Source organism: Numenius arquata, chromosome 22, assembly GCF_964106895.1.
Source record: "Numenius arquata chromosome 22, bNumArq3.hap1.1, whole genome shotgun sequence".
Taxonomy (NCBI): Eukaryota; Metazoa; Chordata; class Aves; order Charadriiformes; family Scolopacidae; genus Numenius; species Numenius arquata.
Window position 1 is genome coordinate 24,747 of NC_133597.1, and position 67,778 is coordinate 92,524.

The window sequence follows — 67,778 nt, forward strand, 5'->3', positions numbered from 1 at the left end:
GTTACCCCACACAACGATGTCATCAATGTACTGCAGGCGTTCTGGAGCTCCACCCTTCTCCAGCGCAGTCTGGATCAGTCCATGGCAAATAGTAGGGCTGTGTTTCCGCCCCTGGGGCAGTCGATTCCAGGCGTACTGGACACCCCTCCAGGTGAAAGCAAACTGTGGCCTGCACACTGCTGCTAAAGGAATAGAGAAAAAGGCATTAGCAACGTCAATTGTAGCATACCACTTGGCTGCCTTTGACTCCAGTTCATATTGCAGTTCTAGCATGTCTGGCACAGCAGCGCTCAGTGGGGGTGTGACTTCATTCAGGCCACGGTAGTCTACTGTTAGACGCCAGTCCCCGTCAGATTTTCGCACTGGCCATATCGGACCGTTAAAGGGTGAGCGAGTCTTGCTGATCACTCCTCGAGTCTCCAGCCGACGAATCAGGTTCTGAATGGGAATCAGGGAGTCTCGGTTCGTGCGATACTGTCGCCGATGCACTGTGGCAGTAGCAGTTGGCACCTGCTGTTCTTTAACCCTCAGCAATCCCACAACAGAAGGGTCATCTGAAAGGCCAGGTAAGGTAGACAGCTGTGTAATGTCCTCAGTCTCTACAGCTGCTACACCAAAAGCCCACCGATACCCTTTTGGGTCTTTGAAATACCCTCTCTTGAGAAAGTCTATGCCGAGGATGCACGGAGCATCTGGGCCAGTGATAATGGGGTGCTTCTCCCATTCATTCCCAGTTAGGCTCGCTTCAGCCTCCAGTACAGTCAGTCCTTGAGACCCACCAGTCACACCAGAAATAGCGACAGATTCTGTCCCTCTATGATTCGATGGCAATAGGGTACGCTGTGCACCTGTGTCCACCAGGGCTCTATACTTTTGTGGCTCTAATGTGCCAGGCCATCGAATCCACACGGTCCAATAAACTCGGTTATCCCTCTCCTCCTTCCGGCTGGAGGCAGGGCACCTCTAACGTCTATAATTGGCAGATGAGTTTCTACGTGGACCGGAGAACCGCCCCCTACGAACTGGAGCAGCAGTCCTCCTGGAATGATTCTGTCTTCTATCTGCTTCACCTTGCGACTCACTTACTCGTGCCTGTAGGGCCGAGGTAGGTTTTTTATCCCACTTACTCATGTCCTCTCCATAGTCACAGAGGCAAAACCACAGGATATTTTGTAGTGTGTTGTCTCCTCCGAGTCGGTCTCATAGGAGGGTGTCTTCTCCTGACAGCTGCAACATTGGTCCGTGGAGGGGAAGAATAGGATCTTTCCTCCATCCTAGACAGTTTATCAAACAGTTTCTCATTTTTCTCAATCATTTTCTCATTTTTATCAGTCAATTTTTCTAAAGCTGCTACAATTAGGGGACGAGAAAGACTGTCATCATACTGTCGCATTCTGCTAGCCACTTCGCTTACAGTTAATGAATCATCATCAACTCCTGCCCAAATCAGTACCGACAAACTGTGGGAATACATTGGTGGTGCACTCCGTGAAAACTTCCGCAACATAGGTTGTCTGCATGGCATCTCATCAGGATTTACAGTTTTATCCCAGTCACCGTAAATCACCTCTTTCACAGCCAATTCTCTCAGGTACTTAATACCTTTCTCTATGTTGGTCCATTTACTTGGGCAGCATTCAGTATCATCCTTAAAGGGGTATCTGTCCTTTACAGCTGATGAGAGTCGTCTCCAGAGACTGAGAGTCTGTGACTTTTCCCCGAGAGCTTTATCTATACCGGCCTCTTTGGACAGGTTTCCTAACTGCTTAGCTTCTGCACCGTCTAATTCCACGCAACCAGCTCCATTATCCCAGCATCGGAGCAACCAGGAGACAAGTGTCTCACCATCATTACGGCTAAAATCCTTTCTTATATTCCGCAAATCCTTCATAGAGAAGGATTTAATGATTATCTCTGTGTCTGAGTCCTCCTCCCTTGCTGGCACAGAAGCCTCTCCCTTATCAGCTCTAGAAGAACCCTCCTCTGCATCTCCGTCAGAAAAGTCCTCTCCCCTGCTGTCTGGCCTTACTTGCTGTTTGTCACTAGGGACAGAGGACTGAGCTGACCTCCTCCGTTTCCTTCTGGTCACCGGAGCAACTTGTACCGGTGCGGATGGAGTCCGAGTAAGGTCAGCGTCAGTGCATATCGCATTTCTGCGCCAAGATTTAAAGAGAAACCACCCCTGCAGCCCATTTAGCAATATCAACGCTAAAATAATGATTTTAGGAAGGCAGCTGTCATTCACACTATTCAAAGGGGCTGCATCCTCTGTCTCTGATGATGACATATTCGCATAAGCAGTAAAGAGTGAAGTAAACATTCCCAAGGTAAAATTCAAAGTATAATTAGCAACAGAATTCAGTACAAAATGCCCAAGGAATCTAGGTAAAGAAACCAGCCATTCAATCACGGTACGGATCAGGATCAAACACGATACCAGAATACCACGTTTGAACCACCGCATACAGACACAAAGAGCAAATAAATTATACAACACATAAGGCAAATTATACAGTGCTGAATCAAGTAACCTGGACGAAATCCCCATCAAGATATGATACAATATCCTGTCTAAAAACATGATGTGAGCTGTCTGATTTAATCCCTGAGAAAGCTGGAATTCAAACTATTTAGACAATCTACCAGAGCTCTAGTCGTACCACAGTCGAGCCCCACGTTGGGCGCCAATAAATCTGTCGTGGTTTTGACCAGATTAACCAATCAGAGCGACAGATGGCCCCTCCCCCCCCCCCCCCCCAAGGAAAAGAGAGGAGAGGAAGAGATAAAAGAGATTTATGAGTTTAGAAAAAACTAAACTACTTTAATGAAAATATTAATAAATAATGAAATAATAAATAATAAAAAAAAGAGAAAAAAAAAAATATGCAGCATATACAAAACCGTATCAAGCTCCCAGGGTGATGATCACGTCACCAGCAGGCACAGGGGAAAGTCCCAGGCTGGACTCGGTGATGGACAGGAGCTGGATTCCGGATCCGGACTCAGGATTGCTCGGATCGGGATCAAAGGCAGACAAACAGACGGGGTCCTCCTCAGATGTCGGCCATTGAAGGAAGAGAGATGACCCTTCGATCCCTCAGCTTTTATACTGAGCATGATGCGGATGGGATGGAATACCCTGTTGGTCAGTTTTGGGTCACCTGTCCTGTCCGCTCCTCCCTACAGGTGTGACCCCTCTACGCTTTTCCGCTTCCGACCCTCCAACGGGGCAAATAACAAATTTACCTGACCTCGGTCGTTATAGCAATAAGTACAAGCAAGGGCCTCTCTGCATACCGTTCCTTGGTATTATCAGGTCTTATCACTACGAGAGCGAGCAGTTTCTGAACAATATGCCGTTAATTTCAGAGTTTAGTTAGTTAGAAGAGGCCCAGCTAAAAAGGAAAAATTACTGAACAGAAAATTAGTTCTGTTTTACCTCAAACCAGGACAGGAGCGCAGGGAGGAATGAGAAGGGGGTAAAGAGGGACGTGGAACGAGGGTGGGGAAGAAAAGGGAAAAACGGAAAGCGAGGAGAGAGGATAGAAGGGAAGAGAAAGGCGAACCGGGGACAGGGAAAAAAGAGGAAAGGAGAAAGGGGGGATGGGGAGAAAAAAGGGGGAATGAGGGAGGGCGGGAAAGGGGGAAAGCGCGAAAGGGGGGAGAGGGGCACAGGATACAAGAATCGTACGCGAGAATTAAAGTATAAGTACGCAAGACCGCGTAGAGAGAGATGGAGGAAGACGCTTACGAAAAGCGACAGGGATCAAGAAACGCGGGCAAGAAATAAAAATTAGCTCGGGGAGACAGAGGGAAAGGTAGCAAGAAACTTTTAAGTACAACCGGGTTCAGGAAACGTAAGCAAGAATTAAAAAGAAAGGGATGGAGATGCGGCAAGAAAGTTTCACAAGCAACGTGGTACGAGAACCGCAGTCAAGAATTAAAGAAGAGAGACGGGGAGCCCGACTGAAGTAAACCGCGGTCGGTCGACCTCGGCCGGCCGCCGGGTGCCCCCGGAGGCGTGCTATCGCCGCCGTTTCTCGACGCGACCGGGAGAAAATACAACGAAAAGCTCATAAGCGAAGATAAGGACAAAGAGATCGCGCGCCAGTTATCGTCACGGGCACAACGTACTCCGCTCGGGGAGATGAATTAATTTATCGTCTATCAAATAATAAGAACAAATCTGAAGAACGCCTTCCCGCCGCCCCTTTGTTTTTTCCTGGGATCGTCTTCGCTCCCGACTTCTCTAAATCCTACCCCCGACCAAAGCGGGGCGGACAAGGAGCGGGGGTGGCGATCTGCTCGTCTCGCTTAGTCTCTGCCGCTCCTTCCTCCTCGTGCTCTTTTTCCGCTCCGGCGTGGGGTCCTCCGCGGGCCGCAGTGGACTCCGCTCCCGGCCGGCGTCGCCGAGGGGCTGGGCTTTGACCGGCGGCGGATCCATCTCGGCGCTGGAACGGGCCGTGCCGGACCCGAGCGCGGCTCCCGGTGTCTTCTCGCGGAACCCACCCCCGGGGCCTCCGCTTCCCGCAACCCAGCTGGCTAATAAAACCTTGTCGCGTGAACGCGACACGAGAGCGATCGGCCACGGCGAAAAGAGGAGGAAGCGACAGGGAACCGGACCGAGACAGACGGAGAGAAACAAAGAATAGCGACGAGCCGCGAGGCAGAGGGTGAGGCGTTAAAAAAGAAGACAGCGAGCCGGTCGGAGACAGAGCGAGCAATACCAAAAAACCTCGGTAAGGTGAACGGGAGAGACAGAAGAATTAAAGAACGGGGGCGCGGAACCAGAGAGAGAGAGAGAGAATGACGAAGGCAAAAACTGGCTATGGACAGATCTTTTCATCTTATAACATCTTATATGCGATACGGTAGATAAAGGGTTTTATTTTTAACTCTGTTTATATGCGTAAATTTGTATTTTTCAATATATATAAAAATGAGAAATCGTACTGTATTTCAACGCCTTACGCCCATCCGTACAGATTTTATTATATTTAAACCCACCCGCGCCCCTCCCCCTGAATTTTCAGGTATTTTTGAGCTGCGAACGGCCTCTTTTGGGGGAACCCCGCGTGACGCCCCGCAAAAGGTCTTGTTTCGACATAGCGATACCATCTAGCGTACAGCTACAGCCTGCCGATAAAAAAAAAAACCACCCACAAACGTTGTGCTCCACCCAAAGCGGCCTTAACGTCTTCGAGACGCGATCTGCTTCGCTAACGCTGATCGGCCCCTCCCACGCAGCTCTGCTCTTCCCCGGAAAAAGCCACTAATTAAAGAGCTGCCCACACAACCCGCCGACGGCAACGTGACACGAGTCGACCGTACCGCCTTTGACTCGACGGTCTAGGCAGATCGACGTATTAACGGTGGAGTCCGATTGCAGTTCCACCTACCCGTGACGCGACGCCCCCGGGCAGGGCGGCTCCGAGCCGAACGCGCGCGCAGACCGACGCTACGCAGAACACGACAAACAACGCACCGCGAAGACGAGAGAGAACTCTCAGCGATAAGAAGGACACCCAGAGTTAAATGACTGTCAGGCAAGGAGTCCCACGGGACCGCGACGGTGAGGTGAGAAGGCTCCGGGGAAACCCCAGAAAATGAGTACGATGTAACGGCCCGGGACAAGAAGCGACTCTAAAACTGAGAAAATGCACGCGTGGGAAGCCCGGCTTCGAGACCCAAGAAGTTAAGGGTGCGGGGAAGGAGTCGCGCTCCCCAGAAACGGACAGCCGGAGAGCGGAGCTGCTCGGGCCGACGGGAGCAACGCCGCAGAAGAGGACCATCCGGAAACTTCCAAGACGCGAGACCGATCCACGCTTAAAGTTTGCAACGCGAGAAAAGCGGCGCCCCGTGAGGCAACGCCGATGAGGACGGCCGTTCCAGACTCTGGGGATGCCGCGCGAGGCGCGTGCCGCGCTCCTCGAGCTTAGAGAGCACATCGAGACCAGAAGACAGACTGCACGAACAACGCACCAGACACAGGCTGGAACCGCCCCGCCCGGCTCACGCTAGCTTCGTGCCGAAAAGTAACCCGGCTCCCTTTCCCTGCTCCGGGACACCGCTCTGCCCTTCCGTAACGTTAAAACGCCTCCCTTCGACTCCCAAACTCATCCCCTCCTCCCAGCCCCGGTCCCTCAACTTAGGTTTCAAAGGGCCGGGGGGTCTCAATTCCGCCGTAAACAAAAAACCCGCACGTCAGCCGTCTGGGATGTTCCCGCAGTCGCCGGGTTCCTCTTCGTCACCTGCAATTAAAGAAAAAATCACCATCGCGCTTGCCCAAAATCATCGGTCCCGTGCTCCTTCTCAACGCTGCCCAGCTCCGCATAAATACGCATACGGGACGCTCACCCTGCCTCCTGCTAGATAATCTCACTGTCGGCGCTGTCGAGAGAAATTATACCAGCGATTTACGCACCTTGCGGCAAAACCGATGAGAAAAACCACGGGGCCGTCTTCAATAACGTTGGGATTTCCGAGCCGATACAGCGCTCCTAGGGTAAAGAAAAGCGTAGAATTAAGCCATCTTGCCGCCCCTGAGCGCTCCGGACAAAATTACTGACCCGAAAAGAAAGAAAACCACAAAAAGCGTTCTCTCGGACTTCTCGCCTCTGCTCCTCTAAACGCCGAAGCACGACCGCCCGAACGGCTGAGCCGACCCCGAAGCCGCAGTCGACGGAAGACCCAGGGTAGAAGCGGCCGCCGAGAAGGCCCGGGGCGGAAGGGGCCGCCCGAACGCGGGCGGTGGTCGTATACCCGGGCCCCGCCCACCGCCCTTCCCGCAATCCCCTGGGATAGGGGTGGGGCCGACCCCAGAACCCAAAAAGGTAGCCGGAAGCGCCGCGGGGCCTTTTCTCATCCGTCTTCGTAGCGGGCGAAGCCCCGCGCCCGTTTTTTTTCCGTGTGGGAATTCCGACTCGCCGCCGGTGCTTCCCGTACCGCACGCGTCGGTCGTTTCGGAGAACGCGGTTCCGCGGCGGTCGCTTTATTTTTGTAATCTTCAGATAATTTTTCGGTTAACTGTCAAACCGCTTTCTGTAGTTTCGGAAGTGTGCCGGTAGCGTGTGATTTCTAGAAGTCCGCTGGCGGCTTTCACCGTCCCGGAGGACCTCGCGACCATAGAGACGGGCTTCGGAGGACCGACGGGCGCTTCCGGCGTCCCGGAGGACCTCGGAACCATAGAGACGGACTTCGGAGGACCGACGGGCGCCTCGGGTGTCCCGAAACACCGCGGAGCCATAGAGATGGCTATCCGGGGAACGGACGGGCGCTTCCGGGCGGCCCCAGAGAGCGGTTAAGAGCCCGTACCGGAGCGGTAACGGCCGCTCTCGGGGGCGGCCGTGGCTACAGGCGGGCGGCGCGGAATCCGCTCGGGCTGGGCGCGGGCCCTTCGCCGCGGGGCCGCGCGTGCGCCCGAGCTGCGGAAGCGGCTCGGGGGCCGGCGCCGCGGGGGGGCGGGGCCGGGACGCCGCCACTGCGCATGCGCGGCTCCCCACCTGCCGTTTCGGTCTTCGGCCGCAGGGCGTCCGCGACCCCCCTCCCCCCCCCCTTCCCCGCTCTGAGCCGTCACATTAGGGCGATGAGCGGTGACCGCTCTGAGCCCGGTTTATTCCATCCAGGGGCCGTAACCGCTTACCGGGGTGCGGGCCTTCAATCTCTCCGCCTCGTCCCCGCTCGCGGCAACGTCCGGCGCCTTTGTTTTCGCTTCGGGGGCTGAACGAATCCATATGTAGCGTAGACGTTTCCGCTCACGTATCTATTTACACGTATCTGTATTTTTAGGGAAAATATATTTTCTGTTTGCGCTTACGTAGAGTATCCGCTTAGACTTAGATCTACTTCGTCTTATGCGTTAACGCTTATTATGCAGAACACCTATTTAGCCTATCCGCTTAGACATCTATTTTGACGCCTTAGTATCTTTTTAAAAATAATTTTTTACAAATCTTTGCGTATTCTAAAATCTCTTATGTAACACAGAGGCACAAAATCATAGAAAAGCCCAACTCACCACGCTCACCCGGGCGAAAGCCGAGACTCGGGATCGGGTTTTGATTTCCGTACGGTTTAATAACTTAACAGGTTCAGCCATTACACGGCAACGGAACTCTTCGACGCTTACAAAGGTACAAGAACGTCATTCGTTTACTCTGAAATAAGTCGTATTATTCTTATCTCTTAAATAGCTACGCGGTTCCTATTTTTTTCCCCCTCCGAACAATACGGGGTTAAAATAATCCACCCAGAGAAAAGGCATCAAAGTACCAAAGAGCACGCACGAGGAGAGGCGCTAATTCCGAGTCAGCGGGGGTACTCGGTCCGGTACCCGTACGAGCAAGGAAAGGCGGCGTGGAGCAGTCAGTCGCGTCTGCAGGAGGAGCTGCGGTATCTCAAGTGCGCAAAGACCTTTCTTTTCCAGAACTTTGACCGCCACCGCAATCGTTACTCTACCGTGACGCTCACCGGGACTTCGGGGGCGGGAGGGAAGGAGGGGAGAACAAGGCGAAAGACCCCCAAACACGCAAATGCCGGCCACCCAACGTTCGAGCATCTCGACAGCTACCCAGAAATGACTTCTCTGCAGGTTTATCAGCAAACGGCAAACCGAGAGAAAGGAAGGAAGTGGCATCCCTAAAGACAAAAAAAGCCGAATTGAAACATCGTAAGCGTAAGCTTTGCTGGGCGCCCAGTTCTGGTCTAGAAACAGCACGTGCCCGCGGCCCTCTTACGTCAATTTGAAGTTTTCGTCACACTCCCCTCCGCCGAGCGGCTTTGTGACTAGCTCTCTAGCCGATGCGGGTTCTTCTCGCCCTTTCTCTCTTCAGCCGGTCGTCCGCCTAAAAACCCGGCTCGGCGTCACAGCAGGAGGGCGCTTGCAGGGCTGGAAGCTGGACTCGCTTGCGTCTGCCCCTGCGGAGGTCGCCGTAATAAATATTCCGTGGATTCCACAGAGGCCGGTAATGCCGCTTTCCCGCTCACCCCGTCGTCCTCAGTCACTCTGCAGCATGACCGGTATTCGCAGAGCGCGCTCTAATTCCAAGCGCATGCAGACACGTGCGCGAGCCCTCCGCCCTCAAGCACGTGGCCTTCGAGCGCCCTCTCCGAGTACCGGGCCTCAGACACCCATCAACACTAGAGCTTACGGCATCCCTGACGCACGGAGGTTTTGCGGTTCCCTCCGTTTCTTCACGTGCCCGTTTCCTCTCGCCTCGAGAAGATAACCCTCACGGGCCGACGCTTCGACGGGCAGGCTCTTAAAAAGCCTTACCAAAACACAGGGAGAGGATGTATCCGGACAGAAATATACTCGTAGAAGCGTACTTACAGCTAGAGAAATCTATTTTCATCAGAGAAGTAAAAATACGCAGCGTAGTAACTCCGTTCAGCCAAAATAGGGGGAAAAAAAAAAAAAAAAAAAAAAAAAAGAGGCCAAAAAGAATCCAACGAAAAAAAGCCCCCCCCACAAACCCCAAAATACATACTTTGGCTTCGTTTAGCAGTCACCGTTTCTACTCGCGTAGCCGGCAGCGAAACTCACCGTTTGCCTTCGTAAGCAGGACCAAACTCCTTCAGAAGCCGCCGCACGTTCGAGCCCGCCGCTCTGCTGCTCTTCTTCCCCCACGTACTCGGTCAAGAACCGATTTGACAAGGCGCAAATATCGAGCCTGCCCTGAGACAACAATCTGGCAACCGCAGATCGTTCGAGTCTAAAACGTTGGATGGCGGCCCTCACCGCACACCGGGGTTGCTCTGTGGGTCCCACGTGGCAACGAAATGCCACGGACCCCGAGTTGCGACGGCATCTCCGGGAGAAGTTAAACAGGAAAAAGCAGATTTCAAGTAGCGTTTCTTCCGTCCTAAAGCCAGAAGCGTGAGCGGGGATGAAATACAAAAGAGACGTCTTTTCTTTTCGTACGGACGTATGGCAGGAACAGCCCGTTTGGTACGGCTAGAACAGGATCCTCGGACCCCGAGGCCGGTGAGGTACTCGAGTTCCGGTTTCACTCTTAGCTCTCCCGGCGCCTCCTTCCTGCGAGCCAGACCGGCACTTCTCGTTCAAAGCAACTCGGACGTAGCATTGAAGAATAAAGAAAAACCGAAAACGGAGCGTCGAGTACCGTCGGCGACAGAGGCGGAGTCGTAGCAGGGACGGTGCCAGAGAACGCCAAACGGGAACCAAACCCCGAGGCTCTGGGAAGGAGGGCACGTCAAAGGACGAAACAAAGGACGAAAGACACGTAAGAGCTCGGGGATGACAGAAAGACTCCCAGACCAAACCGAACAGATGGAGAAGAGGCTCCCGGTCAGCTGGCCGGACCGGTCCGATTTTTCACGCGTGTCCAACGTTGTGGGGAATCGGCAAGAGAAAAACAGGAGAGTCCCTCCAGCTGGGAAGTGCCGGCGCTTTCAACTCTAGCCCCGGGCGACTCTGGCCTTCTCTACCACGAGACGCTTTCGAGAGACACCCCGAAATTCCCACCCGCGTATCCTTTCGCAGCGGCGTAACGAACACATTCCGGTCTCGGGAAATAGCACGCGACGGCCTTTATCAGTAAGCCGGGACTTCTCCTTCCGAAGAACGCGACACGTCGTTTTACGCGGACCACGAAGAGAACGACCGCTTTTTCATTCGGTCGCGTCCCGCTTAAGGTGACGGTCCCCACCTCGGGAGGTACCGCAACAGGGGAGCGGAGCTAGCGAATCCCGCCGGGCCGAGACACTCGCTTTTCAGTGAGGGTTTTCCTCCCCTTTGCCCTGTCTCCTTAACTCTACAACCCACAGGAGAGCGGGAGCTTTCGGTAAAACCAGGCGGGCCGACGGGGCACGAGCGTTTCTCAAAGAGCATCGTTAGGCTATCCAAACTCCCCCGGGGACAGTCGCAACGCGCGTACGTCACGATACCGGTAAACCGTTCGCCTGGAAGGGCAGTCTCCTCCCGCACGAGGAGTCGCTTTTCCCCTGCACGTCTCTCCCTCCGCAAATACCCGCAGCGGAAACGCCTACCGTTTGAACACGGCGGATCGGGTTCGCTAGAAGAAGGGAAATACCAGACGCGATCAAGAAAGGCTCCCTCTACTCCAGGAAGCCCTTCAATCGGCAAAAACACGAAAATTCTCGCCTCTTTCCGCCGCGTGGCTTCACGCTCCGCGTCAGAGTGCCCTTTCGCTAGCATTGCCCCCCGTTCCTCGGTGCGAGAACCGCGAGAGGCCAGGCGCTCCGCAGCTCCGGGAGACCGCCGGGCACCCTGCCGGCGAAGCCCCCAGCCGCCCCCGAGGGAAAGGGTTCCGCTCGTACAACAGCGGGCGGGCGGCACGGCCCCTTCCCTGTCCGAGAGCACGGATGCGGAAGGAGAGCCGCGTCACGGGGTCGCAGCACTGACAGTACCGACCAGACGCTCTCACGAGGGCCCGGGCTTCTACGAAAATTCGCCCGGCCGTTAAAACCTCCTTCTTCTTAGAGACTCCTCCTTCTTAGAGACTCCTCCTTCCATCGGTATAGCGCCGAAAGCAGGCATCCCTCAGCACCGTCTGAGACGGAGACTGTTTCGGCGGCAGAGCCGGGTGGAAAACCGCCGCTCGTTCTCCCGACAGCTCGCAGCCCGGGACCGCGTCGCGCCACGGGTTACGGCCTCTGCCCCAAGCAGAAGCAACGAGAGCGTTGAAACGGCCAGCGACCGCCTCGCTCGCTCTCGCCTAGTGAGCCGAGCGAGGCCCGCATCGCTCGCTCTCGCCTAGTGAGCCGAGCGAGGCCCGCATCGCTCGGCAACGTAGCTAACCTGGTAGTTTCTCGATCTTTAACTGGGAGGGTTGCCGCTCGAGAGGCCCCCCCTGCTTTTCCGGGACGCACCCGGCGATGCCGGACGGCCACGCGGGCAGAGTCGCTTCTGCAGCTCCCGGGACCCCCATGGGGATTCCCACGCCACCCGGATTTTCTGGGAGAGCACGGTGGGGTACGACAGTCGGAAAAGGCTACGCCAAGGCAGACGAGCGGCCTAAGCTCGGGTTCGCCGCCTCCGCTCCCCAAACGGCATAAGGCGCTGGGGCGTCTTCCCTCAGCCAAGGTCGGAAGGAACTGGACTGCGGGTCACGGATACCACGGAGCAGGAAGACAAGAGACTAGAAGAGGACCTCTGCGCGATCTTTCCGACAGGCTTCTCCCTCCTTCAGTTCTCGCCTGGCGTCGCGCCGTCGCTAGCTTTGGGTTTGGATTTAGACTTGAAGGAGAAGCGCTTGATGAGGCGGCGGGAGAAGCTGCCGGTTTTCTTCCCGGCGGTGGAGTCGGCGGTGACGTTGGACAAGTCGTCATGTGACTGGCTCAGGCCCGCTTCCTTCTGCTTGCTCCTTCTCCGGAAGATGAGCTTGGTACCGCTCCGAAGAAAGCTAACTGCAGAGACAGAAAAGGAAGGAGACAGAAACCACAATAGCATCCTGCCTCGGCGAGTCTCGGGGGCGACGACGCGCCCGGCCGCTCTCGATGAGCGGCGAAGACCCCTTCCGCCCCGAGCGGCGGGAGCGCGCGGCAGGTCGGCAAATCGAAAAGCTAAGACTCGCGCGAATGGAAAACAAGCGAGAATATCCGCACGCGGAGAAGCCGGGGGGAACGCAAGACAGGGAAAAGGCCTCTCGGACTAGGCGGTCGTCAGGCTCCTAGAACAACCACCTGCAGTTTCACGAGACGCCCAAATCCGGAGACAAATGACGGCAACGGCACCGGACGACTCACGCGGACCGGACAGGATGGAGACGCCGATTGCCATCAGCCCCAAACGGGTGCAAAAAGGCATACGCAGAACCCGCACGCCACACAAAGTGACAACGGTGTTTCCTACGCACGGGGCTCGCTTTGCGTTTTCTTCCTTCTCATCCCTGCCCGCCGAGTCTCTCGAGAATCCGGGCCACACGCCTTTCTCGCCCGCCGACAAGCAAACGAGGGGCCACCGCATTTTAAACCGTACCTGGCGGTGCCAGGGTACGAGCCCCAAAACTCATCCCGCTCTCGTGTTCAGAGCGACCGGGACTTTGGCTCGCGCTCCTTTACGCGGGTTTGTAGCAAACCGAAACCGTCATGGCTACGAGCAGGTAAATACAAGCGCGCCACCCGCCTAACCGACGCCAACCCGGAAAGTCCGGAACAGCAGCTCGGTCGGGGCAGGCCAGCTCCGTCATTTAAAAGCAGAGAGTCTGTGCGGACATCCTACGGTACGAGAGGTCAGAGGAGCTACCTACTTCGATGCCGACCGAGAAAGAGGGAGGGCGTCGAGGCCCATACGCTCCACATTGTCAGGCGGCCTCCATCTCCGTGCCGGAGGCAGCCGAACTCAGAGGAGAAATGATTATTTACGGACACGCGCCCGATTTGCAGACCCGGAGGCCGGGGAACGAAAACAGGTTGTCGGGAACGTGCAAATCGCACAGGGTTCCCGTCTGAAAGAGCGCAGAAACGGAAAGGGCTGCGGGAATCGGACGCCTGCCGACGGAGGAGTTCGGACCCGCTCCGGCAGAAGGCGTAGAAGAGAGGCGGGCTCTTCCAGGCTCCTGCGGAAGCCGTCCTTCGCCACGCCGAAAGCTGGCTGCGGCCCCTGCGCTCGGGCGGGGAACTCGGATATCACAACATCCTCGAGTACGACGGGCTCGCGTTAGCTCACGTCCAACGGTTCGTCCTTACCTTTGTGATCTTTCAAGCTCCTGGTCTCGAGGGCTCCCGTGGAGCCGGTTTCAGACTCGACATCTTCCACCGACGGTCTCTCAGAGATGTCCGATCGCGTCGTCTCGTCCAGCTCCTGACCGGCCCTTTGTGCCGAAGGCGACGCCTCCAGCAGCCGTGACAATTCGGTAGAATCGTGCGTCCGGTCGGCCGCGCGCTCTGCCGCAGAATCCCCGTGCGCCGCGGCCTCCAGCGACGCGGCGTAACCCAGAGAAAGCGCCATTTCATCTTGAGCGATAGGTACCTAGAGGGGGGTTAGAAGGTCAGACAGGCAGGATGATGGGGTCCGAAGGACCGCGTTCAGCTCCCTTCTTCCATCCGCACCTACGCGTGGACGCGCCTGTTCCGATCGTCGGTGCTAGACAGCGCCGACGCGCAATCCTCACTCTTTTGTCAAAACGTACCGGAACGCGGCAGATTCCGAAGCGTTCGCGGCACCTCCCTCACTCCCACAGGCGAGCCCGAGGAGAACTCCTTAGATTCTCCAGGAGGTCGCCAACGAGCTACGGCAGCGGCCTCCCTTTCCGCGGCTGCCCTTTGCAAACTCCCGCCAGCGGCTGCCCCGAAGACCGGCAAGTTACTTTTCACGCTCCCTGGGAAGCCGCAACAAGCCGCAGGGAAGCAGCGAAAGGGTTCTGCCGAGCGAGTCGTCTGTGCCGGAACCTTCCCACACCGGTCCCTACCGGACAGGGTGGTTTCACGCACGCGTCCCTAGAAAGAGCCTCCCAGATCGGAAACGGTGCCCCCTAACTACCAGAGACCTTGGAAACTCCCGAGATGATCAGCGTGCTACGTTTTGTCGGGGTCTTCTTGGCAGGCTTGTTATTCGTCTCAGTCAGCTGCCTGATCGCCGTCTCGGCCACCGGATCCAAGCCGTTGGGCGTACGGCTATCCCCTGAGCACAAAAAAGACACCGACGCTCGAGGCAGAAACTGTCAGCTCGGGCGGGAGGTCGCCCGCTGACCGCGATGCTCGTCCCAGGCAACTACGTGCACACGAAGGCAGAGAACAGAGTTTATTACGGGCTTGCTCAAATAAACCGAAGGAAGCAAGCTCCGCGTAGCTCTTTCAGGCACCTGAAAAGTTTAAGTTCCCGCCGGGCGTATCGTTAAAATCCCCTTCCCGCTCAATTAAGACTTCCAAAGGCTCCCAAGAGTTTGGGCAGCCTCGGCCGCAAACCGTCGAAACGGCCGCAGCGCTCTGTCCCGGAGACAAAGAGAGCCTCGAGTACAGGGCGAGCAAAGGTCTTTGGGTCCCGGTGGCCTGGAATGCTCTCGTCAAGCGAGGGAATGCCCAGAGGCACCGACCGGATAGCCAAAGCAGAATTTCTTTTACCTGGCCCCACCCGCAACCACCCCTACGGCCCCCTGCCTTCGCTTCGGCACTCGGACGTTCCCTTCCGCAGTAAATGCGGACGAATTCAGTGACCCGCGTTCAGACTGCCGCTCTCCGAGAAAGGCTGAAAACCACAGTCGCTCCGATAAGAACCTCGGATTTCCGAGCACTTACGGCTACCGCCGGGCAAGGGGCCGCGAGGGCAGCCGCTCTCCGAAAGCACCGTCGTCTTCTTTTCAGTCACTTGCACCTTGGAAGGCGACCTCGACGGTGAATCTTCACAGCGAAAGAGGCAGAGAGACGGAGAGCCCAGTAAGCGGGGACGAAGCTTAGGCGACTTCGCTACTGTATCGCGGCCCCTTAACCGCACCCCCAAAAAGCCCCAGGAGCGCACAGAGAGCCCGCAGAGGCTGCCTCCGTGAGGCTTTGAGGCAGCGCGGTAGTAAGAAGCCTATCGGGGAAAAAAGCGAGCGAGGCAGTCCCATCGTCAGACCCCGTTCGTGCTGTTTCCCAGCCCCACCTCACGGAACATCCAGCACCGCATTCCTCAGCACGTCAGACCGCAAGCAGCGACGACCGTTAGTAAGCAAGGTCAACGTGCTTTCGGCTCCGCGTTCGGTACGTACGGCTTAACTTCTTTAGCAGCGAAGAAAATAGAGGAAGAGCGGGAAAACGCCTAGCCCGACATCACGCAGAGGTCGTGCGGCAGCATACGCGTTTGAGTCGGGACTTCCCAGCACCAAAGGGTGTCGGGAGAGGCTCGTCCCTCTCTCGCTTCCCCCCAAACACAGGGCCCCGTCAATTCCCTCCCCCAAGGCTACGCACGAGTCTCCGGTCGGACGCGAGGCGCTAAGGGGACGGCAACGACGACCGCGTTCCGACCCAGAAGCCAAAAGCGCCACGCCAGGCGCGAGTCTGCAACAACCACGACGTACAACGGCCGAACGGCTTTGCTACCGCCCGCGCGAGCGGGGCCTAGGAAAGATCGCGGCCGAGTCTGCGCCCCAATAGCCACCGGCACGGGACGCGTGTCGCGGGGCAGCCTCACCCAGTTTGCAGTCTGCCTTGGGCCGGGTCTGAATCGTGGTGACGGTAGTCACGACGGTGCCGTCGGGCATGACGGTCCGGTCCATCTCCACCTTCTTAGTGGGGGTGATGCTGGTTCGCAGAGATGCGGCGTGCTGAGCGTTCAAAGATGCAGCAGGCTCCTGGAACAGCAGCTACAGAGAGAAAAGCACGGCTCAGAGAGGGTCTCCTCCTCCCGGGCGGAAAGGCAGGCGTTTGGGGGACAAAAGCTACTGCCCTGGGCACCGAGGAGCCATCCCCGCTACGACGTCAGTTGAACGGAGGGAGACTCGGAGACCGAGGGTCAGGCGACGCCTCTCCTCGGCCTGAGGGTCTGCCGGTCCCCCGCCACAAGCCCAGGCCCAATCACGCTCGTCTCCCAGCTGGAGGCTTACGCCGCGAACGCTTCCGGAGCGCGTGTTTGTGCCGAGCGCAGGGACTCCCGAGCTCACCTCCAATATAATAGTAGCTTCAGCCGCCAGCGACCGCCCAGCTCCCGGGGCCAGAGAGCAGACCTGCCTCCCAGACGGTTGTTTGCCCGCGGAATCGAGCAAAAGCGTGGCGTGCGCCAGCAGCACATCTGCAAGAAACGAACGGGAAAACAAACCACGCCACGTGACCTCAGCGCCTCGGACATCTCCCGGTCGACCCAGGTTGCTTTCGGGAAGCAGCCCTGCGGGCCGACGAAGCACGTCCCCCCCCCCCGACTCCGGTAGCTCCCGGGTTTGAGGGAGGCAGGGGGCGGGCAGCGCTCCTCTGCGCCAATCCGGAAATCGGCTCCCTCGAAGAGACGGCCCTTGCGTAGCCTCCGTCAGAAATAGGTGCTGCGGTTAGCCCCCGACCGAGAACGAACGAACCGAGTTAAGAGCCTTCCGCGGCGTCCTTCCGCCACCCGGGGGCAAATCCCCGTGTCCCTTTCCCCGCTTCAGAGCGGAGACGGGCGGGCCACGGGAACCTCCCAGGTATCAAAAAGGTCAGAGTAAGGGCGTGTCGCTACCAACGACGGACCGCAGAGCCGCCTCACGCAGCCAGAGGCTCGCGTAAAGTCAGATCCGAAAAATCCTTCGCAGCGTTCGGAACGCGCGGTACCGCCGCAGAACTACCGCGGGCTCAAAGCAAGGGAAGTCCCTTAGTCATTTTCGTCTCCCCATCTTAGATCCGTCTCACGGCTGACCGTACTCACTTCCCCCTCCGTCGTCGTTCCCCAGCACCTGTAGCTTCAGCTCCTTACTTCTAGGTCCCAACTCCCTGTTGAAACGGAAAAAGACAAGCTGGGATTAGGCAATCTTTGCAAAATGGCCACGGAGCGAGCAATCCCAATCCGTATCGTCCCTCCCTCGGATCTCACGACCTCGTGACCTTTTCCAAAGCTCCCGTACACCTGCGCTACCGCGGAGGACACAACAAGGGGCAGCAAACTACGTAGAAGAAAACTCCGGTTCGCGTCCCCTGCGGGGCAGTGTAGGCTGCCAGGGGAAGGTGAGAGCGTGATCCGCCCGGAAGGCTGACGTTTAGGCCCCGGGCCTTCCGCGCCCACCGCTCCCACACGCTGCCCGCGATCGGCACTTCTTCCGCCCGTCCGGCGAAAACACAGAGCGGCCAGGGGAACGGGAAATACGTACGCAAGCTGGGGCAAATCGATGGAACCTGCAGCCCGACACGCGCGCAGCACGAACACGCGCCGCGGACTTCGCTTCCGCGCCATCCGCGGTTACTACAGCCCAGTAAGGTAACGACGCCCAGAGACGGCGCCGGTCTGCCTCTGCCGTGCCAGCCGGAAGGAGGGCAGACACTTACAGAAAGAGCTCCTCGTTCCACTCCATCTCTGCCGCGGCACCGGCACCGCCGGCTCTCACTGGCCTCGTCCGCTTCCGCTGCGGGGGGCTGTCAAGCTCCGCCACGCAGCGAATCTCCCCGGCTCCTGCAACGGAGGGAGAGAGCGCACGCGTGCCCTCGTCAACGTGAGGCGGCGGCTCATGGGACGCGCGCCCCGCTTTTCCATTCAAACCCACCCGAACCAGCCACTCGCCCCAATCTCACCGCCTCCACGCTCGCCCTGCAAACGAGCAATGTTTTCACGCTTACCTCCCTTCGCCTGGCAGCCCAAGTTCAGCACTCGAAGATTCCGGACCAACAGCTTAGAACCCGGAGGGGCCGCTGCTCCTGCGGACGGGGACTCTCGAGACAACTTATCGCTCGGTACCTGAGGAATGACGAGAGCGAGACCGATGCCTTTATCGTTCCCTTGCCAGCAGACAGCATCGAGACGCATGACGTTCGTCCTCGCATCTGCTAAGCGGTGCCTCACACCGACGCGGGGGAATACCCAAAGAGCCATCAAAAGACGCCGCAGGTTCCCTAAGCTATCGATCTCCGGTGGGCCCTCGAGTTATTGCGGATGGGAAATTTAGGGCAGACGGGAAAAGAGACAGACAAGAATGTGCTCGCCGGCTGCCGGGTGGACACCCGAAGACAGCAAACCGTGGACCGTTCCACGCCTGTAAAGGCTGCCCCGGGCGGAGCCTCGGCGTTCAGAGCAACGGCGAGACTGCCAAAACTGAGATGCGTCTCGGGCAGCGCGGCTGCACTTCAACACAACCGGCACTCGGCGTTCGGGAAACAAGACGGAAACGGAGCTGCCCTTCGCAGCGGTTTCTAATCGTCCCTATTCCCCGTGCCACGGCACCCCGACTCCTGGCAGCAGGTCAGGACGCTGCTCTCGCCTAGAAGCGAGTCTCGACGCTTGGATTCCCGCCCGAGCCTCAGAAGCGTCCCGGGGCGGCGTTCGAGGCACGAGAACGACACGAGGAGAGCGCCTTACCGCGCCGGCTCCCGCGGTGCAGGCCTTCAGATTCACCATCATGGCTGGCCGCGTGCTGACAATGGTATCCTCGATCAAATCCTTTACGGTGGACAGATCCGCTCTCCCTTCGTTCTTCTCTCCGCAAATCAAAGAGGAAACGCAGGAAAGTCACAACGGGGCAGACGCATTTTCTCCTTATACCGCTCCGACTGCCTCTTGAGCCTCTGAGACACTAAACGACCCTTCTCCCGGTAATAACCTCCCAGGTACTCTTCCCATGTCCCGTACTCGCTCTCCCCGGCGCTTAAAGCTTCTGCGTAACAGCTGCAGGCAAACGTTAAGTTGTCTAAACGAGACAAACTGAGCCTCGACATCTGCGGTCTACCGGTTGCAAATTTTGACAGTACACCTTTTACGGGTTCCCACATCCTCACCGCCTCGTGACACGGTACTACCGCGCTTTTGGGAGAACAGCTAAATTCCTACATCCGCTCGGGATAAAGCGACAAAAGCCTGGATAAAACAAACAGATCGAGCAACCCGTTTGGATCGCAGAAGCGCAAGCGCGCCCGCGTTCAGCCTGTCAAACCTCTAACACCCGCAGGTTCCGCAAGCTAACCTCTCCGAAAAACCCAAAACAAACAAACAAAAAAAAAAAAAACCCCGATCCACCGAAAAAACCCAAACAAACCAACCCAGCTCATTTTGCAGCTCTACATCTGACCGCAGCACGAGGACGTACGTGGACAGAAAGCCTTTTCTGCTACGCAGACTCCCGTTCAGCCGTTACACCGAACTCGGACAACAGACATCACTACCGCTTTGGCCCTCTTGAGGATACGCCGTTTTGACAGAGCTGAGCTGGAATCGATTCAAGGGCAAAAGAATCCCCTCCCTCGCCCCGAAGGGACACGACAGCGAGCTGCCGATCTTCCCCCTCAGCAGCAGCCTTCCTCCTGGCTCGCCCCCGTTTCTGCTTCCCCCGTCCTTCCTCCACGCGAGTCCAGCCTCCCGCTGTTTGCCGCTCACCTCGCGAAGCTGAAGTCTCGGAAGAACCGAAAGGTTCAAGTCCGGTCTGTCCTTGAACGTCCACGACACCAGGAGACCTTCGTTCTGTATCTCCTCCAAGTGGATCTCCACCTGGTCCAGAACAAATAACCGTAGTCAGGAACAGTTTCTCTTTCCGTTAGGCTCTTTCCGCCCCGCTTCAAACTCGGCGACCGAAAGGCTCTCGCACCAGTGCAACAAAAAGAGACGGAACGCGAGAACGCGAGTGGTCCCGGGCCCGCGGGAAGAAACAGCTGCAGAAGCCTCATCGCTCCGTAGCGAGATCCGGCTTCCTCGCGGCCCTCGGATGCCCAGGCGCCATCAGAGGGGAAAACTACAGGTTATTTCTTTCGCTGAGGAAAAAGCCGGCGGGACGATACGAAAGAGCGACTCGCGCGCCGGCACGGGATATTTACTGGGCTATATCAACGAACCGTTGCCAAATCTAAACGCGGCCGTCTGTAATTTAGCAACGCGTCTCCAGGAGATCGACCTCGGACGAAAAAATCCTCTAGGTCACCGACGGTCTGCGACAACAAACCAGACCGTAAGTCCAGTTGAAAAGTCGCACGCCCGTACGCCCGAAAGGCATCGTGAATGCAACATACAGAAACGGAACCACACGGGAAGAACTCCTGGCCCAGTATCTCTAATAAAGACAGGGAAATGAAACGTAACGTAGTTCTAAAGCGATCGACAGACCTACGTTTATTTACCGTGAACGCAGAGGATCATCAGTCGAAAGCGACAGATCTGGGACCCGGCAGCCAGGTTAAAGAGGCAAGGAGCTTTTGGGAGCACGGTACTTCAAGCACTCAGACCGACGGGCGCACGGTAACCTTACCAGCGTTTCACGACGCAGCAGCAAGATCTCAATTAGGATACCACACGCAATTCTCCGCAAGAGAGAATCAACCCAAAACTTCAGCAGGGGTGGACGGGAAGACCTAGAAGACGCTAGCGAATAGAGGAGTGATTCGATGAGATGCGACAGAGGCCACCCGGCTCCCGGAGACTACGCGAAACATAGAAGCGACCGCAGTTGTCGCCCACAACTACCCGGGCGGCAGGAGCGCTAAGCGCCGAGGAGAGAGAGGAGCCGTTTAAACGACCGCGGAACCGCGGTGCAAAACCAAACCGGGATGATCCGATAAGCGTACCTCGGAAATTTTAATAAAGCTTCCGAGAGCAAAAACGTTCTGGGACAACTTCCAACTGCAATGGCCTGGGATTGCCTTCGGCTACCACAGAACTGCTTCTAATTTCGCTACGTCTCCCGATAGCGCAAACGAGCGCGCGGTCTCCAAGCGCGATACCGTCTCCGGCATCAAGCCCTTCTTCACGACGGGAACAAAATTATATTCCGCAGAAGAAAATCCAGTCAGAGAGCGACTCCGGAGTTACCACCCGTTGCGACTTCGCAGAGCTTCTGCTCCGGAAGAAGCACCTCCGATATTGAACACAGAGGAAAAAAAACTTTATCACGCTCTCGTGACCGTATCGAGAGGAGCACCGACAAGCAAACGACTCCGCACGGTAGATTTCTTTTTCACACCGACAACCAGGACGTCACCGTAATTGTACATACAGACGGGACTCATCTATCTCCGTCCTTCACACCGCGAGAAAAATTGAACCCTGTGGACGTTTCGCTACTTAAGCATCCGCTTAAAAACACAGTATAGAGCATCGCCGTGCCTCCACTCTCCCTGGATTTTGTTACGGCTACGTGACGTAGACAAAACCCGCGGAACGAGACTCCGAAAACGCACAGAGATCCAGAATATTTGCCACCCCACTAAACGTTCGCGACGGCACGCTGCTTCTTCCGGCACGACGAGGCCTTCGTTTGCCCTAAATTGCGTCCTCCTTCCTCGATCGGCGCGGGGCCGGGTCGAAGAACAAGTTCAAAGGCTGACTTTTTACAACCGTTACCTGAGCCCGCAGCACAGCCAAAGCGACGTGATAGGTGTCCACAGAAACAGCAGCTGGGGACTGCTGAGTAACAGAGACGGGGAACTCGACGGCTTCGGCAGACAGATGGCAGCGTAGCACCTGGAGAGGAAAGGAAGGAGATGAGTTTGTATCCTTGGCGAGAGGCGGCTGTGCGACGGCAAAACCTCTAAAAGACAAGGGCGAGGTCGACCCGTCGCGGAAGGAAAGAAACATCAGGCTTACTCCCAGACCCGGTTCGGCGCTGCGAACCTGTCGCTTCAGACACCGTACGTGAGGCGGTAAAGACGTACGGGTGATGGGAGCTCTCTTCCCCTCTCCGCTGCAGGACCCCGATATTCGAGCTCAGCACCCACGCGCCTCGGCCCCACCGACACGTCGTCCCCCGGGGCTCGCCCAGAGCTCACCGGGGGGCAAGCAGCCCCGGATCCGCAGTCTCACGAGCCGTCGACAGGCCTCTGAACTCAACAGCAGACCGCGCCCGAAACTTCCTCGGTTCCGCCGTCCCCACCGCGGACGCTTCAGCAATCTCCATAGAACGCGCCATCGGTTATCGGAGAAACCCCACACCGTACAAATCGGAAGGGGAAAGCCTTACCATGCTGCGGTCCGACTGTCCCTTGCACGTCACACAACTTATATTTGCGGTCGGCGGTAACTGAGGACCCTCTTCAAATGTGATCTGCACCGAACTCTACGAAAAGAGAACTCTGTTAGTTGCCAGCGGTCAAGGTTTCCCAGATAGTTTCAAAGAGGACGAACCGTTCTGACGTGGGGCCCCAGAGACGCCTCGGTCCACTTCCGTGAATCCCGCCGGCACGCGAAACCGTCGCACGCTGCAATTCTACCCACCTCGGCTTGTCCGTACGGAGAAAGGAAACGAGGTCTCCGGTCAAGGCCCGGACTCGCGAACGCAATGTTAATTTCAGACAGGCGGGCCCAAAGGAGAAAGGAAAATCGTTCCAGATAGCGGTCAACTCTAAGTGAAGCGCTTTAACCCTTCTTCGTTGCAGAAGCTTTACCGATTCTCCTCTCTCTCTCCCCGCTCTGTGCTAACGCTGCCCCAAGTAAACCGAAGAAAACTAATCAACGACAACAAAATCCACCTCAGCGTACGGTACGTCGGCTCCTGTGCTCGACCCGTTCCCTTTTTCCACCCTCTCCCGGTTTACTAGATTACGGTCTCCACTGCGGAAGAGTCCCTCTTCTTTCGCTGAGGATTTCCCCGTATAACAGGACCGGTTCTCTACAGAGAACCCTGCTCCAGAAATTCGAGATCAAGATAAAGAATCGCGAGCGTCCCTGCGCGAAACCCGTCCCTCAAAGATTCCCTCTGCTCACGAGGGGCAAAAAGGGAGAGCGAGCAGGTAATCCGAGCACGAGGACACGACCGTTTGCCGAGCTGCTCGTGTTTTAGGGCCGGGGTGATCGAGAGGGAGCGTAAAAGCGTGGGAAACCGCGCTCTTTTTCTCAAGCGAACGCGACTGTGCACCGCCACCTCCACGCGACAGACAGACACGGGAGACGGGCGGAAGAGGGGCGGAGGGGGCTCTCGGAGGCTGATCTGACGGGAACACGCGCTACGACCCGAACAGCCGCTCGTCCGTCAAAAACTAGTCTGGACGCGTGCCCTCCTCTCGATGCCGACGTGAGGCAGCTCTCCCGGTGACCAAACTTCAAAACCGTAAGACTCAATGGTGAAACAAGTCAGATGGTTCCCGGCCGCTTCACGCTAGCAACGCCCGCTCTTTATTCTTCTTCTTGCAAGCCTCCTCCACCGGAGCCGTGTGTTCGCCTGCCCGGGTCAGTCCAGATCATCAGATCAGCCTTTTCTCTCCGTGACCAGAACCTTTGCCCGATGACTCACGTATACGATCATCAGCGGCAAACCGTCGCCCCGTTGTTCCCAATACATGAGTCTCGCCGAACTGGGAGGCACTGGCCAACCTCAAAAGAACTCGTTACTCGGCCCGCTCAGAATGAACCACGTGCACGAGGTAGCGCAAATCTAACCCCAAGGCAGGGAGGAATCACAGAAGAAAAATAAAACAGAGAGGGTAGCGTGCGCTCGAGAGGCAACTCGATTCCTTCCAAGTATTTGTCCCGTTTTAAGGCAAGTAACTTGAAATCCAAACAGGAAACGGGAAATACCAGCTGCTAACGTTTAAAGACCTACGGAAAAAAGCGACGCCTCGTAACTGAAGCCGCCCTCTCGACTACCGGGGATGAGAACGACACGCTGCCGGGAGGCAGACCGACCCTCGTCTGCCCACTGCCGTCTTCCTCGGATCACGCTCCTGGCGGAATCCGCCCGAATTCAAATGCCGTTGTGCTCTGACCGCAAACGCGCTCCTATAAACTCCTACCACGTACTTTACGTTCTCGTGTTCGCCGCGGTTCAGACACGAGGAAACGTGGGCAAACCTAGACCCGAAAGAGATTAGGATGTATTCTTTTAAAATTCACCGAGCTGAAAGAAGCCATGCAGAAACAACACAACCACAGAAGGAAACAGACTATCAAGGGGGAAGCAACCGCGCAGCTAGGACTCTGGAACCCTAGCCTCCCTCTATTATCCTTTTATGGCGGACCACGTGACTTCCACCTCAGTTTAGGCGTTTTCCTTTCCCTTTCTTGGGACTACGCACAAGGCAAAATGGACAGCCCGCTCGGAGGACGGTAACGCTAGCTCTTGAACGGGCAATCAAGACAGCAATCTACGGTTCTTCCCCAGCCACGCCGGCAAGCCCGCGAAAGCGAGCTTATAAATCTGAGGGCCGAGACTCTTCACCGTTCCGCGTCCACGAGAGCCCGACGTACTCACAACCATCTGCTCCTCCCCGGTAATTAAACCTAGCTTCGCAGAGCTCCCTTTCTGTACGGCTTTTTGTCGGTCGAGACAGCTAAAATGAAAAAAAAAGCGACGGCGAAAGGAGCTAAGAATAAGTCTACGCGGGAGAAAGCGAGATCGTTCGCTTCTAAACATAAATCTATCCCCGACTCCCCTTGAGACTTAAAAGGAGAGCAGGGGTGGAGTCAGACCGGGAGCGGGGAAGGAGCCGCTGCCAATTGCGATGAGCCCTGTCAGCCTTACGTCCCTTCCCCCGACCAGACGGAAGAACGATTTCATAGGAGACGGGGACCGGGGGGTGCGAGGAGGCGCAGGGGAATGCTTTTTACGACAAAGCCAGTACATTTTCAACGACAGGCTTGCCATTGATTCCAAATAAAGGTTTACCCGAAAACCGCATGCACCACAAAAAAGGAGACCCAGCTTCTCCTTCGAGATCTTGGCACCTTGCAGGACTATCTTTTACGCAACTTCATTAAAAGAACAAACAAACAAACAAACAAACAAACAACCTAACGTACCCCCAGCCCAGAACAAGTCTCCTGTTTCGTAGTCTTCAGAAAGCACGCATGGACCGCACGGAGAAGACCGAGGTCGACCCGAGGCTGACTTTACCTACTCGCACTGAACTTCCTTTAGAAGACCTCTCTCAGTCATCGACAACCGAGCACAGGCAATCGACAACGTTAAAGGAAATTAAAAAACAAAGAATCAACGCAGAAGAAACGGCCGAATTCAAAAAGCAGGCCCGGCTTACGGTTTTACGGTTACCTTGATCTTTATCCCCGTGTCTGGCAGCTCAACTGCACCTTTACGGAAAGGCGCATTTCTCCGCAAACCTCTCGGGAACGGAACGCTGTCAAAGACGGTTCTGCCGTGCAACAGTTAAGGACTGCTGAACTTCTAGAACACCGCTCTGGACCTACGTAGTTAAGATTTGTTCCGTCTCATGCGGTTACTTTCAAGCACCACCGCTTAACGAGCCCGATTAACCCGTCCGCCCTGAAGATGCCAGACGACACCATCTACATTAAGGAGGAAAAGCGAAGGCCGAAACGGAACCGTTCCGTACTTGCTGACGAAGTTAAGCCCTCCTTTGGTCAAATCGCAGAGGGCGCTCATTCAGGTTCCGCAGCCTTTATTCAAACGGCCGCATATAAAAGGACATCCCTGAAAAAAAGACAGGTATCACGCAGATGACGCGTAACAAAACCAAGCTATTCTTCCCAAGTCGCCTGCCTCAAAGATCCAATTTCTTCGCCTCACACCGGCGAGTTATTATCAGGGGATTACCCCGAGGCAAATGAAAATGCAGAGGAACGAAGAGCTACGGAAGGTGTGCCGGAAACGCCGCCGTGCAAACGTTCCCAAAGGAGCCAAAACCATGACGTTACCCGTGGGGCTAGACTTTACAAAGCCTATTACGCTGATACATCTAAAAACGGCTGGGGGCAAGTGGAGTAATAATTCCTCATTCCTCCCCGCTTCCCGGTCGCCTGATCTTTCCCGCACGGTTGCGCTGCACCAAGAGATCCGCCGCTTTGTCCTGCCTGTAGCCCAGAATTTAACTCACTTTATCGAAAGGGGAAAGACTTTTCCAATCTTGTTGGAAAATTCAAATTCGGGTTTCGCATCGCTTCCTTCAAGACTTTGACTTCCTTTTCTTCAAACACGTTAGCTTTGTGCTACCCTTTTCTAGCTCTCCGTTTTCCCACGCGACTTAACCATGGGAAAGGCTCCCCCTTTCCATTTACGCGACAGGAGAAGAAGATAAGGCTGCGGCAGACTTTGGACCTCAGCTCTCGTGGGCGCAAGCCCCCGCCTTACGGGCCGCGGGAGCTGCCGTGCGGTTCTTTCCATACGGGAGCAGCGAGGCCCGTTCTCCTTCGTGAACTTCCAAACTACAACGGTGACGCCGGGAGACCGACGGGAACAGACAGCAGAAGCGACCGCGGCCCGGGAACCCCTAGCCAGGCAGGCTTCCCCGCAGCCCGTCAACGAAGCGACCGCCGCCGCCGCTCCCCACCCTCACCTCGCCGCCGCCCGCCCGGGCCCCGCCGTACCCCGTGCCGGCGCGCCTGGCCGTTGAGGGCTCGCACCCAGGCTCGCTGCCACTGCTCCCGCAGGGACCGGAGGGCGAGCAGCGCGGCGAGCAGCGCCCGGGCCCCGGTCTCCTCCGCCGCCGCCCCGCGCCGCCGCCCCGCCCGCAGGCCCGCCGACCGCCAGTACTGGAGCAGCCAGGCCGCGACGGTGAGCAGCGAGGCGGCGAAGAGCAGCACGAGCGCGGCCCAGCCCGGATCCGGCCCCATGGCGGCTCAGGGCGGGCCGGCGGGCGGGCCGCGGCCCGGCCGCTGCCGCCTCCCACCGGGAGGCGCCTGCGCACAACCGCCGGCCCGGCCGCGCCTCCTTCCGGCGCTGGGGCGCCACCCAGCGGCCCGGCGGACCCCGCTCCCCCCCCCCCCGCTCCCGCTCCCCCCCCCCCCCCCCCGGCTCCTCACCGGCGGCGGAACATCCGCGGACACGGACCGCGCGAAAATAATCTCCCGGAGCTCCAACAGCCCTTACGGCCTTCCCGGCAGCGACGGATCTCCCGTAGGACGTTGTGTCGGGTTTTTTTGCCGCTCCGTTTACGGCTAGAAGAGGAAAACAGTTGTCACGTTATAAATAATAAGGTCTGTCACAATCGGGACTACGTATCGGCGAGCAAAGTCGAAGAGAGATACTTGCGTATATCGTGCCCCTAATTATACATATTTTCCCCCCTTCTATTTCGTTATCTTCTAGGATCGTTAACGTTTCGGTCCCTTCGTAAAAGAAGCTAAAGAGAAGCGCGGTGCGCCGGCTCTCCTGAAATCCAGCAGCAAACATCTAAACCGCGCTGAAAACGTCCTTCTCGTGAGGGTAACGGCTGCTTCTTTCCAGAAACGAATGAGGACGTCACGTTCCCAGAGACCGCGTCCGAACACGGAATTTAACCTCGTATTCCTAAATGTACTAACGCTATAATACAATCAAAGGCCCGGGGGAAAAAATATCTCGGCGACAGTTTTACAGCGAGAAAGAGGTCTTTTTACCACCGAAACGGTTCGGTTTCGGTCACCCTAAAACCGCACATAAACTCTGCGGAACGCACGCGATAGTTTCGCCTGGGTTTGCTCAAGTCTTTTCGCCGAACTTGCGGTGTGGAGATCCTCCCCCTGCTCTTCTTATCCAGTAGCCCGGGGGTTAAAGTACCGTTCCAGACAGCGGCTAATGAATTCTCTGGGTCGAAGGATTTTAAACTATACTATTTTACGTGAAAGCCCGCCGGCGCCGCTCCCCGCTCCCGACCCCCGCCCGGACCAAAGATGGCGGCTCCCGCGCATCCGGTCCCTCCTCTCTGGCGTCCGGCTGGAAACGGGGGGCGGGAGCGCCCGGCCCCGCTCCGCGCCCTTGGCAGAGGCAGCGCCCGCCGCGGCCATGGCGGCTTGGCCCGCCGTCCCCCTCCTCATCAACCTCGGCGGGTCGCTGCTGGGCTTCGCGGCCACGCTGACGCTGATCCCGGCCTTCAAGGACCGCTTCCTCGCCGCCCGGCTCTTCGGCGAAGACCTCAACAAGGCCTCGCGGCGGCCCGTGTGAGTAGCGGCGCTGTCCCGCCGGGCCGGCGGCGGCCCCGGGCCCGCGGTCCCCCGGGCTGACTCCCCGCCTTACCTCCCTTCCAGCCCCGAGGCGCAGGGCGTGATCAGCGGGGCCGTGTTCCTCATCATCCTCTTCTGCTTCATCCCCGTGCCCTTCCTGAGGTGCTTCGTGGAGGAGCAATGCGCGGCCTTCCCCCATGACGAGGTGAGGCCGGCCGGCGGCGCGGCGGGCACCGGCTGGGCGCGGCCGCCGGTAACCCGGGTCCCCCTTCTCTGTCCCGCAGTTCGTGGAGCTCATTGGTTCTCTCCTCGCCATCTGCTGCATGATTTTCCTGGGCTTTGCGGACGACGTGCTGAACCTGCCCTGGCGCCACAAGCTCCTTCTGCCCACCATGGCTTCCCTCCCGCTGCTGATGGTTTACTTCACCAGCTTCGGGAACACGACCATCGTGGTGCCGAAGCCCTTCCGGGTGCTGCTGGGCATGCACTTGGACCTGGGTAAGTTCCAAACCACCGGAAAACACCAAAACTCACCGAAACCGCGAGGCAGTGGATCCTCAGACAAAGCAGGAAGCGAGAGCTTGCGCGAGTCGGCGCGGGGCCTGCTTCGCCCCCGATACTAAAGCACTCGGCTCGCTCCGATCCGCAGGTATCCTCTACTACGTGTACATGGGCATGCTCGCCGTGTTCTGCACGAACGCCATCAACATTCTCGCTGGAATTAACGGAATCGAAGCAGGGCAGTCGCTGGTGATAGCTGCTTCCATTATCGTATTCAACGTCGTAGAGCTAAACGGTAAGGAAGACGACGTACACGTTTGCAGGTGCAAAGAGCAAAGGGAGATAGAATCCAAGATTTCGATATCTGGTATTATTAAAAAGCAGCCAGTCCTGTCTTATCACAAACGCATTTTTTTCTTTTTTTTTTTTTTTTTTTCTATAGGGGATTATCGAGACGATCACATTTTTTCTCTCTACTTCATGATTCCATTTTTTTTTACTACGCTGGGGCTGTTTTACCACAACTGGTAAGAGGACGGACCTTCGGAGTTTCTTCGGAAACATCCTTTCCCTTTACTTTCTCCCTTTTCAAACACAAAACCGCTTACTGACACGCAGGCAGGAAGCCGGAGCGTAGACGGGCTTCTTGCCGAAACCGAGAAAGCCGAGAACCGACAAAGCACCGACGCACCGGTAGCTTTTCTTTTTATTAGAACGATTCCGGTCACGCCGGCTCGCCCAAGTGCACGGAACGCGCTCCCTCCTGTGTCTCGCTAGCCATTTTTCCGTACCTTATTCTCCGCAAGTCAAGCCGCGGGTCCCAGTCCTGCAGTTCTTAGCATAAGTACCCGCAGTTGTTGTTTTCACTGCGTAGCTCTGCTGCAGTTCCCCCTTGGCCCCCAGCCTGGCGCGTGGGAATACATTCAGCGGTTAGAAATGGTCATTTTCACAGCAGCAGCCGTCATTTACCTTTCTGCCCTGTGGACCGCAGGTACCCATCTCGAGTGTTCGTCGGGGACACCTTCTGCTACTTTGCCGGCATGACCTTCGCCGTGGTGGGGATCTTGGGGCACTTCAGCAAAACTATGCTGCTTTTTTTCATCCCGCAAGTGCTCAACTTCCTCTACTCGTTGCCCCAACTCTTCCACGTCGTTCCTTGTCCCCGTCACCGGCTGCCGAGGTAACGTACCCGAGTGACCTACAGTGGTACCGCAGGTCGTGCCTTTTATCTCCGGCGCCAGCTGAGAAAGGTGGTGGTAGGAGCTCTTTTAAAAAGCCATCCGAGTAAGTTTTAGAATTCAGAGTTAGCTGGCTTGCTCTGCCGGCTACGGTCAAGTCATACAGTAGAGGTTTCTCAAAGACGTTCGCTTTTCTGACCGCCCCACCCTCCCAGACACAGAAAAGTGATTTTTGGTAGTGTTAGAGTACGATTATTCTCGGCTCCAAGACAGAGAAACCAGCGCGGGTCGCTTTTAACGCTGTCGCAGTGGGACCTGCTAAGATTTCAGAGCAGCGAACGTTTTGTGGCGCTGTGCCACATCGGCGGTCGTCTCTGCAGACGATAGGTTCTTCTGCTTTATTTTTAAAACTATACAGCTTACGGGTATATCGGGGCTGCAGTGCGGAGGAATCTCCTCCTGACTCGGCCAGGCTGAGGGACTAGGTATCGGCAGCTGCTGCTAAGCGTGTTGGATTATTCCCGATTTTTTTCACCGCCGGATTTCTTAGGTACTCGGCTGTGGCTCTAAGGCTGCTTTACGTAAGGACCTCTCTGTCTCCTCGCTCTCTCCGGACTAAAATTTTCATGTTTCTTTTAGGCTCAATCCTAGTACGGGGAAGTTGGAGATGAGCTACTCCAAATTCAAAACTAAGAGCCTCTCTGCCCTGGGAACGTACATTCTGAAGGTAATATCCGGAAAACATTCAAACTCCAGATGCATTTTGAGGCGGTGATCCAATGCGAGAAGAACAGTAAGGGAGGGAATGTAAAACTTACGGGTTCGCTAATTATTTCCTGGCTCAAATCCAGAATAAGAGATTCCGCTTAGCCCATCACGGTTCCTCGCGGCCACTCGATACTGTTAATAATCTTTCAGAGTAACCGCACGTAGCAGTGGCCCGGGACCGTCACGAGCCTGTCCCGTAAGAGCGTGAGCCGGGCTTCAGGGATGGTACAGCGAAAGGGATCTTGAGCAAAACCAGCTGGTGACCACCAAACGTACCTGGTGAAATAGGGCGCGATATTTCTTTCCCCAGGCGGCCAAGATCTTGCACGTAGTAGATGTGAGGAGTGGAACGGATGAAGATGGCGAATACACCGAGTGCAATAATATGACGCTTATTAACTTTGTTATAAAGCTGATCGGACCCACCCACGAGCGAAATCTCACGCTCCTGTTGCTACTCATTCAGGTCAGACAAACGATTCCTCCGGCAGAAAGGCGTACTCTGCAATAGAAACAGATCCAAATCGGTCTCAAGGGTTTCAAGGGGAAAGGGGGAAGTAAAGTATCACGCTCTTCACGCAAGGTGTAATTGAGCTGTAGAGCTTGAGAAGAATCAGAAGTTTACACAGCTCGAGGAGGAAACAGATCCCTCCCTCCCAGAGACCGAACAGGGCTTAGCAGGACATCGGGGCTGGAAGAGGTCAGGGAGTACGTACCGCTTGATGTAGAGCCCAGTCACAGCAGAGAAGTCTTGGCAGCGCCTTCTTGTAAGGATGCCAAACCGCAGCTTTGTCGTGAGGTATTTTGCATTACAAACCGTAGGGTTTACAGTATAACGTCGGCTCCTTAAGGAGAGCGTCGTTCCCAACCGTTCGTCTCGTCCGCTTGCTCTCGCAATGTGACCGTGCGCGAGCACATGCAGAAATACCCCCCAGATAACTACGGTTCTCAGAGAAAGACCGAAGGACTTGGCTAGGCTTCTGCCTTTCGTCTTTCCGTACCTACAAAATTCACCCTAAATGTTGTTATTTAGTGAAACGATGCACGCTGGAAAGCGTACCGAATCCATCTGGAAAGGAGGAGTCTGCCAGCCTGTAAACTATTTAACGCTATAACGTTTCTGTTGTCTGTCTGATATTTTCCTAGGTCCTGGGCAGTACGATTGCATTTTCAATCCGGTACCAACTAGTGCGCTTGTTTTATGACGTCTGACTGGGCTGCCGGGAGCAGGGGAAAGACTCGTACCTGCCGGTTGATTTTCTGCAGTCGTGACCAAATGATTCAACTGATCTTACTCCGGCCCTCCGAGAACCTCAGGACGCCTGCCAAAATGAAAGCAACTAGTCTGCGGGGGCCAGTCTTGAACTGTAATCGTATTTTTGGGGGGGGCGCAGAAGGCTTTTGTCCGATTCTCCCGACGGAAAAAATTCTACGCTAGTTGGACGTGACGGCTACTGGGAATACAGGGAAGTAAGTAACCCAAACGTTTACTCGCAGCGCTTAAGGAAAGATGGAGTCTCTGTACGTCTAACAAGCACGTTACCGTTCCCCCAAAAGAGAAAATGGAAACTTCAATTTCAGTGAGACTGTGTACAGCAGAACAAGTAAACCGGAATCCTCACCTCGCTTCTCCAGTCCTGGCTTCGGTCCGCGGACAGAGAGTAATGTGTTATAAACCGTACCCAAAACTTGGAGCACTCTGAGAATAAAATAACTCGAGGTATCTTTTCACCTTCGGTGCTTTGCCTTGAGAATATTGACACGCAGCGAAACCGCGTAACGCGGTACATCTCTGTGGCCTTCTGCCCTGCTAGGGGGCTGATCGTTTCTGCGGTAGGCCCCCTCCTCTTTCACAGCCGCCAGGAACGTTCCCGACAAAGGGCTTTTACTTCTGAATATCTTTATCGTCTGCCTTCCTTCGTGGAACGGGACACATTTGAAACAGGCTAGCAGAGTAAGGATCGCTGTCCTTTCCTGCGGAGGACATCAGTAAAGCCTTTGATTGACACAGAACTAAGACCCTGCAAGATGCGGTACCCTGTTCCTCAGGGTACTCTAGCACTATCCGGCACCGTAGCTCACCGCAGAATTGCTGCCTACCCGACAGAGAAAAACCCATAGAACGGTCATCGGAGTATCAGGTTAAAGAGCGCGCGAGAATACCGGGATTGAAAAGCGAAATAATGAAACAGCAGAGGCAGGGATGCTGAGATGGGCGACAGTAGAAGTTGCCGAGTCCCGTACCTTAATAGACGCGAGGCTGCTGCGCTTCCACGCGTCCAAGTCCAGCCAGTAGCAAGGCTGGGGAACGGGTTCCCGGTAGGCAAAAATTCACGTGTTCTGTGACACTGATCAACACAGAAAACACAGCATTCAAACGTGAAGGGAACGAGTGGCCAAATCCTCTTCCTCCTCTCCAGCCGATCGGTTTGGAAGGCTGCTAGTGGAGTATATTCATATAAACACATACGTATACACCCGCGCTACAAATCCCTTCCCTTAAACGCTCAGTCTGTCCAGTAACTAGCTGCTGGATTTCCCGCACCGGGGCGTGTGAACACCCAAGATGAGATACGCAGTACTACTCCGCTTGCTCTTAGGCAAATCTTTTCCCCTCGAGAGGAGAGAGGAATCGATCTCTCCGCTAGCCGATTCAGACGCGTGGCCTTCCAGTAGCCGACCGTCAGACACCCGGCCCGTTACCTCCAGTTAACTGGCTTAGACCTACCTCCAATCGGCAACCTGCTGACCGTGATCTCTCCCGTATCTGGTCCTAGATACTTGGCTCCAAAGCCTGTCATCCTGCTCGCTCGTTAGAGATCACGCACGCTGGCATTCTACCCCGGCCGCCCCTCTGGACATGCTCCAGTCTTCCTGTTCGCTGGTACCGCAAATACGCTGGCCCCTGTGGCCTGATGCCGATTGCTGGCGCTTAGCCCTCCAGACGTATGTACGCACACATAGGGTTGACGCTCCCCTCACGCTCCAAAAAAAAAAAAAAACCAACGGATTTTAATGAGACAGGACAAACCGCAGAGATAAATGCTACAACACGCGTTCGTGCATGACCGCCTTCACCCGGCATCTCCTTCCATGGTCCCATGTTTTTTTCCTCCCGGTCCGCTTTGACATCTTCCCCACCTTTGGCGTTTCCCTTAAGCAGCCCAAAACTACGTCTCGCACATTCTCGCAATCCCCTAAAATCGATCTCGCATTTGGTGCTCTTCCCGCGTGCCGCTGTAAGCCCAGCAGCCCTACAGGCGGGGGTCCCCTCAGTCTGCTGGCATCCCGGGAGGACCCCGCCTCGCCTCGGCAGAATCCAAGCCCAGGCCGGGGCCCGGGGTGACCCGGTTCCTCAAAAACCTCCGGGAGCGGCCCCGCCGGGGCGGCATCACACCGGTTCGGTCATCGGAGTGCCCATCGGCCGCCACTCCCCCACCCCTTCGGGTCAGTTACCCTGAGGTGACACACAACCGCTCTGGAGACCTCACCGCCTCCCGTCAGGACTCGGGCGGGCGCTTGGGCCACCCACAGGCGAACGGGAAGCGCGGTAGCCCCCCGCGCCACAGTCGGCTCGCTCGGCCCCTCCGCCGCCAGCACACCGGCCCCGAGGAGCGGACAGGCCCGCCACCGCCGCGCCGGTCCCCTCAGCACCCCCCCCGCCGGCGGCACGAACCAACGGCCCCGGCCGGTATGAATTTGGCGCCTTACCTTCTCATTGGTGGGCCTCCGCGGCCAATAGACTCGGGGCAAGCGCCGTGGCGTCACACGGGCGACCAATCGGCGAAAAGTTTCTTCCGGCAGAGGCGCCAATAGCGAGGCGCGGTAGCGCTATCCAATGAGCCGAGTCCTACTTTGCGGAAGGCTATAAAAGGGCCGGGTGCGGAGGCTCCCGCCCCACTTCGCCACGGCGCTCCGGAAGAGAGGGTAGAGCTCGCAGCGGACCGAGGCGCCATGTCTGGCCGCGGCAAGAGCGGCGGTAAGGCCCGAGCGAAGGCCAAGTCTCGCTCATCCCGGGCCGGGTTGCAGTTCCCCGTTGGGCGAGTTCACCGGCTGCTGCGGCGCGGGCACTACGCGGAGCGGGTGGGGGCCGGCGCCCCCGTTTACTTGGCTGCCGTGCTGGAGTACCTGACGGCCGAGATCCTGGAGCTGGCGGGCAACGCGGCCCGCGACAACAAGAAGACGCGCATCATCCCCCGTCACCTCCAGCTCGCCGTCCGCAACGACGAGGAGCTCAACAAGCTGCTGGGCGGCGTCACCATCGCGCAGGGCGGCGTCCTGCCCAACATCCAGGCCGTGCTGCTGCCCAAGAAGACCGGCGGCGCCGCGGGCCCCACCAAGGCTGGCAAGAAGGGCAGCGGGCAGCAGTCGCAGGAGTACTAGGCCGGTCGCCGTCGCCCCCCCCACCCCGACACCATACAAAGGCCCTTTTCAGGGCCGCCCCATTACTCAGCGAGAGAGCTGCGATCCGCGGGGGGGGGGGGGGCGGGGGGGGGGAGGAGGGGCACGGACACCCGCGGGGGCGGTGAGGAACCGGCCCGCTCGAGTCCGGGCAGAAAAGCTGAACAGGCTGCTCCGAAAGCACACCGGGGTGCGTGTAATTTCACTGTATTTATCGCCCATTACATTCAACGGACATTGCGTAGAGAATAAAACACTTCATTTCCGAAACGGGACCCCAGTAAGGTGCCGTTTCAGTGTTTCTACAAGGCACTGTAAGGCACGAGCCCTGCTGCGGAGAGTGAGCCCGTACCGAAAACGGTACCCGGTTTCCAGGAAAAGGAAAGGGTAAACGGTCGCAGAGAAAGGCACGATAGCCTGGATACAGGCCTCCTCTTCGGCTCCTGGCCGGCACAGACAAATGGCTGTCAGATTATCCTTATAGGCAAGCGTATAAGGGAAACCAGGCTGGCTGTCCGCTTACTCCCCCATCTATTACTGGCCGATTGACAAATTTACATCCGGTAACTGCAAACTTAATTCCTTACCTTAACCTATGGTGGACATAGTAAAGTAGCACAGATGCTATGAGGAACCCAGCATTGGGAACCTAATGGCAATCTTCAGCATTCAGACGGGTGAACAGGCCCGAATAATATTGACTACCGTAAGTACTTTGGTACTGTCGGCGCAGTACAGCGCTTCAGCACCGTCACCTTGTGTCTCATGGTAATTTGTAATGAGCGCCTTACTCCTAAATGGAATAGGAGAACGCTTACAGACTTTTTAAAATTCTTTTAACTTTCTAGCTACAATAATTGTTCAAAAACCTTCACAGAGACACTTTGCGATTTTGAGAAATGCATAAAGGGATCAAAATTCTGACCAGCATAAACTACTCGAGTTAGCTAGCTTAGTATTTCAAGTTTTTGTGCCCAAACATCCAATAAGACCGGTTCACGTTTAAATAAATCCCTTCCTCCAGAGGAGGACGATGATAGCGTAGCTGCGAAGACTTGCTGGAGTCGCAGCGCTCGTGCCAACGCTCCGCAGGTTTAGCGGGCGTCATTGAGCTGCCGCGCCACGCTCAGGATGTGCTTCGCTCCCTTGCTCAGAAGTAAACTGGCTACTTCGACCCCGAGGTTCTCTGCAGCCTCTTGGGCCTGACCGGGGACGTTCTTGGCTGTGATGCCAACACGCTGCACATCGTCATTCGGTCCATCTTCGTTCTGCAAATGTAAACACTCGAAGGTGAGGCAGCGGGAAGGCGTGGGCAACGAACGGTTTGAGCACACATGAAACGGGGTAAAATCTGAAGAGCCTCGAGAACCCTGTGCCGTTAGCGTTCCCGACGAACCAGACCAAAAGTCATAGACCTCAAAAGGTCTGGTTTTGTCTTTCTGCTTCGGGTTTGGATTTTGAAGCCGCCCGCGTACCTGTTGGGGATAATGAACGCTGGTCTGCATCGTCTCCTTCAGGCTATCGGATCCGTCCAAACTGTAGACCGCTCCTGTCAAATACAACTTGGAAAGACATACAGAAGGGATTAATACCACGTTAACAAACAATCAGAAAGCCAAATGCTCCCTTTAAAAAAAACAAATAAACCAAAACAAAAACATGCAACATTCGAAGCTCGGTTTGGAGGGGGAGGTTTCTGTAGTGCAGTGGGATCAGCAAGAATAGCGGTACGATGCCACTGTAACCAAAGCAATCCCTGTTAGGGCATGGGCGACTTCCCAAGGAAAAAGATGAATTTTTTTCTAGCTTCCCACCTCTTTAATCGCAGTCTGTTGTGTGAAAACACTGATTTTCTGGGCTCAGAAGCGAGACCGTCAGATCTCAGGGCAACGCTACCTTTAAAGAAGGGAGGGGGGTAGAAATCCGGTCCTTATTAATAAGAGCATTTTCTAGAAGCTTGAGCTTCAAGTAGCCGGACCCATTCTCATACTCCTGCTTTGGACACAAACGCAGAAGGCTACAGTCAGGAGCCCATAAGAGGTATCTGCTGGAGTTTCCTTCAGGGAAGCATCGGGGAACACGCACGTGCCGGAACAGGTTTTCAGACGTAATGCCAGATAAATACCGAGTACTCCTCACCTGGCCATCTTTCAGCACGGTGTTGACGGCGACAGGGACGCTACATCCACCCTCCTAAAAGAGATAGCAGCTGACGCCGAGGCTCCTACCCGACACCTTCAAAGCAGAGGCCTCTGAAAAGTTTAGGCCGCACGCAACCCTGCCCGCTGCTCCTCAGGCCCTTCTCGATTCAGAGTTTCTACTCTGCAGTTTTGGCAAAGTGTAATAGGTTTCCCACCCTATGGCCGGGTCAGGTCAACCAGCAGAGCAGTATTTACCGCTGCAGGCAGAAGAGGGAGGACGCCGCACCTACCAAACGTTTCATAAAGGCTCTCTCGGCAATGCAGCACAACACGGTGTCTGCATCGTGCAGGGCAGACACCATATTCAGTATCTCTTGGTCTTTGGCACGAACTTCCACTGCTAAGGCACCCTAGAAGAAGAAAATGAAACGCACGACATAATCGTAATTTCTCAATTTCACGCGTCTCCGTGAGCACTCAGCGTTGGTCACTGAACAAAACTCAGAGGCTCGGATATGCATTTGACTAAGGCGGCGATGTTTAGATGTTTACTAAAATGAATTACGAAGCAATCCACCGGTTGCAGAGACATCCTACAGCAGCTGCTGTAAAGAGAAGATCGGAACTTACTTCAGCCAAACGTTCAAGATCACGCTGTCACCTCAAACCATTCGAGAGCCCCTCTCGGTTATGACCGCATATATAGAAACACCCACCCCGATATCCCTTTGCGACAAGACGGCTGGATAAGTCCAAGCTTCCCAACCTTATCTCAAGATAAAGATCAAGTCCGGAATGACTACCAGTGACAAAACAATTCTCTTCCAAACTGGAAACAGAAGGGGGCGGGGAGAATGCGCGGTACCTGACAAATACGTGATCAAAATCACAATTTCAGGCTGAATTTGCCCTCTTCGCATCAGAGGGCAAAGATACTGCGGTGACATTATCTCTATTTTAACGCACCGTTATCCCGAAAGAGCGCAGCACTGACCCTGCCAGAGCCCGCCCTGACGTAGTTGTGCCACGTTTTTCCTTCACCACTTACTGTTTTCCGTTACCGATGGCATTCAGCCCCCACCACACCGGGTAACAGAGCCGGCTACCATTCTTCCCACACGCTGTGCCTAAAACAGCGTAACGGCCAACAGAACAGATCGATGCCGTGGTTCTTTAGCAACAAGCACGCACGAAGTATTCGGCACAATTAACCACTCTGACACGCTGTACCGCTGCCAGCTTTCAACACGCGGTACAGGCTACGATACAAAAGTCGTAACGTACCTGTCCAACAGCGTACAGACAATCTTCGGGGCTTAGGAGCTGGAAAACAGTAAAATCAGAGTCAACTCACGTTGCACCGTTCAGAATACGGGAAGCGAGAGCCAAATTCTATGCTCGCGTCTAAGACCGATTGCTTTTGCGCCTGACCAAAGAAATATCACACGCGCCCCTTTCCCAGGCCTCAGTTTGCACCCCTAAAGTGGGACAATGCGCTTTCCTTCACCTGGACTGTAACACACCGTGAATTAGAAAAATCTTATGATCAGAAAAATCTTAAGGCACGCACGCTGCTGCATTGCTAGACGCGAGCATTGCGAAATGCTGGGAAACCATCAGATTACAAACTGCTATCGCACCACGGAAAGCTGAACAGTATAAACTCCCGTACGAAGAAAACGAAACCAACCGACAAAAAAAAAAAGTAATTAAAAAAATCCCCCTTGAAGCGCATCAAATCCCAAGGTGGCAATGGATTCAGCAGGCTCCACGCTCATCTCTCACAGGACAACCGCAAGGTCTGAAAGGCAGTCGACGGGTCGGCAGAGAACGGCACTTTCTGCTTTGCTAGTCCTCACCTGGCCGATGCGATTTTCCCAGCCCATTCTCTTCAGCCCAGCAGCCGCCAGGATGATGGCACTGAACTCTTCCTTCTCATCTAGCTTCTTTAAGCGGGTATTTAAATTCCCTCTCTGTAGAAGTGATTAAGCAAGCATAGAAACAGCAGGCGCGCGGTCCTATAACCGCTTAGCGTTCGCTTGAGCGTGTTTACAGAATGCACAGACTCCAACAGCCTCCAAATGAGAATCAGAGTACAATCGTGAAAGAGGCGTTCGTTACGACAGCTGCTGCTTTAAATAGAATTTTGCAGAGCATTGCGGAATATTAATTCAAGCACCGACTCTCAAAAGTTGCGTACGTCATTCAAGTACGTTACTCGCACCCGACACCAACTCCTTTGGCACAGCAAAGAACGGGGTCTGAATTAACGGTGCCTTTTACTACCTCTAGTTCATCAGCCCACATCGGAACCGGCGGCCCAAATCACATCCGTGGTATTGGGAACCGATTGGCGCTTGGCCACACCGCTGCGACAAACACACGGTAGGCACCCGTGAAGCGGGATTTTGAACATTCGTTAAAGTAAAAATTCATCTGCATCCTGATTCTCAGGTAGATTAAGGCCGGCCCCTTTCTACAGCCTGGTGAGAAAGCAGAGGACCGAAGGGGCCACCCTACGCTACGTACCCCTCTTGGCGTAGGTTAGCAGAGGGCAGACCGAGGAAGCGGTTTGTTCTTGTAGGTCCAGTAGTATAAATCAGCCTCGATTCTAGATTTCACGTTAAATTACATTTTCCTGTTTGCAGCTTTACCCGGCTCCCCCGTTTTGCCAGAAAAGGATACAATATCCCTGAATTCTAACTGAGGGAACTTCTTTTTCAGCTGGGCTGCTCTGCGAAGTGAACTGGTTCCAATCACGCTGTGGGGAAAATAAAAGCAATGAAATATAGAATACTCCTACGGTTACCTCCAGCCAGAGATGTGTCTGAGCTTTCGAGGAAACAAATGACGACTTTTTTTTTTTTTTAAATTTTTGAATAACGAAGATCTAAGAACCTGCCAATGATTTGTATCTCCTTAGAAGAAAGAAAACCGCTCCGTGAGGTTTAGCACAAAGTCTGGCCGAAGCCGCTCCCAAGGAACAGATTTACAGGAGACGCTTCTGGAGGGCAGCCCCCGTCAAGGACTGATGAAGCCACAACGCTCGCCACGGAAAAAAAGACTCGGCTACCCCAAACCGCACCAGACAACTGAAGTTACTAAACTGGGAGGACTTCGTCAATGACAGAAATGCAGCGGGAGGAGAACCGTTGGAAACGGTAGGGCGCAAAACTGGAAACCACAAAAAACTGCCAGTCCGGGCAGTAAGCGTTTCCTTTCTAGACACGCATACTATTCTTTTTTCTCGGCACCCTACAACCTAAACCAGACTCGATTTTCCTGCTATCCGTATGCACAGAAACGCAGGTCTACGTTTGCGTCACAGCTAGTTTGTTTCTTTTACTTTAACACAGAAAAAAAAAAAAAAACATCTTTCTAATCGTTACCTTAATCTGAGTAATTTCACTCAGCTGACTCAGACAAAAGACTCCAATAAGCTCTACGGAAAGGCAGGGAACGTCGGTCAGGCAATTCAAAATGGAGAAACGGCTCGCACTTCCAGCAGAACCGTAAGAAAGCGATGTGAAAAAACTAACAAAATCGGAACCGGCTGGGTAAGAACAAGACCGCATTTTTACACCTGTCTTCCCCTCCCTTTCTCCGCTCACCTCTTTTCAGGAAGGAGGCTCAGTGTTTTCCCGCAGTTTTTGGGATGAAAGACGACAGCATCAAGTGGGTTTTCCCTTCTGCAAAATAATACAAGCGCAGAATCACCGAGATATCATTTCACAGAAGGCCATTAAGCTTAACACCCGGCAGAACCGCCTCTGGTTCCAAAATACCCCATCGTTATTATAAAAGCAAGAATTTCCAGCAAACCCGCTGGCTACGGAAAACTAGGACAGCTCTAGCGTTTCCACTGTTTCAGAGATTATTCGGAGGGTGGTCGAACTCTGAACGCCTAAAAGGACCTACGGTGCCTTTGCTTTCCTACCACCACCAACACTGTAAAACGCAAATCCCTGGGAGAATCGAGCCTCGCGTCCACACTTACTTGCAGACAGCGCCGATGGTAAAGCCAGGAGGAAGAGAAGTTGGCAAGTCCTTCAAGGAGTGAACCACGAGGTCAACTCTAAAAATTAGAGGACAGCAATCACTGAACGGATGGTTGAGCTCACACGGTACCTACCATAGGCCTGCAGGTCATCTACAGAAAAGCGTGAATCCATCCCGGGAATTAATTTGGAGAAGAGGGAAGAATTTCAGGATTCTATAGCCAGAATTACTGTAGAATTCCAGTGTTACTCCAGAAGAGCCACTTCACCTTTCTCCGTCCCTCTTTTCCCATCTGTAAAATTAAGACAACGCCTTCCTCCCAGCAGCGACGCGAGACGTGTTACAACAATCGGGTTGAATGAGGGGAAGACGCCGGAGATGTTCACGTGGGAAGACTCACCAAACCGATAAGCAAACAGTACGCTGGCCGGTATTATGCTTCAAACTAAAAAAAAAAACAGCTAGCCAAAGCAGAACCTATCTGCTTTGTTACAAGGCAAACAAACGTAACTGTAAATGCGTGAATCTCCAGTACTTTTTCACTGACTTTACTTGAAAATGCAGCGCCCATGGGTCACACACGTAGAAGAACATCTTCGTTTTTAAACCTACTTCGTAAGGGGTGTAAGTACCACTGAAACCCTCCTCAGGATATTGAAAAAGGCGGGGGCAGGGGGGGAAAAGCGCTAATCTCTCTCTTCTCCAGCAGGAGCCTGAACTGAGTTTTTCTGTAGAAAGAAGTTACCCAGAAAGCAGCGCAACTTGTCCGCGCCCATTTCCCCTGCACATTTAGCATGCAAGTACGTTAATAAACGTTAACACTAAATGCGGTACGCAATATCTTAACTCCACCAAGCAAAGTATTCTTTTAAAAGAACGCACTTGTAAGCAGGAAATAGATTAGATTACAGGCTCTCCGATGCACATGCAAACACATAAATCACAGGAGAAAAACACCTCACTGGGGCAGACCAAGCAACGCAACTCCACTTAAAAATATACGGCCTAAGCCCGGGGGGAGCAGGGGAAGACAATGACTTATCAAAGGATTTCTTAGCCAGAGAGGTACCAGAGCAGTAAGAAACCAGATCAAATACGCAACAAAGCCAAAGATGTCCAAAGAGCACCACGAACGCCAGCGCAGGGAAAGAAAACAACGAGCTCTTACTCATTTCTTTCAAGCGCATTTTCCAGCTCTTTGGTGAAGAGGCTCTTCTCCCCAATCTATACATAAATGGAGGAACACGAATCACAAAAGAAAAATCCGCAAACGTATCATCAAATACAATTACTTCTTGTGTAAAGGAAGAAGAGAACCTTTACCTTGGAAAGTGCTGTATCCAAGATCTTGTCTCCAGTCGTTGACATGGCAACTGCTCAGAGAGAGAACAGAGGTAAAAGGTGAGGCTTGTTCAGAGCACACGGGCCCGGACCGGAAATATCTACATAACACGTAACGGGCAGTACAGCATCACGCGCTACTGCGTGAACGCAGATTCAAGATAAACTTAAGAGCAGCTCAATTCTAGAAATACACCGTGCTCAAGACAAGTGAAATTCGGACTTCCTTCACTGCCCTCGAAAACAGAGCGAGGGGGCAGAGGGCGGGTTTTGGGAAGCGCTGACCCAACGGGAATTGCCACGGTCTTTCTCCGAGTGCCAGCAACCAAGTACTCAGCAGTTCTCTCGGTGAAAGGCTGAGCTCCCCTTATTCCTGCGCCGTTGAACGCCTCAAGCCAGGGACAGGAAAACGTCCCCAGCGCATAGCAGGCTGCGGCCAGAGCAACGCCAGGTTCTCAAATGGAGCCGCCTAACACCCTCAGCGTGACATACTCGGAGCTTCAACCATCAGGAGCTTACGAATTCCACCTTTCCCCCCTAGAAGAAACCAGCAGCAGTTGCGCAGCCACACAACGTAACTGAATTCAGACGGCACTCTTAGATATGCGGGGTTGAATCCTCCTCCTCGTGACAGCACTCTACACGCGCATCTCTTGCACACAAAGATAAGCGGCCGCTCCCACTGCCGTCCAAAAAAACTTACCGATCTCAAAGTGGAGGTCAGGGTATAGCTCACGGAGCATCTCGACGACGCTGTCAGTTTGAATCCGGGCCAGCTGCAACGAAGCAGAAAGCAAAGCCCTATACAAAGAGCGCATCAACCATACGGTACCTAGAGAGGACTTTGCCATTCTTCGATGGCCAGGCACGCGTGACCGCTACATTGTCTAAAACGAAAGCATTAAAAATAAGTAGCCCCGAGTAAAATCGTTCACGTTTACAAACTCCTCGAACCAGGTGAACGCAGCACGACCAGAACATTTCACCGAAGAACTCATTTAATCGACTAAGGGGCAAAATAACATCTCTCCGCGTCCAGCGCTGCTGCGATCCAAGCACTGACAAGGCAAAGCAAAGAATTTATTGAGTTAAGAAGAGCGATTAGAGCAGAAGACTATTAGGATTTGCACTCTCCTTCCAGCTGCGTTATCAAGGTCACTGCTGTTCCACACAGAATATACATTTCTCGATACCACCTCAGCGCCTTTATTCATAGACAGCATTTACCTATTAACTTTGAGGCGCTTGGTTTCACCTCTGCAGATTGTGCCTGCTGAAAGACGCCCGCTCGTGAACAAGCGGGCGGAAAGGCAAGCTAAAACATCCCCCTGTCCCCAGCGACGAAAGAACAAGTCACATCGCACACCGGGTACCCTCTGCTTTTTCTAAGAGTATGAATTTTACCGATACTGCAAGTTTTGGGAGAAGCCAGTAGGATTTCACTGCGCCACTGGGAAATCTATCGTTGCTGGCAAACATGAGTTCTTTATGCTCTATAAGATCAGAGCTCTACGTAGAGGTTTTACGGACGAAGAAACAAACGGAAGTAACAGCTTAGATCTGCACGCGCAGCGAGCAACAGATCTTAAAGCAGTAAAGCGCAAGAAGAACATTTCCTCGCGTAAGAACAGCAGAAGCAAATAAAATATAAACAGAATTACACCGGCAGAGTCTCATTCCACACACAAGCGGCAGCAGACTCGAGCAACCGCAGGTGAGTTTCAGCTTTTCTCCCACCGATGAGCTGCGTAGCCCGGGGCGATTAACTTTGCTCTCAGCACTGTAGTTTCCCTAAACACAAAACGAGCACAAGCAGCCGCTTCCCTTTGCAAAGTGTGACAAGAGCCTCAGGTTAGAGAAAGCGGCAGCAGCACGCCCGGCTGCATCCCTTCGCCTTCTTGAAAGCGCAGAATTCTTCCCAGAACGTGGTACCCGAACGAAAGCGGTTATCTCGGAGCAAAGGCCCGAAGGAGGTTTATCTCCCTGGGCGAGGCCGCTCCCGGCCGGCGATACCCGCTCTATCTCCGGACGCGGCCCCTGCGCCAGCTGAAGCCGTTGCTCCTCGGCGGGAGGTTTGGGGGGGGCCGTTGGCCGTTTTCTCTTTCCCGCCTCCCTGGAGGAGACGCACAAGCCTTGCAAGTTAAAAGCCCACACCGAGATCCCCGTTACCGCGCCCTCCCCAAACACTCCGTTACCTCAACAGCGGCCGCGCTACCTGCAACCGACCGTCACCCGCGCTCCAAATCAACCGGTTTCGCACCGAGCCCCGCGTACCTGGCTCCGGCGGGTGCCCACGCGGACCGCGCGGCCGCCCACGCCGTTCTCGCCCTGCGGCGACATCCCGGTCAGCGCCGGCCCCGCCACCGGGCCCCCCGCCAGACCCCCGCTCCCGGCCGGCGCCGCCATCGCACGGTCCGTCCCGCACCACCCCGCGGTACCGCCCCGCCCGCCCGACGTCACGTCCGGCGGCCCACGTGACCGCGCCCGCCCCCGCCCCGTCGCGGCGTAGGCGGCCCCGGCACTCGGCGCTGGCAGCTGGTGCGTTTATTTCGGGGCTGGGGGACAGAGCGGGGGGAGCCCGTACAACGCGAGCGGGTGCGGCGGTCAGGTGCTGCGCTTGGTGTGGATGAGCAGCTCCCGCTGCAGGCCCGCCTCGATGGTAGCGGCTGCCTTTCCCGAGGGCACGTCCGTGATGAGGGTGAGCTTATTGAAGACGCCTCGACCGAAGTAGTCGGCAACAACGGAGAAGCCATCGTTGGAACACTTGAGCTGCCGGACGCAAAGCAGCAGCGTCAGCGAAAGCCACCAGCCCCTCTCCTTCCACTCCCTGCGCTCCCTATTAGAGGCCCGGTCACCCCTTGGCCCTTGTGCTAGTTCAACGCGAGGGCCGCGCCAGCGGCCTCCTCCGCTAAGGTTTGCCTGGCTGTTCCGCCTCTTGTTTCGATCCTACGTCTGAGGCGTGCGCCGAAAACGTAACAAACAGTTACCTTAAGCAGGAAAGCGACCGCCTCGGCTACTCTCGTCTCCGCGCGCATTAACGTGTTCTCGCTAATGCCCCGTTCTGGACAGGGACCTGCTGGAGCGGGGCCAGAGGAGGCCACAAAAATGAGGAGAGGCTGGAGGACCTCTGCTGTAAGGACAGGCCGAGGGAGTCGGGGTCGTTCAGTTTCGGGGTCAGGCGAGCTCTCTCCGGAGACCATCGAGCACCCTTTATGCCCTGTACATAATGCAGTCACCCTAGTCTGGCCCAATGCCTCACTATTCACAGACAGCATAACCTCGTTTACACACCACCTTCAGCCTTATCCTTCTCTATGAGCCTCTGGGGATCTGTAGACGGATCTAAACCCTACTTATTTAAACTCGTTAAGACAGGCAATGTTACCCTACCTGATGCTGAAACTGGTCGTGCAGATCTCTCTTCTGCTCCTGGGCTCGGATCATGTCCATCACTTTGCGATTTTCCGGCATGCAAGTAGGACATTCTGAATCGCTCTCAGAGTAGCTTTCAAAGCAATGCTGGTGGAAGGAGTGACCGCACAGAAAGTGGACTGAAGGCAGCTCCAGGGCACTGGTGCAAATGCTGCACTTGGTCTTCTGAAAGATCTTGGGACTGAGAGAGCGAGAGGAGGCAGAAGGGTGAGAGAGACGGTATATTTTTCCTCAGCAGAAGAAAACAACAGTTCTATCCTATATAAGACAAAGCAGCACGCGGTAACACACCTTGCTTTCAGCTCTTCGATCTCCTGGCGGATCCTTGTAGTTTCTTCTCGGTATTTTTGAATTCTCTGCTCATCCTGCTCTATCTGGCGGCTCTGCTTCTGCAGCTTGTTGACAAGATAATCCTTAATCACAGACAGCGTGGCTGTGGAGTTATGAGCCAGCGTCTGCACAACTGAGAGCAACAGAGACGTTAGTTTCAACGCAAGCAAAAAAACTGCAGCTACGCTAGTCCTACTCCAACAGACCGCCTTCCTGTAAAAGGCCACTTACAGGCAAAGGCAGTCAGCGTTCTTACTGAACGGGACAGCACACTGAAAGACTCAGTGTCCGTTTGACCTCTTCCAGAAATGGGTCACCGGGAGCATATTTGGATAGCTTGGACCAAAGGGGGCAGAGCAAGCATCTAGTGGACTGGATTCCATTTCAGCTTCTCCACCATGGCGCAGCGGGAGTTTCGGCAAGCCCTTCACCTCCCCGCACCGACGGAACAGAAATCACGTACGGATAACCTGTATCGCTGATCTTTTTCCCTAATCTGGGAGCTGTTACTGGCATCTCTTTTCCCTACAGAGCAGGGAATACACCACTTCAAATGGGGGGGGTCAAACTTCGTTGATACTTCTCTCGTATTTCTAGTCTACAGAGAGTGCTATAAACTAGTCGGGGGGTTGGCTTTTTTTTTCTGGGGTGCCGCGTGTTACTGTTACCAAGCAGCGGAGGCATAAGATTCTTGTTCTCGATGTGTTTCAGCACGGCAGCAATATACTCTTTGCAGTCCTCCTCCTTCCGCGCAAAGTAGCCAAGAGCCTGTTCCCAGAGACAAGCCTCTTGATCTCCATATAACTCGCACACCTCGATCACCTTCTTGTACTGCTCATTCTGCATGTGGTAGTGCATGATCTGTTGGAAACTATGGGAGAAGCAGAGACTCGTGAGCTGCAACAATCCATCTCTGAGTCGATACAGGGACCTCAGATTTTCACCCAGCCGTGCAATCCCCAGACGATCACGCAGAAGCCAAGACAGGTCTGTCATTCGCTCTCTATGTAACTGCCCCGCTATAACATCAAGATACTTTCAGCTGAGCAACGATCTACAGTTCCCGTCTCGAGACGCTAAAGAGGTCGCAGGGACAGTTAACGGCTCATAAACCCCCGCGCTGGGAGTGGAGGGACAGGACTCGTAGACAAGAGCAATACTCACAGTTTGCCCTGCTCATAGAGGTAGAGGACACCGTCCTTGAAATTGTGCATCTGACATAAGACCAAGGCCTTATCAAAGACCGTTTTGAACCTTCCGCTCTTCAGGAGGGTAAGGGCTTCATTGCGCAGCTTCTCTTTGACCTGCACAGAAGGGGGAGAGGTCAGGGACACATTTTGCACTAAGACCTGACGACGAGTTGCAGCTCCTTCAAAGAGGAGGACAGTTCTGCTGTTTGCCCTCTATCCCTTCTAAGCGAACGGGACACGATCTCTTTTGCCCAAACAGCCAGCATCCTCACAGATCTAGACAAGCAAACAGAGCTACTTTTGTGGGAGAGACATCTGCCCACAGAGGTTGTATTGTCCGGAATCCGTTCTTAAATGAGACTCGTACTACACAAGCTCGGCCTCGCTGAAAGGAGCGTTCTCCCAGCTAACAGGCTGCTTTCCCATTTATGTGCCGTCTGTCCAGCGCAGCATACGTATTGCCTCATGTTATCAATGCCCATCCGGAAAGGTTATGCGTTGGCAGGAATGCAAACAGGATTCAAAGACACCAAATCTCCCTCTCTAAATACAAAGCTAGAGGAGCTCAAACCTGCTCATCTTGTTCATGAGCCCAGTTCTGGAGCCGAAGTTCCAGTAAAGTGTCATAGACGCCCTGCGGAGAGTCGGCCTGCACCTCAGTCATGTGCTCCAGAAAAGCCTTCAGCTCTCGGGAGTTGTTTGCAAAGACCGGGATGAACTCCTCTGAATTAGCCTGTAACACAGCCAGAAAAAGTCAAGCACCCCGATCCGTCTCAGCCAGACCCGTGCTTCTTCCCTGCCACGCGGACCGCTCGTTCCCAGGGTCTGTGACACGACGGACACGGCACGGTACGGGATGCCGATTACGGCAGGAATCGGTTCCGAGAGATAGTTTTTAAGCGGTCTCTCGTCTCTGGGACTACCGGGACGGGGCTTCTCATTACGCCTAAAACATCGGGCCGGCACCGCAAGAAGCCCGAGCGCTTTATTGCAAAGTTACTACTCGAGAGCGACAACTGTCAGACGGTGCAAACCGTACCTTTTTTCCTTCCAGCGTCCCAGGGCCTTCATTGTCTCCCGATGGCCGGTAATCAGTGCAAAGGATCTTCAGCAATTCTGTGGTCTCGTTCGGGACATGGTGCATCAGGATTTTACCGTACCGCTTCATGTTGCTCTCCGCCTGATCAAAAGGCAGTTTTCCGATGTAGCGCAAAGCCTCTTGGTAGTTCTGTGGGGGCGACCAGCAAAACAATCACAAGACGTCGGCTCCGCTCTCCGCTCGGAGGTTAGGACAGAAAGCACTGAAGACACGCCACAAGTATGCCGTGAACACCATGTCCTCTGAATTATCACCTAGTTCGCTACGCCTGCTCGTTTTCCTCCCTCCTCGGGGAGGAAAACTGCCTCTGGCCCAGCGGAAAGAGAGCGCGATTTAGATCGATCTCTCACTAACCACCCTCCTTCCTCCCAAAGGGCACCGTGAAAAGCCACACCCGAAACAGAACAAAGATGACCCTCCGATTTCCACCCCTAGACTACCACAGAAGCTGAAAGAGGAAAACCGACACGCGAGCGGCAGCCGGTGTTGTCCGCTACGTCTGCAGTCCCGTCGGCACACGAGCCACAGGGAAGAGGTCAGCGAAATGGGGTTCTGACAAAAGAGGAGGCTAGAGGAGCGGTATTCTCCCCAATAAGAACAGGAAAGCAGTAACATCTCCTCACCTTGATGTCCTCTAGCTGGATTTTGAGGTACCATTCATGATGGGCGTGCTTCTCTGCCAGGTACACAGCATGAGAGTAGTAACCAGCTTGACGAAGCACCTTGATCGCTGTTTCCACGTCAAAGCGGACCTCGCTCTCGCTCGTCTACAAGAACGAAAGCAGAAAGGTGGTCCCTCGGCAACGTTCCCACGGTCCCACAGCAGAAATCGTTTCCGTAAGAGGAGGAAAGCCAGAGCAGGGACAACCGAGTACCTCTCGTGCACGGGAAAGGTGTCACGCATGCAGAAAGAAAGAAGTCTAACGGTTTGTCATTAGCTTGCCAGCAAAAGCCAGCACGCTCCAGACTCGGCCAATCTGAGAACGTAACCAGAGCTTGGAAATAAAGGAGCAAAGACGGGGGTGCTGAGGGACAAATCCATTCAGCCCAACGGGATCCAATTTATAACGTCACCGCTACCCCTTTTTAATCATCACGACAACGTAACACCTTTGCGTGATTCCACCTTCCCCCAATACCTTAATGAACTCCTCCAGTTTGGAGCTGTCTTTGAGCTTGGTATAGCAATTCAGCAGAAGCGTAGTATGATCCGCATTGGCCAGGGACTGCAGGTGGAGCGTCTGCAGATAGGCAGTGAGGTTGTGGATACGCTGAGCGTCCAGGAATTTCCGAATAACGTAAGACGGTTCCAGCTTCCCTATAGTTCTGGGACGGGGAAGAGTCACGTTACAAGAGACCGTGTACCCGGGATGTCAAAATAAATGGAGAAATTAACGACAGAGCACAGAGCCGCCTTAACTTCAGCAGGCGCTAACCCACTTGGGACACTCAGCTACGCCTCAGAAGTAACAACTAGTTATGGCGAAAGTCCACCCGCCCGCACGCGCAGTGGAACAACTAACCCTCTACAAAGGCCACAATCGGGACGACGGTGATGGCTCGCAAGGAGTTAACCCTCCTTTAAAGGAGGCAGCGAGACCACGGACAACGCTCTGACCGCAGCTAACCGGTAAGCCCAAAAGACAGGGAACAAAAGCCGTCTTTTCCCTCATTTCGGTCACATCACTCATGCCCGCACGGAGCAGTTCAGACACGGTTATCCTGACACCTAATGCAAGCTGGCAATAAAATACACGCCAACTCTCGCTAGACGTCAGGACTCCAAAGTTACAGTTCTACACGAACGCAACACTTCGCGGCATTTCAAAGAGACCGAAGATGAAGTTTTTGGCAAGCCCCAGAACAGGCTGCTCCAAGTTATAAAAAACCCCGAGACGTTTTAAACCTGACATCGAGCATTTTCCAAGAAGACTGCCATACGCGGTCAAATCACATCAACCATCTTACCTAAATGATGTCATCAGGCCCCATTCCATCCCACTGTACCTTCACTATTCACGTTAAATATAACCAAAGAGGAGAACTTTACCTTGAGGTGTACGGAGTGGTTTTCAAGCACCTTCTTCTGAGACTTTTAACCTCACTGACGTGTTTCTCTCTACTGGTAGAATTTTCACCTCGTGTCATGCTTTTTTTGTTTTGGTTTGTTTCTATTCCTAGGCTGAAACAGCAATCGAGGCCTCCGTAGCTCCTACCTGTACGACCCAATCAACGCTCCACAGGACCCCCGCTTACCGGATATACTGCTGGATGGCTCCGTCATGGTTCCCCTTGTTATACAGATGATCGCCGTACTGCCGGAAGATCTCTGACAAGCCATCGCTGTCCAAGTGGTGGCTCTTGGCCAGGTTAATGGCCATTTCAAATAAGTTCTTTCTGAACAGCATCTGTTAAACACACGGTAAGAGCAGTGTGAGGGAAATACCACCCCGCAAAACGTGTCGTTTCTTCTTTTTGGTGCCGTACGCATAACGTGCTCGGGCTTTTAAATACCAAATGCCTTAAAAAGCTGGTCGGGCTGTAAAGCTACCAGGTCACTTGTTATGTATCTCACATACCCGAACGGTTCGACTTTTCGACCCGCAGAGCCAGTACAATCTTGCAGACATAAGGCAGAGACTAATAACAAAACAGATTTACACGCCTCGAGTTTGGTTTGCGTATCCTTCTCCTGCAGAACGTGGATCTTTCCATCTCGGGTCAGCACATACAGAGAACCCCACTCTGCCAAGACATCCACTATGTCGTCAAAGATCGAGCTGTACGCAATGAATTTGTTGCACAAGTCATAGATATTCAGGACTTGTTTGTCCGAATTCTGTGCCTCGTTCCCAGCAAATTCTGACCTAGAGAGCAGAAGACCGTTTAAGAAAACACAGAGAGCGTGACTTGAATTCTTGATACCTAGGCAAACTGGGGATGTCCAGAGAGCAAGGCAAATGGGGTTCATTTGAGCGATTAAACTGGGCAAAGCGCCATGTATTTATACACAAATTCCATCTACGCGTTAGATCGATAAATTCATAGGACTGGAAAAAAAAAAAATCCGCTCATTCAGCATGCTTAGGCGTGCTACTGTCAAAACAGAAGCTAACCGACATATGCGTCCGGAGGAATCTTAACAACCTCTGACGAAGTTGCAATCGGCCCCCGAGAGCAAAGCTTCACGAGGAACAAGGAAAAAGAGGGAAAGCAGGAAGCTGCAAGAGCTAAAAGAACTCATCTGTTCCAAGGAGCCCTACTTTGGAGACGTCTTTCGGTCCTTGGACACGATGATGAGGTACCCCCGATACCAGTGAACAATCAGCTTTTGTCCCTCGAAGGCAAAGCAGGGCCCACGTTCATCCGGCTGATAAAGGTACACGCACTCGTTCCCCGCCACGATGAACTGGAGATCCTGGGAGGGGTCGCTGAGGGACGAACAGCGCAGTCCGCAGCCGTGAGTGTCCAGCTCCAGGTGAGGATAGTCCTTCGCTGAAAGCATGTAAGACTACAGAGGAAATGCGAGGTTTTGGGGATCGCTCCGAACTAGACTCCGAAGCCAATGCAATTTGCAAGTCAGAGCCTCGTTTTTCCCAATTAACTCCCCACCTGAATGTTCTCTGTGGTCACCACAAAGAGATGTGTCGTTTTGCCAGACTGTCGGAACGCGAGGCCAGTAATAGGGTAACTGCCTTCGTGCAGGATCTGGGTCTTACTGTGCCGGTCTCGAGTGATGTCTCCTTTTGTCAGAACAACGCTCCCATCCGCAAACCCTGGAGAAGGGGACAGACCAAACGGTTACGTATACGGCGCTCTTGAAATATTATCCAGCGTAAGTTATGGCAGCTCCAGTCAGCGACACCACCTTGCTCGCCAGCAAAGTACGGAGTAACGGGATTGCCGCAGGTTCTCACGTCAAGGAAGTATGTGCCAAACCACCCCGATTCCTCCCGTTGGGTTCAGAGCCGTCACCCGACGGCACACAGGATGTCACCATTCAGCAAGGTTCAATTTGCTTTCCACGCACAAACTTCACTCGCAGGTTATTTTTGTTTGAGTCGATCTGTGTTTTATTTTATGAATAGCTTTCTCATCCACCAACCCTAACTATCATTTTAATTCGCTTGCTTATTCAAAACATGCTACGCACTGTAAAACAAAAACTAGAGATTTCCTAAGATTGAGCAAAACACACAGTTTCCACAGCTCGCCGACAGCCCCAGTCCGGCAAGTTGTTCCAGGGTCGAAGGCCACAGCACACATACAGGAATCTTTCAGATTTCACCGCAGGGACAAACTCACAGAAAACGCTCGTAACCTCACGACGTTGTTGCTCTTACTTTGTCAGAGGTTAAGCAAGAAACATTACAAAGGAATGGCTACACCCAAAAAGATAAAGCGGCGTTTTAGTTTTAAAAAAGTTTTATATGCAGCACTTGAAAAAAATCTCTCCGAAACGTTACGTATCACAAAACGTATGTTTTTTCCGGCACTACAACAAAAGATAAAATCAATAAACATATAACCTTACCGACTGGCGGGGAAAGATGACATCAACTAAAAAGACACGCTTCCCTTTTAAGTATCAAAATTATTACTGTGATATATACAGACAGGCTAAATTTACATATTTATCTTCTCAAACTCTCTGACGGTGCAGGATACGCCGTGTCTCCGTGAGAATAACGTGAAAACTGCGCAAGACGAAAAACTGTCAGGACGCTGATTTTTGTGCTATCTACTCATTTTCCTTACGTAAGGACCGTAGGATTTTTCTTAAGCTGTTACAGTTCAGTTTTACTTACCGATAGCCATGAAATTGAGATTCTCGTGGACGGTGAGACAGGATACGACTGTGGGCTTGTTACCTGGTATCGCTGGAAAAATCCGCGTACAGAGGGGGTTGCCACCGTCGCGTTTCTCCAGGTTCCAGACTTTAACCTACAAACGACGACGATCCGGCGTAAGCAAAACACGAGGTATCAGGAGGCCAAAACCGGGCATCAAGCGTAACAGAATGAGCCAGCTAATTAAGGGAAGAAGGGTTTGCCGAGATAATCGCAGCAGTTTTACTAAAGACCCGTAACACAAATGCGCTGTCCTGCCTCTCTCTGACTCACCAAGGGGTTAATGCCCTCCTCATCCTCCCCGACCGACACCAGGATGCTGTGCTGCTTCAGCTGGTACAGGTGCGTTACCCGCAGCTTGTACGCCTGGAAACTGCTGAGCTGGAGGGAGCGAGGCAGGAACCAGATCTGCCCTTCCATATGTAGCGCGCAGTTAAGGCACACAAGGGGGAATCGCGGCCCCGCCGAGCCCCAGGCCGGCCCCGGCGCCCGCCCCCGCCGCCTCCCGCAGGATATCCCCGAAGACGAGGCTGCCCCGGCCCGAGTCGCAGACGGCGATGCCCGGGGGCAGGGCGAAGGGCTTTCCGCCAGCCCCGTCCGGCCCCGGCGGCTCCTTCACCGTCTCCCTGTCGAAGAAGACGAAGCGGCGCCACTGCAGGTAGGCGGCCATCTTGGGGTCGGGCCGAGCTCCCGCGCCTCTCACGTGACCGCCCCGGCGGGTCACGAGGCACAGCGCGCCGCTCCGCCCCGCGCGTGCGCACCCCTAACGCCCAGGGGCTCACCGGTGCTTTGGCCTGCGGAATTTTCACCCGGAGTAGGTGACTGCGGAGCCACCCGAAAGCAAAACCCCACACAGGTTTTTAAGCCTGCAAAAGTCACCGTACTTTGCAATAATTGTCTTTCTGGTCCTTCACCAACCGGTAGAGAAAACGCCTCGAGTTTTACATACCCTGCTTGAGTGCAGCTGCTGCTCGTCAGGCCGGCTCCAGCTAAAGACCCCAGCGGATCTACGACATCAGAAACTCGGCGACGGACACCATTACTGCTGTGTTTATGACAATTACTCGGGAGGTTTGCAGAGAACAACCAGCGAGTTTGTCTCAGGAAGGTCTCACGCCGTTCCCCGTCGTGCAGACAATTTTTTTCAGAGCTTTCGCAGCTCAAGGTTCACAAAGTGCTTTGAATAGGACAACCCTTTTCCTCCACCCAGTGACTTAAAAGAGCCCTCCGTCCAAAAGATGCAGTCTCGCTTTTGAGATTTGCCATGAAATTTTCACACCACGCTTTGGCTGCGTGCGCCAGGTACTGGGCCTCTGCCACAAGGACACCCAAATAGTTTTTACTTCCCTCCCGGTTTTAACTGCCGATGGCGCTCAGCTGCTCCGGGTGCAAGAGGAGAACAGACCGTGGGTAATGAAGTAGTACTGTACACACCGAAGTGCGGCAGCGGCTTTTCCTCCCTTTGCAGCCGGCTTTCCCTTAGGTGTAAGCAAGAAAAAGCAGTTATTTCAGATACTTCAGCTGAGAGCACAAGTCGCTCTGGTCAGAAGAGCCCATCGCGTCCCTTTACCTGTGGAAGAGGAAGATGAACAATGTAAAGACACAGCCCCATCAGACTTCTGCAGCGCTGCTCCGGCCCCAGACGGAAACTTTCATTGTCACCGTCGGGGCCAATTCATCGCTGCAACCAGCCGGCAGGTAGCCTCTGCTCGCCCAGTCGAGATGAGACTGCGGCACATCGGAGCCAGGAAGAGCCACGTGCCGCTACGGAAAGAGAACGGCTCCCACGGCTGCGCCTCGCTCCCAAGGGCGGAGAGCCTTCCCCTTTGCCAAGACCGACTCCCTCTTCTCAAGGCTTCTCTCCAAAGCTCGTTGCGAGCATCCGACGAGGGCCAGGACCCTCGATAAAGGGGTCAGCACGCTTTTCGCTCAGTGCAGTCAGAAGAAGAAAAAACAAGACCGAACTGGAGTTCCAGGGAGCTTTTATTGAGTTTAATCAACAAAATCAGGATTTTACCATTCATCTTTTTTTGCACTCGGAACTCATGAAGCTCTTCACAAGTCAGTGCTACGACGCACATACAGCCAGAGAAATACATTCTCAACAAAACGTGAGCTCCACTGGAGAGTTTGCCAATTACCGATTTAACAGAAAGCCAATTTTCCCCTCCCTCCCCTGAATGTTTTCAAGGACTAGTCCGTATTGTTTGCTGGTTAACAGTAAGGACACCAACCTCTTGACTAGGGACCAGTGGATTATGATATTCCACCCGAATTGCAAATAATTTCTTTTCTTGAAATAAAAGTTCCAGTTTCTTTCAATAAAGGGAACAGTGACTATTTGCTTCTCCTGACGCCCCTTCCCCATAATTATTGGTTAAAATACAGCAAGGCTGTATCTTAATAGACCTATCCCTCCCTCCACCCCTCCCTACCCTTCCCCGACTTGTCTACAGCAGGATTTAACAATGCTTCCACATAGGGAAATTTTAGCAACGCGACAGTGAACCGAGCAAAACTTATAGGACAATCTGCCAAAGCCTCATTTCGAAGATCGGATGCTCTTTGGTCCAGAGACCCCGTTTACTTCAAAGAGAAACTGTAATTCACAAACGGTGGACCAGAAGTTGACAACGACCTGAAACTCCCTGCGCGGATACCGCTGCCCAGCCTTTACCACGGCAGCCGAACCGCCGGAGCTCCCGGGAACAGAATTCACTCCGTCCTCACAAAGCAACAGCTGCTCGGCCCCAGCAGCACCACAAAACCCAGCACCAGGACAAGAACCACCGTCACGGCAGCTCGGAAGAGGTGGCACCTCCGTAACCTCTAGAACGGAAACCGAGGCAGGACAGCCGTCTGCTCAGGTTCGTGTCCTATCAGTCATTTGAAAAAACAAAAAACCAAATGTGTGAAGCATTTTTAAATCCTTGGAGCAGACACCCTCCCCCATCCCAAGTAAAAAATAAAGAACAAAAGATCAGAATGAGATGATTTGATACCAACAAATACACAACATGAGCTCGTTTTGAGCTTCCCTGTTCTTAACCACAAAAAAAAGTAACAGAGGGCAAAGGAAAGATGCTCCCATCTCATTCTGGAAATTGAAACACGAATTTTAGACCAACCCACCCCCCTCCCGTCGGGAAAAGCCCTCCAGCAGCTCAGCGCGCACCCGAGACCAGCCCACGGCTTCTCTCGATGAAGCTGGCTGAGGATTCGCGCCACCCTCCTCACAGCCACTTCCTCACCCAGCTGCAAAGCTCCATTTCATCACATTCACGGAGTGCGCTTTTAGAGTTGCGAGGGGAAAAGTGCAGAATACATCAGATTCTCATTCACGTTATCTTTGTCAGAGGAAGTATTTGACCCGGGGCTCATCACTGAAGGCTCCAACTACTGCGTAAATGTAAAGGCTGGTACGTGACCAGCAAAAAAAGGAGCTCACAAGGATTCTCAGGAAGCCAAGATTTATACACGCTCCTTACTCCTGTGTAGGGAAAAAAACAACAAAACCCAAAACAAAAACAAAACAAAAAAAAGAAGAAAAAAACCTCAAAAAACCAAAAAAACTAGGATTATCCTAGTCATTTGGAGCATCTTTCCATTTGCGAGATCACATCTGTTAGAGATAGCCTACTAGCACCACAAATAGGCTGCTTCCTTCTTGACAAGAAGCCACCTAAAAATGGTGCCCCCGATAGTTTAGGTAAGTGCCAATCCTCGATCAGAGGCCAAGTTTAAAGTAATACTTTCAAAAGTTCTGTGCTTCAAGAGGGACCATCAACGCATGGCACCGGGCTAACCTACCGCAAATCCAAGCAGGGCACACACGCCTGACTCCACACTGCTATCCTGTTCTTGTTACGTGTGTTGTGCGCCCCGGTAAGATACAAAACTTTTATTTACATTTTCCATGTCTTTGTTGCACTAAAGTGATCCCTCTTCTGTCTCTCTGGAAAATCATAAGCTGGCTGCAGTACAAGAGCAAGATTTTACTTTTGGTCAAAGTTACCACCCACAAACTCCCACCCCCCACCCCCAAAAAGCACCCCAATATTGTTTACATTTAGTACCTGCCAGTCAGATGTAAGCTGTGTGGCTCACAGAGTGTCTGTGACCAAGCTCTTGAGTTTGTACTCTAGTGCAGCATTTGCTACAATTATGGAGTCGCTGCTGACAAAACGAAAAAAAAATTCCAAACACAAAAACCTTTCCATCTTGTAAAGTTGTCAGGAGGCACCTGGCTTCTATTTATGATGCTCAAGGAAACGGAGGGGTAAGTCCGCCTCGTAGTTCCAAACAATTGTACTCGAATTTAAAAAAAAAAACCGGGGCAAAACAGGGAGAAATTAAGACAAGTAATTCCTGCCTCGAAGGTAAGCAAGCGTGGTGTGAGTGCAGCATCTGTATACGCAATAAACGACTGAGCCAAAGGGACTGCATTCATCCAGGTGCCTCCTGACGGTGTTGGTGAACAGGCTAAAAGGGAATTTAAAAAGAGTACGGTTTTTGATTTGTCTCACTCCTTTTGCCTGTAGATCAGGCCAAACATCAAGCATGTTGGGAGGGGCACAATTTAAAGCAACACTACTTGACCCGAAAGCACTTTTCAGCAATATACAATGCAAAATGACAGACAGCAGTTCATGCCAAAACAGAGGAGATGGCAAGCAGCTTTCTGCAGCTTCTGACATTAACAGGGTTTGCCCTCACCTGCTCACGAGTCTGTACAGAGGCCGCTCTGGGCAGAAAATGCACAATGCTGCAGGAAGTAAATCAATCCCATAAAGCTCCAGAACTGTCAAGTTTATGCATGTAAATTGGTTGTCTACGGTTTCTCCTAAACCCAAATCCACGCCTTATGCAAATACTGCTCAGCAACTCTGACACCCGCTGGATTTCCCTCGCGCCATGGTGGAACACAGGTCACGGCCCCCTTCAGAGCTTGTAGAGTTCCTGAAGTTTCTAAGGGGGAAATCAAAGAGCATCTCCCAACAGGTTGAGCTACGGGTTTTGAGGCCTCCCAGCCCCACAAGTCATCTCTTCCACACGAGCGGCACAGGAGGGTGTTGCACCGGAGCAAACCCACCCTGACAAGGGACGCTTGTGGAGGCTGCTCTTCGGGGAGGTCAGAGCACTTCTCGTCTTTTAGTGTTGCAGAAAACTGAGCCCCTCTCATCTTTAGCTGCTCCCATAATCAGTCTAATCCCTTTAACCCCAGAAACCTTCATCACAAAAGAAAAAGTTATATATGAACCCAAAAAGGAAAAAAAAAAAAAAAAAATCATATTTACAAAGTTTGTACAATATACACATCTGATTTTCTATGGGACACACTGCACCAGAGGAAAGAGGGCCATGGCTCTGAAACAAGTCTACATATCAAGTGCTGTAACTACTAATGGAGACTTATGGAAACCAGTCTTTAGTGTTCTGCTAGAGCATAGGGCTTTTCTTATGGCTCCCGCAAAGGACAACAGGCTACTCTTTCCTTCTGGAGCTATGATGCTGCACCTAATCAGCCCAAATTTTAAGTTGGTTTTGTTTTAAATACAGGTATTTACAGTGTGGGTGAACTGCAGATGCATATCAACTCCTCCAATTAAAAAAACAAAAGTTGAAGAAAAAAGTATTACCAATACGTTTCACCTCCCAGCCCTGGGCTTGAGTACTCGGGGAGGAGGAGAGGGGGAAAAGAGGGGAACTTTGACCTGAAACCAAAAAACGGCTGTTGATTCCTTGGGCTGTGTCGGAAAGGTGATATTCTGAATGGTCTCATAGCATAAGGCACTTTGCACGAATAAGTAACAAGCTCTTTAGCTTAAAAACAGATGAGTAACCAGGGAGAAGTTGAAATGCACTCAGTCGATGGTTGAAGAATTTGAAATCGCAGACAAGCTCGTGTTCGTCAAGATTCTTCTCTTTTCAGGGTTTCTCTTCTTCCCTTGCTGCCCCTCCCACCGAAAGAAAAAAAAATTTAAAACCAGCAGTTAGTGCAACTAATGTTCAACCAGCACACAGTGCAAACAAGTGGAAAAACAAAAAGACATTCCTCCTTTTATCTTCTTTCTTCCTTGCTGCCAAATTTAAAAAGAAAAAAAGGCTGAGCTCTTTAGTCTTCATAGTTCCGAAATGAAAAGACGAAGAAAAACCCACAAAGAGAAGGGTATCCCCAAAGAAACGATGTGTCACAGATCCGGATCAAAGGGCTTCACCTTCTGGCATGTGTAATCAAAGCCTAAAAGAAAACAAACCAAAAAAACAACCACAACAGCCACAGTTAAATCAATTCTATGCAAAACCAGAACGTAAGCAACGAGTCACACTGCCTACGTAACAGCTCTGGAGAAGGAAAGGGCGTTTGGAACAGCTCGTCCTCAAGCACAGCTTCGCAGAGAGAGGTGCCGCTAACGCGCTACCACACCTACGGAGCACAACCACCTTCTGGTTCCTTGTTCTTTAAGAAGCGGCAAGGTCACGGCGTTCCCCTTAAGGAAGCCACCCAAGAGCCTTTTCCAAGTTCATCGCCCGGGGATTTTTTATTTGTATACAAAACATGGAGAAAGCTCAGCCAGCAAAGCAGAAGCTACAAGTCAGCTTGGCGTGACCGGCTGGGGCCATCCTGGAGTGATTTCAAAGCAGGGACCCAGGTTCATTTTAACGCTATCTAGCAGTCTGGTTCTGTGGCCACGTGGGGTTTTTTTGTGACCCGAGAATTTCAGCAGCTTCGCTGGGATCCTTTTCATAATTCACAGTCTCTTAGTACACAAAAGAATGATTTACAACCCAAACCGTACGGTGTCTGATCTCGCACGATAGAGTACCTTAACTAAAACTAGATCAAGCATCATCCTCTTGCTATTTTGCCTGACTGCAATCCAGGGTGAGTCGTCTTCTTACAAAAGGACTCGGCTCAGCAGCTCTTCCTCAGACAACGACCAGAAAAGGCAAGCTTAACACGTTGTCTCGGACAGTGAAACTTCATTTTCTCTTAAAAGCTAGGTAGACGACCTCAAGTGGCAGCAAGGCTGAATTACAGCTTTGTTGCCTACTGCGTTTATTTGCACGAGTTGTGTGAACCACAGGATGCAAAAGATGCAGCGCTTTCAGCTGAACCCGTTCCTTCTAACCGGGGAGGTGCTGAGGCTCTTCCGTTGGTGCTCCGTTCTCAAAGCTATCCCTTTTCTCCCCTCACCGTTTTGAGCACCACCTTCCCCTCTGCTCCTCACCGATTTCTCATTTGAGTTAAGCAATACAGAAAGAATTCCTTAGGCTCCCCCTTTCACCCCTATTTTTGGTACCCTAGCATTTTGGTCAGCGTTTCAGTTTAAACAACTAAAAATTACTCATCCTCCCAGCTTCAGCACATCCACGGAACTCCTTGCACTGACAGTCTGCTTCAAACCCTTGTTTTCACAGTCAGGGCCTCTTCAGCACATCAGTTTCCCTCTTTCCCTGCAGTAACACTCGCACATCGGCTCTTCTTTCACCCAACCCGACTTCTGTATTTCAGGAAGGCGCTTACATACGCACATGTTTACTGTTTCTCATCTTCTACAGGTTCGCTGTGGTATTCTGCCACATACAGGCTCTTGTCAATGTTGCTCGGTATGGGTTTAATTTCGGTTCCCAACTGCTCCTCAATACTTTTCAGGTTGAATCGATCATCATAGGTGATCAAGTTGATGGCCAGGCCAAGGTGACCAAAGCGACCTTGACAAAAATAGAAAGTAGTAATTAAAATAGAAAGACTTAACCGAGTAATAGAATGCTGACTGAAAAAGTCTGCAGACTATGGAGTTAACACCACTCTCTGATGATAAAGGCAAATCCAGACCTGCCACAGGTCGCTACGGCCTTCGCATCAGTTTTCGGTACGCAGTTTCGTACCGCTGTAGGAATAAGAAACGCCAAGAGGTTCAAAATGCTCCGAGCAAACCTTCTCATTAATTACCAACGAAAAGTCTTCTACTACTGCATTATGCACATCCAGCCCTTCTTCCACAACAGAGTTCTTGAACAAGCCTGAATTACAAAATTCAAGTACACCGAGTTCCTTTGTTTACTGCCTTTCTTAAGGGTATATTTTGCCAATGTCCAGACATTACAAACGTACCTTGGAGCACCCACAGAAGAAAACTACACTTAAGGCACCGCGGAAGCTAAGTTTTCAGCATAGAATTTTCCCAAACTGCAAACGGGAGCGTCGGCAGTCTCCCGAGATTAAAGCAAAATATGTCTAATGGCTCAGTTCAGGCCAGTTTCAAGAGAACAGCCCTTTATTCAGATACGCGTGCGGATAACGATCTGAGGCGATACCCAAAAATAAATCTGTCAGAAAAATCAAAGCTACCTGAAACGATTCTCAGAGACGGTAATAAAAAGCAGAAACCAATTCAAGCTTAACAAACGTCACGGTCATCAGCAAAGTTATTTTTCGTCTCACCTGATCTGCCAATGCGATGGAGATAAGTCTCTGCCAGCTTTGGGAAATCAAAGTTTATCACCACATTCACAGCTTGGATATCAATACCTCGGGTAAACAGATCTGAAAGAATCCAGGTCACAAAAGTTAATTTCAGTGAGATCAAACGCTGACAGTGTTTAGGGTGGAAAGATTAACAATGATTAATTAACATTGGCTTGCACTAGTTTCCAGATGTAAGCTTCCTTTGTATCAAAGACAGTTTACGTACAATTCTGTTATGTCATCTTCTTGCTCTTTATCCATTATAAACATGAATACAAGAGGGACCAAAACACCAGATCTGCACATTTATACCAAATAAGTAATTAGCACAAAGCTAGTTTTTTCCACGGTAGACTATTTCTGAGCAGGTCTTCTTATAGAAGCACCTCCTCACGCACGACCGTGCGTTGCCAATCTCACAGCGGATCTGAGAGCTGAACTACATCCCATCACCTCAAGTATTTTTATTCTGCTTCTAGTGATTTTAGTTCAGACGACCCAGACACACGTAGTGATCGGCCACGGTACTGCCCAAACAGGTCGTACAACAGAGAACTCGATCATACACAGCCCAATCAAAGCTATAAAAATATTTAGAAAAGATGAGCAACAAACATTTAAAGAATAGGCAAAACTTACTTCCTCGATTCTAGTCGCAGTTCTACCTAGGTTTTGTAAACCTTATGGCCCAACAATTCAGAGAGCACTCACGCATGAAAATATAGAGAAAACATAACTAGTGCATAGCATACTATCACTAAATGATTTGTTAGAAAGTTGCACCTTCGCAGTTTGTCACAAAAGACAAAACCTACATGCCTAAGGGAGTGCTGCACCCTGCTACACGCAGGCTTGGCAGACTTCTTACCAAAACACGCTGGTTTGCTTTATTACAAATCCAGTGATCTATCACACCTGGGCTAATGGCTAATCCTCTTTCTATCACAACCTTTAGAAACAGGAAAATGTTTAGGAACTCTTACCAGTGCAAACAAGATTGCGGCATAAGCCATTTCGGAAATCGTGGAATACACGATTGCGGTGCTCCTGAAAAAAGTATGTATGCGTGTGAACAAAGCAAAGGAAAACAAAGCAAACGACTAAAACCAACAAACAGCTGTGACTTTCAGGTATAGTCAAGTTACAACCACTGAATTTCAATCAGGTGAATTCCTCCTCCCCCTCATCATTAGAGAACAGCCGAGTCCAAGCAAGCTGCTAGTACGTATTTTTTAGCACTTCTTGCCCTCATATTCTAAAGAATTTGTCAGAGGGGCCTTTGGTACCACTTTTAGACAAAGATACTTAACTGACAGTGTTTTAAAGCCTCTCAGAGTTGCATCAAAGCCATCTCAGAACTGGAGTATCTTAAGTTACAATTACATGAAACACACATCAAGGAAGTTTAACTAATATTTTGACTATAATCTGCCCCCAGCCCCCTGCCAAAATCCAATGCATGTTTTATTCACTCCCTTAAAAACTGAAGCCCGCAGAAACTTCACGTTCCAGTACGGAGTATTGTTCGCTACCGATTCGGAATTAAGGATAAGGCGAGTCTTGTGTCTGTCTCTCACAAGCAAGTCGCTTTGGACCACAAAAAGGTTAAGTAATATCACTATTAAGAAGTGAAATTAACAGCAGGAACGAACAAGTTGAAGGTTTCTGCACAAACATACCCGCACTTGGCCACAAAGATCATCTACTGACTGATGAAAAGCATACAAAAATCAGACCTCAAGGAACGCATTTCCACATCTCTCTGTTCTCAATACTGACACCGCTTTTATTTTTGCTTAATTAATTAGTGGTCTGATCTGCATATGGCCCAGCAAACATTGGCCTTACCTGTCAGGTCCATGAACTAGGTTTCCTCTAAAGCTTTCGTTTGAATTTATTCTAGCTTACACATAAAACGAAAAAAAAAAATATTTCAAAGTACTACTGGTTTACATGCATCGCTTCAACCATCTGACATCTTTTAGTACACCTGCTGAAAACAAGGAAATTACAAATACGAAGCCGGAGGACACGTGAGCTAACATACAGTTAGCAGAGACCTCTGCGCCAGCAAAGCCGCCCTGGCGCAGAGGTGCTCGGTCGCCATATACCAGTCGCAGGTTTCGCCACCGAGTTGGATCAAAGCCACCTCCCTGACTTCTCAGATTCCCCTGCAGTGACAGCACTAAATTTACTGTCTGCAAAGCCACACGGGGCACTCGATCAGCTGAATATTGGGTTTTTTGATGCTTGTTTTCAGTGAGGCTCGCTTTTATCTGTGTCAGTTACGCCACGCGGTGTACCACGGCTCCCCGTGCTGGCAAAAGCGAGGCAGCAGCAGTCAGAATTGTGCCTCCCGGCCATGGCCCGTGCTTACAATGCACTAGTTTACCTGACCTGAAACGCTCTTACGTACCGGCTACACCAAATAGCCTAGAGAGCGGTTTAAGGAAGGAGGAAAGGGGTGTCTAAAAACAAATCGACAGCAAAGCAGTACACGTTTCAGTTTTCAAAGAACATTCAAATTTAAAGAAAGCAAGAGACTTGATGCAGCAAAGCTTGGGGTGGTGCGGAATAAACGGCTGTTAACTTCATACTCACCTGCCTCATTTTAGCATGGATATAGAAGCAGGAATAGCCCAGCTGGGAGATCTTTTTGGCTAGCAATTCAACCCGTTGAGAGGAGTTGCAGAAAATGATCGACTGGTTAATCTGGAGCTAAACATATAAGTAGGGTGCTCAGTAAATGCAACGTTTTTACTAAAAAATGATCTAAGATGTAAGTCTAAATCTCTTCCAGAAAGACAGCAAAGCAGGTATGCTGCTGGTAATTTACACAGTATATATTTTTGTACAAGGAGGGTAAAAATTAGCAAAGTTCTGTAACACAAAGGTGCAGGATAAGAAGCACGCATCTTTAGCTTTATCTTATATCGTAAGATTAGCATATTGCTGACAACAAAAAAGTGTCCCTGCCACCTCAGTCTTACTGTTGGTTCCGAAAGGAAAAAAGCTTCTGTATGTTCTCGAACCAGCCCCGCTGCTTACCCTGGAGAACAGCGTGTTGAGGCAGTGTACTTTCTGACGCTCAGTTACGTAGGCATAGTACTGGGTAACTCCCTTCAAGGTCAGCTCCTCCATCAGATTAATCTCGTAGGGTTTCTGCAAATGGGAATTCTGAAAAATAAAGACAAAAATAAAGCAGGCATATCTACATGCGAAACAAGGTAAGTACTTCCCACCCTTTGGCACATTTAACTTCCTCCGTGGCAAGGATGCGCTCCCTAGCCACTCGCTCTTCGTGCTCTACACAAAACGGACAGGGTGGGTAAAATTTCACAAAGGATCACTTATAAATGTGAGGTGACCAAGCAGGCCAAACAGGAGCACCCTCTGGCAGCAAATCAGGGCAGATGGCACAAAACTGATGTACCAAGCGGAAAGCAGAACCTTGTAGGCAAGAACCGTGCACACCTAGCTTTCTCAATAATGCTATGGCGGGTCAAAGATTTACACCGAGTTAGATTAAAACAGTGAAGCTTGGCTGCATTAAAAAACTGAGCACTGACAGCTATACACCACCCGTTCACACACTTCCCGTGCAATGTCACCACCATCAAAGGTACATGAATACGTCTGCACTCACCATGAACTTCTGTACACTCAAAGGGAAAGTGGCTGAGTAGAGCAAAATCTGTCTGTTTTTAGGTAGCGTGAGAATAATGTCTTCCATTATTTGAACAAAATCTTGAGACAGCAACTTATCTGCCTGTAACAACAAAAGTAATGAAGAGCAAGTTAAATTAACGGAGCAAGAATTCAGTCTTCTGGTAGTACCACATTGCTTGGAGCGGTGGAGGTGAGAAACAAACCCCAAACCAAAACACCGGGAGTATTCTACCTGCCCTTATGATGGGACCGCCCCCTTTGGAGCACACACCACATTCCAAGAGATATGCGATTTAGCTGCTGAAGACAGCATTCACCGGTAAAAGAAAGTTTACCCTCTCCTGGTTTTCATCGCTTTGATTTAAACAATCAAATTCAGGAAAAATCAATGGAATTTAAATTGAAAACAGTTATCTGGGTTCCTATCAAAGTCATCCAAGAGCTCTCACGCAACTATTTTCTCAACCTCCCACTCAGAAGCCCGTATACTATTGCCTGCTCGTCAGTTTTATAGAATTAACTGGTAAACACAGCTCGCTCGTTATAAACTGAAATCAAATTAAATTAATTCCTTCATTTCAGAATAGACCGTTATTCTATTTTTCGGGAATAGGAAAGACGAAAGGAAAGACAAATCTTCCTAGGCTGCTTTCTTAAACGACGCACGTGCAGAAAAATTCTTCTGCCAGAATACCTTCTCAAAAATACCGAGAAATGGATGAGCTATATAACCTCATCGTGTCTCTAAGCAAAGTTTGATTTGTTGCTGTGCGTAACGAGCAGATTCGCCGAGACACATCATTGCTTTGACTTCGTGTTAAAATCCCAAAATGTTTAACACAAGCAACTTGCCTCATCCAATACTATCATCTGGACATGCTCAACTTTTGCTACTCCTTTCTTGATGAGATCGAGAATTCTCCCAGGGGTAGCTATCACCACATGCACTGTAAGGTTAGAAAGAGCAAAAAAAATGGTTAAGGCGACTAAAACACAGTTTCTGGCATTCACGGCCACGTGTCATACGAACAATTTGAGAGAATAATGACAGCATACAAACAGCGAACAAGACATACTGCAGTCTGTTCTGTAACAGGCAAACAATAACACCAAGCAGAAATTCCACTGCTACACTGCAAAAGACACGAACAAACAGCAACTGTAGCATAGCAAAAGTGCTCCAACCTGTATCATCAAGCCTCATTATGTCATCTCGCAAATTGGTTCCTCCTGTTGTTGCCATCACTTTGGCACCTCCCATGTGTTTGCTGACTTGGATACAGATTTGACTGACCTGCAGGGCTAGTTCGCGGGTGGGAACGATCACCATTGCTGAAAGTTAAAAGCATCAGTGTGAATTACCAGTAACACGCTGTATCTTAAATACTAATCCTTAGAGGAGACAAAGCCTTTATGAAAGCTACGCTTCTACGGTTCTGGAGTTCCACTCCAGATACCCTGAATGAGACCTAGAAACTGCTTATGACAAGGCAAATTCCGTGCAAAGGTTCTCCATCCCTTGACATTCCCTCTGCGCAAGTACCCCAGCCAGCACACTCGCTTATTACTCCAAATCTGCTTTCCAGGGCAAGACTGGCCCTGGAAAGTCCAGGTCCAGGAAAGTCCTAAAGTCCAGAAGATGCCTTCCGTTTCACGCTCTTGAAAGTGACTGTGGGACTTTTAAAATTCCACCTCCCCTGCACCACTCCCCGTTTATTTCCTTTGAAAGTACAAGCAGATAACCAACACCGCTCAATGTCGTCGACCGGTTTCACATTCGCATCTGCTACGTAGTGACCGATACCATTACCTAGTTGCAGCTAAGCGAGATCCATCTCAACTCACCTTGTATGTTGTCCTTCTTTAAGTCTAGTCGTTCAAGTAAAGGAATGAGGTAGGCTCCACTCTTGCCTGTTCCGTTTTTCGCTCTAGCCAAGATATCCCTACCAGATAAAGCAATGGGGATGCTCTCCTCCTGAAATGCAAGGACAGACAATGCATGAGCCATCATAAGCCATGCTCGTG

The 67,778-nt window shown here is 52.7% G+C and overlaps 6 protein-coding genes across 13 annotated transcripts in view; 2 read left to right on the forward strand and 4 right to left on the reverse strand.

Moving 5' to 3' along the window:
• Positions 1-7,768: 7,768 nt before the first annotated feature.
• On the reverse strand, positions 7,769-27,073 carry C2CD2L (C2CD2 like). The gene is made up of 16 exons (XM_074162337.1): positions 26,828-27,073; positions 22,512-22,607; positions 21,896-22,015; positions 19,943-20,053; positions 18,932-19,048; positions 18,196-18,313; positions 17,908-18,031; positions 17,294-17,358; positions 16,563-16,690; positions 16,094-16,265; positions 15,220-15,321; positions 14,472-14,605; positions 13,672-13,954; positions 9,545-12,390; positions 8,736-8,916; positions 7,769-8,637 (listed from the first exon to the last, which is right to left on the reverse strand). The coding sequence occupies exons 1-14, from the start codon at positions 27,071-27,073 to the stop codon at positions 12,170-12,172; spliced, it is 2,037 nt and encodes a 678-aa protein (XP_074018438.1). The 3' UTR covers positions 7,769-8,637; positions 8,736-8,916; positions 9,545-12,169.
• Positions 27,074-27,548: 475 nt separating this feature from the next.
• On the forward strand, positions 27,549-33,809 carry DPAGT1 (dolichyl-phosphate N-acetylglucosaminephosphotransferase 1). Its single transcript, XM_074162384.1, has 9 exons — positions 27,549-28,378; positions 28,466-28,586; positions 28,666-28,879; positions 29,031-29,177; positions 29,325-29,409; positions 29,874-30,062; positions 30,700-30,787; positions 31,139-31,294; positions 31,975-33,809. The coding sequence occupies exons 1-9, from the start codon at positions 28,017-28,019 to the stop codon at positions 32,038-32,040; spliced, it is 1,428 nt and encodes a 475-aa protein (XP_074018485.1). The 5' UTR covers positions 27,549-28,016; the 3' UTR covers positions 32,041-33,809.
• A 973-nt stretch (positions 33,810-34,782) lies between these two features.
• Positions 34,783-35,211, forward strand: H2AX (H2A.X variant histone). The gene has a single exon (XM_074162354.1). The coding sequence runs from the start codon at positions 34,783-34,785 to the stop codon at positions 35,209-35,211; it is 429 nt and encodes a 142-aa protein (XP_074018455.1).
• A 208-nt stretch (positions 35,212-35,419) lies between these two features.
• On the reverse strand, positions 35,420-45,140 carry HMBS (hydroxymethylbilane synthase). 5 transcript variants are annotated; one of them, XM_074162535.1, is made up of 13 exons: positions 44,985-45,140; positions 43,414-43,486; positions 42,693-42,742; positions 42,538-42,593; positions 41,368-41,445; positions 40,982-41,059; positions 40,056-40,131; positions 39,230-39,343; positions 38,655-38,693; positions 37,661-37,780; positions 37,369-37,422; positions 36,705-36,791; positions 35,420-36,497 (listed from the first exon to the last, which is right to left on the reverse strand). In XM_074162535.1, exons 1-13 carry the CDS (start codon positions 45,114-45,116, stop codon positions 36,324-36,326), a joined length of 1,131 nt encoding a protein of 376 aa, XP_074018636.1. In that variant the 5' UTR covers positions 45,117-45,140; the 3' UTR covers positions 35,420-36,323. The 5 variants fall into 5 exon arrangements, with proteins under 5 accessions (XP_074018636.1, XP_074018637.1, XP_074018638.1 ...); XM_074162536.1 differs by having other exon boundaries at positions 38,664-38,693; positions 44,985-45,005; XM_074162537.1 differs by lacking the exon at positions 38,655-38,693 and having other exon boundaries at positions 44,985-45,005.
• A 94-nt stretch (positions 45,141-45,234) lies between these two features.
• On the reverse strand, positions 45,235-54,310 carry VPS11 (VPS11 core subunit of CORVET and HOPS complexes). 4 transcript variants are annotated; one of them, XM_074162307.1, is made up of 16 exons: positions 54,128-54,310; positions 53,885-54,033; positions 53,570-53,705; positions 52,374-52,537; positions 52,025-52,272; positions 51,427-51,628; positions 51,018-51,154; positions 49,901-50,087; positions 49,385-49,528; positions 48,666-48,890; positions 48,234-48,395; positions 47,637-47,776; positions 47,141-47,343; positions 46,434-46,605; positions 46,101-46,323; positions 45,235-45,479 (listed from the first exon to the last, which is right to left on the reverse strand). In XM_074162307.1, exons 1-16 carry the CDS (start codon positions 54,279-54,281, stop codon positions 45,315-45,317), a joined length of 2,811 nt encoding a protein of 936 aa, XP_074018408.1. In that variant the 5' UTR covers positions 54,282-54,310; the 3' UTR covers positions 45,235-45,314. The 4 variants fall into 4 exon arrangements, with proteins under 4 accessions (XP_074018408.1, XP_074018409.1, XP_074018407.1 ...); XM_074162308.1 differs by having other exon boundaries at positions 48,702-48,890; positions 51,018-51,169; XM_074162306.1 differs by having other exon boundaries at positions 51,018-51,169.
• A 4,454-nt stretch (positions 54,311-58,764) lies between these two features.
• Positions 58,765-67,778, reverse strand: part of DDX6 (DEAD-box helicase 6) — a 12,807-nt gene continuing 3,793 nt past the window's right edge. Inside the window, exons 4-13 of the mRNA XM_074162362.1 lie at positions 67,599-67,728; positions 66,939-67,085; positions 66,606-66,700; positions 65,731-65,853; positions 65,133-65,261; positions 64,686-64,802; positions 63,068-63,131; positions 62,061-62,162; positions 61,148-61,327; positions 58,765-59,852 (exon numbers count right to left, since the gene is read on the reverse strand). Coding sequence (XP_074018463.1) covers positions 61,152-61,327; positions 62,061-62,162; positions 63,068-63,131; positions 64,686-64,802; positions 65,133-65,261; positions 65,731-65,853; positions 66,606-66,700; positions 66,939-67,085; positions 67,599-67,728 — 1,083 coding nt within the window. The 3' untranslated portion in view covers positions 58,765-59,852; positions 61,148-61,151. The remainder of the gene's footprint in view (positions 59,853-61,147; positions 61,328-62,060; positions 62,163-63,067; positions 63,132-64,685; positions 64,803-65,132; positions 65,262-65,730; positions 65,854-66,605; positions 66,701-66,938; positions 67,086-67,598; positions 67,729-67,778) is intronic.

Excerpts from the sequence above, each read along its gene's own strand:
- C2CD2L (XM_074162337.1), bottom strand. The coding sequence starts at position 27,073 with ATGGGGCCGGATCCGGGCTGGGCCGCGCTCGTGCTGCTCTTCGCCGCC. Across the intron at positions 22,608-26,827 it reads GCCAGGCGCGCCGGCACGGG|AGTTCGGTGCAGATCACATT; the intron begins GTACGGCGGGGC and ends CTCTTTTCGTAG. Across the intron at positions 16,266-16,562 it reads AAGCTACTATTATATTGGAG|CTGCTGTTCCAGGAGCCTGC; the intron begins GTGAGCTCGGGA and ends TTCTCTCTGTAG.
- DPAGT1 (XM_074162384.1), top strand. The coding sequence starts at position 28,017 with ATGAATTCTCTGGGTCGAAGGATTTTAAACTATACTATTTTACGTGAA. Across the intron at positions 28,379-28,465 it reads AAGGCCTCGCGGCGGCCCGT|CCCCGAGGCGCAGGGCGTGA; the intron begins GTGAGTAGCGGC and ends CCTCCCTTCCAG. Across the intron at positions 29,178-29,324 it reads CAACGTCGTAGAGCTAAACG|GGGATTATCGAGACGATCAC; the intron begins GTAAGGAAGACG and ends TTTTTTCTATAG.
- H2AX (XM_074162354.1), top strand. The coding sequence starts at position 34,783 with ATGTCTGGCCGCGGCAAGAGCGGCGGTAAGGCCCGAGCGAAGGCCAAG.
- HMBS (XM_074162535.1), bottom strand. The coding sequence starts at position 45,116 with ATGGCGGCGCCGGCCGGGAGCGGGGGTCTGGCGGGGGGCCCGGTGGCG. Across the intron at positions 41,060-41,367 it reads ACCATCGGCGCTGTCTGCAA|AAGGGAAAACCCACTTGATG; the intron begins GTAAGTGTGGAC and ends ATTATTTTGCAG. Across the intron at positions 39,344-40,055 it reads AGTTAGAATTCAGGGATATT|AGAGGGAATTTAAATACCCG; the intron begins GTATCCTTTTCT and ends TCACTTCTACAG.
- VPS11 (XM_074162305.1), bottom strand. The coding sequence starts at position 54,281 with ATGGCCGCCTACCTGCAGTGGCGCCGCTTCGTCTTCTTCGACAGGGAG. Across the intron at positions 51,629-52,024 it reads GACCGAAAGACGTCTCCAAA|GTCAGAATTTGCTGGGAACG; the intron begins GTAGGGCTCCTT and ends TCTGCTCTCTAG. Across the intron at positions 46,606-47,140 it reads TCTTATGCCTCCGCTGCTTG|TTGTGCAGACGCTGGCTCAT; the intron begins GTAACAGTAACA and ends TGTTGCTCTCAG.